The following is a 72,089-nucleotide window of genomic DNA, read 5'->3' as shown; positions in this document are numbered from 1 at the left end:
GACTTACATCAGATTCCAACAAGCAAACAAGACACACATCCACACAGGAAACCAACTGCCAATCGCTGGACTTACGTCAGACTCCAAACAAAGAAACTGGAAACCGAATGCCAATCGCTGGACTTACATCAGACTCCAACCAGAAATGGATAACAAACACACACAAAAAGAAAAGAAAGTGCCCAGAGAGATCAGCTCAATCTCCTGCCTACGTACCTCATCTGGTATGAGGATCAGGGCGACGTAGTTCCCCTTAACAGGGAAAGAACTTCTAACCTAACCAGAGACAAAGGGAGATAACAAGCTACTAGGGAGACTACGACTCGAGCCTAGAAGTTGTCATGCATACGATCCCTATGTTGAGGTCTCTATCCTAACTTGCACCGGAAGCAAGCTAGCCTAATAGCACATCAGCAAACATAAGCACAAGAGAGCAAGCACACACACTATATGCAAACAATTGGCTCATACAAGGCTAGGCTGTAGAAACAAGCCAACTGGAATAGGGTGTTTCTAGCTCTTAACCCTAACATTGAGAGTTAAGGTGAAGCAAATGAAATGGAGATGAGGGTTATGCCTCATAGCTCTTATCCCTGGCCTGGGAGAGCTTGAATCAAATAGAAAGTATGGGAGTTCAGAATGAAGGAACTCTTCTCCACAAATGACTGACTCTATGGACAAGATTTTGGGTGATTACTCACAATGCATCAACACATGGTGTGAGAAAAGTGAATGACACCACTGAATAGCAGGGGATGGATTGCACATCCCTTTTATCTGCCAATTGCCTCTTAAGAGGACTTAACCTGCTTGGCACAAAATTAAACATCCACAAACATTGCCTCTTAAGGAGGGCTTCAGACAGGTGCCTACCAAAGTAACATGACAGGTCTTCCAGACTACATGAAGATCAAGGAATTATATCTTAGTGGTATGCCAACCACAAGCAAAAGCAAAGCAAAGTGCAAATGAACTTAAAGCAATTTAAGTACCTGTGGAAACAGCTAAACCAATCAGTACAAAATCCAGACAATAGTCAATAGTCAATATCACACAGACAACCCACTATGCAACACATGAGCCATAAACATAAATGAACCATCATCAAGGCCTACAAAACAGCATATGTTAGCCAATAATAACAAATGATCAAGCTCAAATGAAGGAGCAACATCAACCATGGAAATGTATACTTTAACCTGAAATTCACAACCAAATGGTAAGTAACAAACCACTAGGTCAAAGCCTAGGGTCAAAAGTGGATCAAAAAAACCAAAACAGAACTTGACATTCAACATGGATCATATTTTACCAATCAAGAACAAGTCCTAAAAAGGACCAAATCATAATCATCATGCAAGTTCATGTAATAGGCAAGAGAAGTCAATGACCAATTCAAGGCATCCAAATGATCATCATGAATGATAATTCCCAATCAAAACAGAAATGATTCAAATAATTCTGGAAACATTCATGAGTAATCAACACATCCAAAACATCCATCACACAAAAAATCAGAAGCATTAGAGGTCATTTGGCATGGAAATCAAATTGCACAAGTTAGACAACCAAATGTGTGACACAAATTGTCACACCATGAAAACACAAGCATAAAACATAATTGGTACATGAGAAAAATACCAAACCAAGCCTAAAACATCCATCAACATGTCTAGAATCAGCATGTAAAATTTCAAGTCCATTGGATTTAAAACAAGCATTTCATGATAGAAAGAGTAAGGCAAGGTCACAAATGCACATGTGTTCAATCAACCTAGAGCCAATAAAATTCCAGCCATGCACAACTTTTGAAATCATGATAATTAAAAACTAGACATCTCAAGGATAATTTTGCAAAAAATTGGAGATGAATTGATGCATTTTTCAATTTTATATGATTTTATGAAGTTAGCATACCAAAATGAGATTCAAATATGAACATGCATGGCAAAAGAGGAGGGAAACACTAAAAATGAATGAACAATTTGAATATTGCACTCGGCCAGAATCGATCCTAGTCCAAATTTGAAAAGTGAGCGCGCCAAGGCATGAAACGACACCGTTTCATTAAAAACCCTAAGCTGCATGGCAAAATCCAGAAAACCGCCGCTATTGTCCAGAAAACCGTCGCTAATTACCAGAAACCGACGTAATGCATGCATCTTCATCTTCTTCATGATGAAGATGATGAATGTTCATCCTCAAATTTCCAGAAATTCCAGAAACTTCCAGAATTCAACAAAATTTATGTCATTCAAATCCTTATTCCATGTACATCATAGATCAACTAATAATCCATTCTAAAACATCATAACAAGTTCAAATCGAGCATGAACATTTTTGGATGCAAAACTTCAAATGCACATAACTCAGTCAATAATGCTCCATTTCACACGATTTTTGGCTCAGAATTCTCAGCAAACAAAGATCTACACGAATATGCTCATGAATTGAAGAATTATGGAGGTCGAAAATCCTACCTCTTGAAGAGCAGATTCTTGTTTTGCACGTTCCAAGGCTCTAAGTGATCCAAAGCTGTTCTAGAATGCTTGTGGAGATGATTGATGAAGAATTGGAAGCTCCAACACGTGTCAATCCAACTTAATTTGAAAACTCCATTGACACCTTGAAGCTTCAAGCATGGTTGAATCTGGCACGAATTCTTCAGAATGCACGTTCAATCTCAATCAAAACCACTCCATGATCATGAATTCACAAAGAGAAATGAGGTTTATGTGAAGAATTTGGAAGTTCTTTGTGAGAGAAAAAATTGAGCAAAATTCTAAATCTAGATCTGAAAGTGTGTGTTCTCATCAATACAGTTATGATTAACCTAATATATGTCCTCTTAATCAACCTGAAATCATGATTAGGCCAAAGCTAAATGAGATTAGAAGGATATAAGGTGCATGCACAAATTTGCATTTTCACTCCATGCATGAGATGCACACGTGAACAGTGCATACCAAGGCCCAAATTCACTCAAAATTACATTTCAAACACAATGGCAATGGTAGAAAGTCCATACAATGCACCATTTTTAAATTTCCAATTTCCCTCCAAAATTGACTTGGATATGAAAATGCTCATGTGATAACATTTCATGCAATGTGATGATTGATTTGGAAACCTCATGACATGAGAAGAACAATGCAAAAAGAACCACCAAATTTGGAGTTTTGGTTCAAAAGATATGGTCATTTGAAGTTTCAAGCACACTTTGCCATGATTTGATCATAACTCCTTAACCATTCATTAGAAATTCATGATCTTGGACTTTTTGGAAATAGGAGAGAAAGATATTCAACTTTCATGTTGGACAAAATTTCATTTGAAGCTTCTTTGATGTTGGAAAGTTGAGTTCAAGTTGGTCCAAAAACTTGCCATTTTTTGGAAACTTTCAAATTACAGGTCACTTTCCATTTTGGGAAACTTTTGATCTGGCTTCAAAATCTTCAAGGTAGATGTTTGACATGTTGAATAACCTTCTTTGGGACATGAATGAAGTGTCTCAAACCATTTCTCCATCTCCTAGCCCTCAGTTGACTTGCAGTTGACTTTTCTGGGCCTCAGATGACTTGGTCATGCACTGTGGACTTTGAGCCTTCAACACTTGGCCAACTTGCATCAAAATGAACCTTGGGTTGTGTAAGCTCTCTAGAACACCCATAGGGACTTCATCTCATGGAAAAACCCTCGCTCTCTTGCACAGATGGATTCTCCTGATCAGTTTTGACTGATGCAATGCAATGGACTATGCAATGTGAATGCAATGTTAATGACCTAAAAATGAAATGAATGTACAAGTGGGAGGTGCAAATTTGTGGACTCCAAACTACGAGGGTCCATATGTTGTCAAGAGAGCCTTTTCAGGCGGTGCTTTGATGCTTGCAACTATGGATGGGGAGGATTTCACTCGTCATGTGAATTCAGATGCAGTCAAGAAATACTTTGCCTAAAAAGAAAAACAGAATATCTCGCTAAGTTGAAAACCCGAAAGGGCGGCTTAGGCAAAAATGAGCGTCTCGGTGGAGAACCCGAAAGGGCGATCCAGGAAAAAGTTAGAGACATGAAAAAAAAGAATATATTTGCATCCCGCTAGATTGAGTACCTCACAAGATGCGCACAAGATGCGCATACTCATCAAGGGTAGGCAATAGCTGAAAGTCTGGAAAAGAGAAGCAGTGATACAGAGGATCATAGAACTGCGCCAAAGTATTCATCAACCCTTCATCAACCTGAGTAGTCAGCAGAGGCAGAAGCTTCCCATAACGAGCTTTGAAACCCAGGGGATCTAATACATAAGATGTCAGATTCCTTAACAATTTCAGATCGGGCTGTCTAAAGCTGTACTTCTTTGTATGCCTTTTTGGTCTTTCCATATCTGAAAATTTTGCAAATAACCCCTTAAGTTCCTTGAAAATTTTCTTTTTATCTGATGATATGGATGCGGATGAATGCATGAATGCATGAATGCAACAATCACACTCAGGATCAAGCAAAGCACACCAGACAAAGGTCATGGGAAAGCTCATAGCATCCTTAATATCAATCATCCATTTTGGTGGATTATGGTTTTCACCTTATCGACAACCAAGTTCCATTGATATTAACGATATATGAACCGGCTCAATCATCCTTAATATCAATCATCCGTTTTGGTGGATTATGGTTTTCACCTTATCGACACCCAAGTTCCATTAAAATTAAGGATGTCTGAACGACTCGACCATGAATCACGGGTTTGTTGTGAGTCACGAGCATGGAGTCTCGGTTAAGAACCACCCAAAGGGAGTGTACTATGGTTTAACCTGCCGAACATGTTCTACCAGAGGTTCCCATAGTCATCATCCCATCTTTCGAATATTATCGGAGGAACGAATACTCGTATTCCAAAAATATTCTCAAGAGAGACTCTTGTGAGTGTAGTATCGCATAACAATCGTATCAAATCTGACATTTGAACGACCTCCGCACTACGTCCTAAAAATAGGCCAAGATGGGCTTGGTAAACTAAGGTCCTTGGCTTCTAAGGCACATATTGAAAGAATAATGCCTAACCACAAATAACTTGTGTGACATTATTAATCCAACATGACCTCCACCAAGTGAATGGACTCGCAAGTCAACTTGCTAAGGAATAACTCCACACAAGTCAACGAGACTATGCCATTCTCCTATCATAGGGTGCACTCGAGTTCGGGTATAGAACTCATCTCACAGAGATCACCAAGCAAGCAAGAAATTGATATATCAAGCAATTCAACCATTACAATCAATATAGTAATCCCAAATTGTACAAAAATATGTCATAAACAAATAGACAAATATGATACAACAAAGTGCGAAAAGTAGGCAAACCCACCAGGAATCATTTCGTCCCTAGCAGAGTCGCCACTTTTCTGTAGCGGTGTATTCGTCACTTTATGATTTATTGACTAAATCAAAAGCAAATCATACAAAGATAGAGTCGCCACCGCACTTTTATTTATCCAAAGGAATGGCTAAAAAGCGAACAAAAGCCTAAGAAGTTTTACACGAGAAAACTAATGAAAAGGTCATAGATCTGGGTAAGGGGGTAATTGTGCAAAAGGAAGGTGTTAGGCACCCAAAGCATCCTAGGTACTCCTAGGGAACCCTTTTCACAACTTGTTGTATCATTATTTGTTTATGAAATATTTTTGTGAAAACATTGATTGAAGAGATGAGAAAAGAATATACAAGTTTTATTATTTTTGTGTTTGGATGGATGAACCCATTGCCTACGTACCTTTTCATGAAAGATAAGGATCAAAACGCCGTAGTTCGGATAAAAGATTTTCAAAACATGGGTGAATTGATTTTAAAACAAAATCCCTAAGGTCTTTCGTTATCCACGGGAGAAAACTCAACCTATACAACCACAAGTCCACCATGTGAGAAAAGCTTCAACTCGCTAGTGAGGGACCATGCCCTATAATAAGCAAGGAAGTCTTACAATTCAATCACTAAGGACAAAAGGTGAGATTCACATCAACCACTAGAATAAATCAAACCTATGGCTAATGTATGAAAACTTATCAAGAAGTGGACTTGAGCCACAAAACAATTGAATGAGTGTAATTAGTCAATTAGAATTATTCACAAAAGATGGTCAAAGTATGATTAGAATTCAATTCAAAAGAAGTATTATGAAAATGAAGTTTTAAGAATCAAAGGCTTAAGGCCTAGGTTTCTATTTTGAAAACAGGTGAAAATGTTTGCACAATATTTTTTTGTTTGAGTTAACATGTAAATGGAGGTTTAAAGAAAAAAAAGGTGGGAGGTTAAGGGATGCAAAACTTCTTAATTGTTCACCTCTTGAGATCATATGTAGATGATCCAAGTGATTCCTTTGGAAAAGGCAACAAACAAATAACAGGTAAACAATGTAACAGAAAAAGTCAATATAAATGGAAACCAGATGCCAATCAATGGACTTATACCAGACTCACAAAACAAAGATGGATACCAGATGCCAATCAATGGACTTACACTAGTCTCACAAAACAAAGAAAAAACATGGATACCAGATGCCAATCTATGGACTTACACTAGTCTCACAAAACAAAGAAAACATATGCAATAAGCAAGAGGAAACAAGTTGCCAATAAATGGTCTTACACTCGACTCCAAGGAAATGGGATGCCAATCAATGTTCTTAGTCCCAACTCCTACCAGATCACAGGAAACAACTGCCAATAAATGGACTTACAATTGACTCCTCAATAGACAAAACAACATGTCACAAAGTTTGAACAATGATCATGTGATGATATACAATTAATGTTCAAAGATGAAAGCAATGCACAGAGGCACACACAAACAATTATGCACATATGGGCAAACAAGCCAACAAGCAACCAATTAGCACACACTATACACAATCAATGGGCTCAAGCAAGGTTAGGCTTTGAAAACAAGCCAACTGGAATGGGGTGTTTTGAGCTCTTAACCCTAACATTGAGAGTTAGGGTGAAGCAGATGAAATGGAGATGAGGGTGATGCCTCATAGCTCTTATCCCTGGCCTGGGAGAGCTTTAATCAATAGAAAGTGTGGGAGTTCAGAATGAAGGAACTCTTCTCCAAATATGATTGACTCTATAAGATTTTGGGTTCTTATTCACAATGCATCAACACGTGGTGTGAGCAAAGTGAATGACACAACTGAATAGCAGTGGATGGATTGCACATCCCTTTTATCTGCCAATTGCCTCTTAAGAGGACTTTACCTGCTTGGCACAAAATTAAACAAACAAAAACATGGCCTCTTAAGGAGGTCTTCAGACAGGTGCCTGCCAAAGTAACATGACAGGTCTTCTAGACTACATGAAGATTAGGGATTATACCTAAGTGGTATGCCAACCACAAGCAAATCACGGCAAAGTTCAAATGAACTTAAAGCAACTTAAGTACCTGTGGAAACAACTAAACAAATCAGTACAATACTCAGACAAACAGACAACAGTCAATAACAAACAGACAATCCCAATGTACAACATATAAGCCATGAGGCAAACTCAAATGAGTTATCAACAACCTACAAAACAGCAAAAGTTAGTAATCAAAAGCAAATATCAACATTCAAATGATGAAGCAACATCAACCATGGAATTTGGATGCTTGGTCCTGAAATTCAAAGCTCAAATGTAAGCACAAACCACTAGGTCAAAGCCTAGGGTCAAAAGTGAAGAAAAAATCCAAAACAGGAGCTGAAATTCAACACAATGCAACTTCAAACACATATTAACATGTCCTAAAAAGGAACACATCAAAATCATCAAGCAAAAGCATTTCATGTGCAAAGGAAGTCAAAGACAATTTCAAAGCTCACATATGATCATCATGAATGAAAATTCCAAATCAAAACAGAAATGATTCACATAATTCTGGAAAAATTCATGAGCATTCAACACATCCAACATGATCATCATACAAAGAATCAGAAGCATCAAATATCATTTGGCATGGAAATAAGATTGCATAAGTTGAACAACCAAAGGTGTGACACAAATTGTCACACCATGCAAACATGTGCATAAAACAGAAATGGTAAATGAGAAAAATACCAAACCAAGCCTAAAACATCCATCAATGTTTCAAGAATCATCATGTAAAATTTAATGTCCATTGGATTAAAATCAAGCATTTCACAATAGAAAGAGCAAGGCAAGGTCACACAAGTACACATGATCAAAGAGTATAGCACAAACAAAAACCAGCCAAGCACAACTTCAACAATTATCATCAAAAAATACTAGACAAACAGAGGATCATGCTACAAAAAATTTGGAATTATTTGAGTCATTTTTCAATTAGATATGATTTTTAAAAGTTAGCATAAAAATTTGAAATGAGAATGAACATAGCATGGAAAATAGGGAGGGAAACATTAAATTGCTGAAACATTTGAAAACTGGCGCAGGCAAGGTTCGAACTCGGTAGCAATTTGAATGTGAGCGCACGCCAACACAAAACGGTGTCGTTTTGGTCAAAACCCTAGCCAAGCCAGAATGGACGCTAGGTGGACGCAAGTCTGACGCTAAGATGAAGATCTTCATCTTCCTCACGAAGATGAAGATGAACAGTAACAACTTCATGAACAATTTTCCAGATTTTTCCAGAATTATGAAATGAATACATCAAACAAATCCTTATGCAATGTAGATCATAGATCAAGCATTAATTCAGTCTAAATCATCACCAATAACAAGAATCGATCAAAAGAAGTTTGGTGCACAAAACTTAAATCACACGTAACTCACTCAATAATGCACTATTTTTCATGAATTTTTCACCAGAATCATCAGCAACATGAGATTTACAAGAATATGTGCATGAATTGCAAAATTAAGAGATTCGAAACTTGACCTCTTGAAGAGCAGATCCTTGAATTCGCACGATCCAAAGCCTTGAATGATCTAAATCCACTCTATAACACTTGTAATGATGTTTGATGAAGAGATTGAAGCTTGGCAGGTGCTGGATCCATCTCAAAACAGAATTTCCATCTCCACCTTCATGAGCTTGCTACACTTGATTCTTGCACGAATTCACCAATCTAAAGCTTGATCTGCACAAAATCAAACCCAGAGAACCAGAATATGGAAAGAAATAGCAATGTTATTTGGAAAAAATATGAATTATGAATGAGAGAGAATTTTGGAGGGAGAGAGAATTTGGATCTTGAAATGGGGAAAAATGATTAACCTCCTTCAAATTCTGTTAGATTTAGGTATTTATATGCTTCCTTAATCACCTTGCTAATCCATACTTAACTTGGTTAATTAAAATAAGGTGTTTTGCAAAATTTCAAAAATGCATGGGGCATGGACTAATCCCACGTGAACAATACCATTTCCTTGATCAATTACACTCAAAATCATTTTTTTAAATCCAATGGCAATGGTAGAAAGTTCTTATGATGCACCATTTTTGAATTTTGCAATTTCCCTCCAAAAAAGGCATGGATGATCATGTGATAACAATTCATGAAATATGGTGAATGTTTTGAAAATCTCATGTCATGAGAAGCATTTTAGAAAAAGAGGCACCAAATTTGGAATTGTGAATCAAAAGATATGGCCATTTGAAGTTCCAAGCACCCTTGTCAATGATTTGATCATATCTCCTCAACCATTCATCAGATGCTCATAATCTTGGACTTTTTGGAAATGGGAGAGAGATATCTTCAACTTTCATGTTGAACAAAAATTCATTTAAAGCTTGTTTGATGTCGGAAAGTTGAGTTGAAGTTGAACCAAAAAGTTTCCATTTTTGGAAAGTTGAAATTATAGGTCACTTTCCATTTTTGGAAACTTTTGACTTGACTTCAAATTCTTCAACCTTGATCTTTGTTATGATGAATAAGCATGATTTGGACATGAATGGGATGAAGAAACTCAATTCCCACACTCATAACCCACAGTTGACTTTTCAGTTGACTGCATAGGCCCTTAGATGACCTGAAATTGTTCTGATGAATTTGGGGCCTCAACCACTTGGGAATTTGCTCCAAAATGAACCTATAGCTCATATAAGCTCCATAGAATGATCACATGATCCATATCTCAAGAAAATACCATCTTCTCTTTGTACCATGAATTCACCTGATGCCTTGACTTGTTGACTGCTTAAGCTGCAAGTAACAAAGGTTAATGACATATTTTTGTACATTTTTGGTTAGTGATTAAAAAGAAAAGCAATGATATACAAATGCAAGCAATGCTTGGTGATCAAGAACCACTCTCAAAGTGATCCCACCCATAAGGAAGGAAGGAAGGTGTCCAATGATCCTTGAGGCAATGCAATGTTATGATATGATGCCATGAGGGATCTTAGGGATAAAATTGGGGTCTTACAGATGCCCCTATTTAAGGTCATTCTAGCCGGAGAAGTGAAGGTTAAAATCTTCATCTCGACGCGGTAGAATGGGCTTAAATAACAATAATGAGACAAATTTTGGTCCCTAAGAGACCTCATGATGCAAATGTATGAATGCAAAAGAAACAAAACTCTGTGGGGAACATGGGTCCACAAAGAAGAAAAGACGATCCATCGGAGTAATACACTCACCAGGAACAGAGACTCTAATAGGACTCTCATGGGTATAAGAAAAAGAAATGCGTGAACAGGACACGATTCTGAATTAGGGGAAACAAGAACTTGACGTTGCGCGAGCAGGACACGACTGGACTGGAGACTTTACTGGGGAGTAAAGGCCTCAAACTGGAGAAAAAAGTTCAAAGGGAAGACACATCCATTGGAAAGACTCAAGCTGACTCAAAGATGCGCGTATTGGGGAAAACGCCAATACAACACAACTATCCACAAAGGATACTTCGGATAAAAATCCGGACTCGGACTGGGGAAAGATTCACACAGAACCTCCCTGCCGGGGAAAAACTACATATATTGGGGAAAACGCCAATACAGCAAAAGGGTAAATCACAACAGAAATTCCGCTGGGGAAATGTCTATCAAAGACTCTCCAGGGGAAGCAAAAGGGTGAGGTGTTACCGGTTACTGGGTAACAAGCTCAAAGAGACATGTGATCTAAACACTGGTTACTGGGTGAAAGAACAACAAGCTCAGGAAGAATGAATATCTAAGACCGGTATAAGGGTGAGAGATATCAATCAACCAAAACATCTGAGAAAGACCTGAAAAAGGTACATCAACTCAGGAAAATCTGACTCCACAGGGGACCAAGGTCATCATAGGGAGCAGAAAGGAAGGAACACCAGGGATACCGATTACTGGGTATATCATAGGTGACCGACCAAAGCCGTGAATTGGTTTTTACTGCCAAAACACTCATCATCCAAAAGGAGGGCTTGAAAAAGCAAATCGACTTATAGGATGGACATTCGACTCCGCAACGGGAAAACGAATCTTACTCAAATGAGGAAGGACAAAAGGCTTCAACCAAAGAGCGCATGAGATATATTATCCATTACCGTCAGAACGTGGATAGTATACTCGCATGAGATATATTATCTATTACCGTCAGAACGTAGATAATATACTTGCATGGAAGGAACACCAGGGATATCGGTTACTAGGTATATTATAGGTGACCTACCGAAACGTGAATTGGTTTTTACTGCCAAAACACTCATCATCCTGAAGAGAGCTGAAAAGCAAACTTGTTTATAAGATGGACATTCGATTCCACAAGAAATACGAATCTTACTCGATTGGAGAAAAAATCAAAAGATTTGACCCAAAAAGTGCATGAGATGTATTATCCATTACCGTTAGAACGTGGATAATACCCTCGCATGGAAGGAACACCAGGGATACCGGTTACTGGGTATATAATAGGTGACCGACCGAAAAGAGAAAACAATCGTTACCAATACCAACAGGGTAAATGAAAGATAACTCACTGGGGATAAATTGCAAGCATACGACAATTATCCAGGAGACATATCATCGGTTACGGGGAGATACGCTCAAAATAGGGGAAACAACATTCGATTCCGCAAAAGGAACACGAATCTTACTCGACCGAGGAAACACAACAGGCTTCGACTGAAGAGTGCATGAGATATATTATCCATTACCGTCAGAACGTGGATAGTATACTCGCATGGAAGATTATCCACAACCGGTTACTGGGTTAATAAAGGATAAATCGTCCAAAAAGAAAGGCATCGGGATACCAAATCTAGGTATATAAAGATGACCGATCAAAAGGAGCAACAATCATTACCGACAAAAGGGTAGATGAAAGAGAACTCACAGGGGATGCACTGATAAAAATCATTGATCCGGGGAACAAATCACTGGCAAACGGTGAAAGGACCCACTGAGGATAAAATTGCTAGCATCCGACAATTATCCACAAAAACTTGCTAGGAATACAAGTGCTTACTCAGAGCAAAAACCCAGAAGAGAGGGAATATCAACATCGAATACTGAATGAAGATAACCACAAAGAGTAACCATCATCGGTTAGGATGAACAACAAGGTTAACTCTGCAAAGGGGAGAACAAAGGATTTTACAACTACCGAATACTGGGTAGAAGACCAAAGACTCTGGCTGAGGAAACAAGAGGTTTACCACTACCGACTACTGGGTAGAAAACCAAAGACTCAGCCGAGGATAAAATTGTTAGCATACGGAAATTATCCACGAGAAAGCACAAACTCCATTAGGGAGACAACAACATCATAGGATTTACAACTACCGAATACTGGGTAGAAGACCGCAAAATCCACCATCAACCAGGATGAACCACAAAGGTTACCTCTGCTAGGGGAATAGAGATAGGACTTACAACTACCGGTTACTGGGTAGAGGGCCAAAATTCTGATGAGGATACAAAAATAGGGTTTACAACTACCGAATACGGGGTAGAAAACCAAAGCCTCTGCATGGGGAGCGAAAGGATCACAACTCCGCACGGGGAAAACAAAATAGGGTTTATAACTACCAGCTACTGGGTAGAAAACCACAAACTCTTGCTGAGGAACAAAAAGTTCACAACCACAGATTCCACAAAAGGGAAAAAAGGTATACAGGATTTACAACTACGGATTACTGGGTAGAAAATCGCAAAGGATAGGACTTATAACTACCGGCTACTGGGTAGAAGCCACAATGGATAGGACTTATAACTACCGGTTACTGGGTAGAAGCCCAAACTCCGCTAGGGATACAATGAACTATTGCCGGTTACTGGGCAATTTATTCATTTGTTCCACAGGGAAGCACAAGAGACAGTTGAAAAAAAGGCCAATTCAGGATCAAACCAAAAAGGCAAACTGAATCAAGACTCGTCCTAATGAGGATATAACTCAATAGGGAAAACCCATCCCAATATATGTGTTGGGAGGAAACGGAAAAAACCGTCATCCATGAGGATATATCTCAGTGGGGAACTGCAGAAGGAATGGCAGACACTTTCTGCTTATGGGGCTGACTCTACATTGAGAGATTAAACACCTGACATCTGCTTGGGGAGATCTATAGGAGAGATCTATATTACCAATTTTGGAGGGAGAGAGAATTTGGATCTTGAAATGGTGAAAAATGATTAACCTCCTTCAAATTCTGTTAGATTTAGGTATTTATATGCTTCCTTAATCACCTTGCTAATCCATACCTAACTTGGTTAATTAAAATAAGGTGTTTTGCAAAATTTCAAAAATGCATGGTGCATGGACTAATCCCACGTGAACAGTACCATTTCCTTGATCAATTACACTCAAAATCATTTTTTTAAATCCAATGGCAATGGTAGAAAGTTCCCATGATGCACCATTTTTGAATTTTGCAATTTCCCTCCAAAAAAGGCATGGATGATCATGTGATAAAAATTCATGCAATGTGGTGAATGTTTTGAAAATCTCATGTCATGAGAAGCATTTTAGAAAAAGAGGCACCAAATTTGGAATTGTGAATCAAAAGATATGGCCTTTTGAAGTTCCAAGCACCCTTGTCAATGATTTGATCATATCTCCTCAACCATTCATCAGATGCGCATAATCTTGGACTTTTTGGAAATGGGAGAGAGAGATCTTCAACTTTCATGTTGGACAAAAGTTCATTTAAAGCTTTTTTGACGTTGGAAAGTTGAGTTGAAGTTGAACCAAAAACTTTCCATTTTTGGAAAGTTGAAATTATAGGTCACTTTCCATTTTTTGAAACTTTTGACTTGACTTCAAATTCTTCAACCTTGATCTTTGGTATGATGAATAAGCATGATTTGGACATGAATGGGATGAAGAAACTCAATTCCCACACTCATAACCCACAGTTGACTTTTCAGTTGACTGCATAGGCCCTTAGATGACCTGAAATTGTTCTGATGAATTTGGGGCCTCAACCACTTGGGAATTTGCTCCAAAATGAACCTATAGCTCATATAAGCTCCATAGAATGATCACATGATCCATATCTCAAGAAAATACCATCTTCTCTTTGTACCATGAATTCACCTGATGCCTTGACCTGTTGACTGCTTAAGTTGCACGTAACAAAGGTTAATGACATATTTTTGTACATTTTTGGTTAGTGATTAAAAGAAAAGCAATGATATACAAATGCAAGCAATGCTTGGTGATCAGGAACCACTCTCAAAGGGATCCCACCCATAAGGAAGGAAGCAAGGTGTCCAATGATCCTTGAGGCAATGCAATGTTATGATATGATGCCATGAGGGATCTTAGGGACAAAATTGGGGTCTTACAACTGCATCCTGACAAGACTGTGTCTTACATCTGTCATTCGCCAGAAATTCTTCATTCGTCGTCAACTGAAGCTTCAAATACATCGAATTCGGAATTGGTGGAGAAATGGTCATTATGTTCAATGTAGCCCTTTTCCAATATATATCACCAATTTCAAACTTGTACAGATCTATGGAGTCTTGCCATTTGCAGGCTACCATTCCATCAAATAAATTTGAGCTTTTATTCAATTATTTGCACTCTTATTTGTTTCTAGTCAACAAATGTTTTGCATGTTTTAATTGATAAAATATCATTATTTTGAAAAAAGAATTTTTCATAACTTGTTTTTAAACAAAGTGAACATTCATAATGATAAAAGATACTTAAGAGATCCTCAGTGCTCTCCCAAGGGTGGTATGATTCCCAACAGGGTAAGGCATTTGTTCATATCCCTTGCATCGATGTATCTTCCTCCTCCGGGCCCCTATTGTGGTTCATCCCCAGTAGAGTGCTGTTTGAACACTATTGTGGGGCAGTTCCCAAGTATAGCGCTTGTTGAAGATTTAAACCTTCATCTCTCTAGTAGAGCAGCAATCTTTCCTCACCAGCAGGTGTGATACTCTTTGGAAGATTCGGTATTTGGTGGTTGATCCCCAGATTTCCTTCGGATATATCCCCACCAGAGTGGTTGGTGTGGTGAACTTTATTTGTGTTGGTCCATCCCTGAGTGGTATGTTTGTTGAGATGTTCACCACTTTCCCTTTCAGCAGTAGGGCAGAGATCCTCTCTCCTCAGCAGGAAATGATCTCCTTGGTGGGTTTGGTACTCGGTGTTTGATCACCAGTTTCCTCTCATCTCTTCCGCAGTGAAGTCGCCAGCAGAGTAGTGTTGTGGTTGTTTCTGCGTGTGCAATGAACTCTTTTCTCCGGTTATGACTGATGATCCCTTCGGAGCCTCTTATGTTTTCCTCTCCTGCAGAGATGTTGTTGTTCCCTGGTATCCGGTCTCCGGCAGATTGCTCTTTGCTCTCTGGTGATTTTGGTTTCCCTCTTGAGGGGTAGTACCGGGTGGTTGATTCCTGGACCTATGTGTGTTAGACATGTCTGTTTTGTCAGCATTCATCATACATAAATCATGCATATATGCATAATCGTAACATTCAGATATTCATGTTGCATTCTTTGCCATATATCTTTTGATTGTTGTCTCCTGCTAATTGGTGATATAGATCTCCCCAGTAGGTCTCCCCAAGCAAATGTTGGTGTGTCTGATCTCTCCATATAGAGTCAGCCCCTTAAGCAGAAAGTCTTTACCCTTTCCTTCTGCACTCCCTACTGAGTTATATCCTCGTGGATGACGGTTGTTTTCGTTGCTTCCCGACACATATATTGGGATAGGTCTCCCTATTTGAGTTATTTCCTCATTAGGATGAGTCTTGACTCAGTTTGCCTTTTTGGTTTGATCCTAAATTGGCTCCTTGTGACTGTCTCTTGTGCTTCCTTGTGGTATAAATGAATAGTTGCTCACTAACCAGCACTCATTCATCGTATTCCCCCAGCGGAATTTGTGGCCTTCTACCTACTAACCGGTAGTTATAAGTCCTGTTGTTGTGGTTTTCTACCCAGTAGCCGGTAGTTATAAATCCTAATCTCTGTTTCCCAGCTGAATTTGCGGTCTTCTACCTACTAACCGGTAGTTGTAAATCCTACATCTTTTTCTCCCCATCGGAGTATGCGGTTTTCTACCTACTAACCGGTAGTTGTAAACCCTATTTTCTCCCCTTTTGCAGAGTTAACCCTTGTGTTCATCCTAGTTGATGACGGTTACTTTTCCGCGGTTTTCTACCCAGTAACCGGTAGATGTAATCCCCTCTTTGACGGTTATCATTATCCATTATTCGGTCTTGATATTCCCTCCTTCTTGTGGTTATTGCTCCGAGTAAGCAATTTTATCCCCAGCGGGTCCTCCTTCATTTACCGTTTGCCGGTAATGTTTGTTGTTCCCTTTGATTGGTCATCTTTAGATACCTAGTTCGGTATCTCGATGCCTTTCTTTTCGGTCGATTATCCTTTGTCAACCTACAACCCGGTTACGGATAATCTTCCATGCGAGTATATTATCTACGTTATGACGACAATAGATAATATATCTCATGCACTCTTCAGTTGAAGTCTTTTGTTCTTCCTCAGTTGAGTAAGATTCGTATTCCTTGTGGAATCGAATGTCCATCCTTTAACAAGTTGGCTTTTGCTCTCTTCCAGGATGATGAGTGTTTTGGAACACAAACCAATTCACGTTTTGATCGATTTATCCTTTAACAACCTACAACCCGGTTACGGATAATCTTCCATGCGAGTATATTATCTACGTTATGACGGTAATAGATAATATATCTCATGCACTCATCGGTCGAAGCCTGTTGTGTTTCCCTAGTTGAGTAAAATTCGTGTTCCTTTGTGGAATCGAATATTCATTCTACCCCATTTTTGTTTGGATAGTTGCCTTGTTTGCGCATTTTATCCCCAGTGAGTCATCTCTCGTCTACCCTGTTGTTGCTCGTAACGATTGTTTCTCCCTTGATTGGCCATCTTTACATACCTAGTTCGGTATCTCGATGCCTTACTTTTCGGTCGATTATCCTTTGTCAACCTACAACCCGGTTACGGATAATCTTCCATGCGAGTATATTATCTACGTTATGACGGCAGAAGATAATATATTTCATGCACTCTTCAGTCGAAGTTTTGTCTTTCTTCAGTTGAGTAAGATTCGTTTTCCCTTTGCGGAGTCGAATGTCCATCCTTTAACAAGTTTGCTTTTGCTCTCTTCCAGGATGATGAGTGTTTTGGAACACACACCAATTCACGCCTCGGTCGGTCACCTATTATATACGTACTACCCGATATCCCTGGTGTTCCTTCCTTTCTGCTCCCTATTATGACCTCGGTCCCCTGTGGAGTCAGATTTCCCTGAGTTGAAATATACCTTTGTCAGGTCTTCCTCAGATGATTTGGTCGATTGATATCTCTCACCCTTATACCGGTCTTAGATATTCATTCTTCCTGAGTTTGTTACCCAGTAACCGGTAACACCTCATTCTTTTGCTTCCCCTGGAAAGTCTTTTTAGATTTCCCCAGCAGAATTGTTGTTGTGATTCGCTTTTTGTTGTGTTGACATATTCCCCAGTACATGCATTTCCCCCGGCAGAGTTGTCTTGTCAGCTCTTACCCTAGCCCGAGTCCGGATTTTTATCCGATGTATCCTTTGTGGATAGTTTTGTTGTGTTGGTATATTCCCCAACACATGCATCTTTGAGTCAGCTTGAGTCTTTCCATTGGATTTGTTTCCTTTTGGAATTCTTTTCCCCAGTGTCAAGTCGTGACTTGCTCACGCAATTTCAGTCCTTTACTCCCCAGTAAAGTCTCCAGTTTCAAGTCGTGTCCTGCTCACGCATTTTTCTTTTTTCTTATCCCCATAAGAGTCCCGTTAGAGTCTCTGTTCCATCAGTGAGTGTATTACTCCTATGGATTTTCATTTCTCCTGATTTCTTTTCTTCTTTGTGGACACATATCCCCACAGAGATAGTTTGTTTTGCATACATACATTTGCATCATGAGGTCTCTCAGGGACCAAAATTTGACTCTTTGTTGTTATTTAAGCTCATTCTACCTCGTCGAGAAGAAGATTTTAACCTTCACTTCTCCGGATAGAATGACCTTAAATAGGGGCATCTGTAAGACCCCAATTTTGTCCCTAAGATCCCTCATGGCATCATATCATTGCATTGCATAGCCTCAAGGATCTTTGAGCATCTTGGCTTCCTTTCCCTTTGGGTTGGGATTTCCTGTGAGTGGTTTGAGATCACCAGGCATGCTTGCATTGTATATCATTGCTTTTCTTGTTTTAATCACTAATCAAAAGCACAAAAATATGTCATTAACATTTTGTTTTGCAGTCTAAGCAAGCACAGGTCAAGCAATTCAAGAGTATCCATTGTACAAGAGCTGATGGTATTTTCTTGAAATGAGGACCACATGATATTTTATGGAGCTTTTATGAGCTAGGTTTCATTTTGAAGCAAATTTCCCAAGTGGTAAAGGCTCAAGTTCATCAAAGCATTGTCAAGGTCATCTGAGGACCAAATGATCAATTGTGCAGTCTACTGAGGGCTTTGAGGTGGGGGAAATGATCTGAGACATCCCATTCATGTTCAAACAAGGCCCATTCATCATGTCAAACATCTATCTTGAAGATTTTGAAGTCATTGCAAAAGTTTCCAAAAATGGAAAGTGACCTATAATTTCAAGTTTCCAAAAATGGCAAGTTTTTGGTTCACATTCAACTTGACTTTCCAACATCAAAGAAGCTTCAAATTAATTTTTGGTGAACATGAAAGTAGAATATCTTTCTCTCTTCTTTTCAAAAAGTCCTATATCATGTCCATCTGATAAATGGTTGAGAAGTTATGGCAAAATGATCACAAAGCATACATGGAAGTTCAACATACCATAACTTTAAATTCAAAACTCCAAATTGGTCCACTCTTTTTGCAAAATGCTTGTCATGACCAATGCTTTCCAAATTAACCTTTGCCTTGCATGAAAGAAGATCACATGATCATTTGTTCATACATGTACATTTTGGAGGGAAATTCAAGAATTCAAATTTGGTTCAAGCTACAATCAAAAGAACACTCCCATCATGATTGTTGGAGGATTTTGAGTGAAATCCCAGCTTGCATGGCACTGTTCACGTGTGGATTTATCATGCTACCTCACACTTGCCAAATTTTGCAAAACACCTCATATCTTTCTAATCTCAATTAGCTAAAGCCTAATCTTGATTACAACATTATTAACACATCATATATAAGCTAAAACCTAATTGTTTTTGAAGGGGAAGCATTTGAGATCTCAAAATTTTCATTCCCTCCAAAAATTCTCTCTCTTCAATTTTCATTTTTCTTCACACAAACCTTGAATCTCTTTGCATATTCTTACTCCTTGTGGAATTTGGAGCAAGATTCATCCATCATTCGTGGCAATTGAACAAGATCTTGAGCAGAACAAGTGCATGAACATGAACATGGAAGCTTGAAATTCAGCTAAATCTAAGAGGTTTCAGTGGATTCTTTGCACATAAAGCTTCAAGGCACGCATAGAGGAGTTGATCTGGAGCTGGAGGAAGCTTGAACACGTGAATTTGAAGGACTACATCTCAAGTAAGAGAAATTTTGACCGTCTCATTTCTCCAATTTCTTGCCATGAATGTATAGATCTCACATCACTGAGAACACTGATATAATTATTTTTGAATTTGGTTGAGAAACGAGCATGCTATGTGAACTTGAAGTTTTTATGTCAAAAATGTTTTCACTCGATCTGTTCAATCCATGAGGTTTTAGGCTAAATGAATATGAGATTCATAATCCTCGTTGAAAACTCTTTCGAACCATATGCATTTCGTCAGATTCTGGAAAAAAAAATTGAGCTCCGCCGTGTACACGGTCGGAGAAGATGGTTGAAACCACCGTGTGCCACCGCCTGGTTTTTGCCTAGGGTTTGCGTACCAAACGCTGCGTTTTGGTTCTGAGCGCTCATGACCTTGCGCGCATCAGTTCGAATCTTCGCTTATGCTTTTCTTTGAATTTCGCTTGTTTATCATTTCCTACTTCGCTTGTAAGGGTTCGATACTAGGCGCATGCTTGTTTCTGATTTTATTTTTGAATTATCATTGCCCTTGCTTGCATGAGTTCGAACCTTGGCCAATGCAGTTTTTCTGATTTATTTCTGAATATCCTCATGGATCCTTAGGGCGCGTGTTCAATTCTGGCTTCATGCATCTTTTGATTTGTTTTCAAACAATATTTTCACTCCATTTTCTTTATTATTTCAAATATTTTGTTCAACTTTCAAAAATCATAAAAAATAGTAGATTAATCCATTTTGATCTCAATTTTTTTTCACATTCTTGTTTTAATCTGTAGGTTTTTATAGCATTTATTTTGTGATTTGTTGATTGCTGGATTTTTAATGTGTGAATTTTGTTTGAACCTTGTTGCCAAATTGATATGCCATGATAAATGCCTTGTGAAATGCTCATGGTTAATCCAATTGATCTTAAATTTTGCATGCTTGATCTTAACATGTGGTATGATTTTTGAGCTTTGGTTTGAGATTTTTATCATATGTTATCACTATTTTGGACACATGAACATATATTGTGACAATTTGTGTCACATTTTTGGTATCCAATTTGTGCATTTTGGTTTACCTATCATTTGAACTCTTCTGGATCTAATTTTTTGCATGATGCTTGTTCATAACTTGTTGAGTTCACATAAAAAATTTCATGATCATTGGATGCTTTTCTGTTTTGATTTGGATTTTCTAATTTGGATGTCCAACTTTGTGCACATTGTTTTCCTTTGCATGACATGAATTGTTTGATGCCTTTACCATGTGAATTGATGCTGGTCCTTTTGAGGACATCTTATGACATGTTTGAACTTGCTTTATGCAAAAGATTGATTTCTGTTTTCATCATTTGATTTGGTTTTGAACCTAGTCTTTGTACTAGTGTTTTGTATATAAACTAATTGTGCTTTGTGTTTCAGATTTGGACATTTAGCTTTGATGTTTGGTTTGGTCTCACTTTGTGAGACACCAATGCCTTTGAGTACTAACTCTTGCTGTTTTGTAGGTTCTAATTGATGCTCATGAGTTCACTTGATTGCTTGAGCATTGTTAATTGAGTTGTAAATATTGGAAAGTTCCACTGTCTGTCTGTTGGTTTTCTGAATACAATATTAACTGTTTGGCTTTTGTACAGGTACATTAGTTGCTAGCTAGCTTTTGCTTAGCCTTTGCTTTGGAGTGTGGTTGATACACCACTGAGGTAGTTTAGCCCTCTTACTCCATGTAGTCTGGAAGTCCTGTCACCTTTTTGGCAGGCATTTGGCTGAAGTCCTCCTTATGAGGCTCTATTTGTGATTGTTTATATTTGTGCCAAAGACCTCTAAATGAGGCATGTTACTTGTTAAGCCCTCCTAAGTGAAGAGGCAATTGACAGATAGAAGGGATTAGCAATCAATCCCCTGTTATTCAGTGAGTCGTTCACTATGCTCACACTACGTGCTGATGCTCTTGAACAAGTACCCAAGATCTTGTATAGAGTCTGTCAAGTGGAATAGGGTCCCACATTCTGGATCCCCACGCTTTCATTATCATTGAGCTCACCCAGGCCAGGGTTAAGAGCATGAGGTCTCATCCTCATTTCCTATTTCATCAGCTTCACCCTAACTCTCAATGTTAGTGGTTAAGAGCTCACAGATTACCTGATACAATTTGGCTTGTTTGTCGAGGTTGATATGACCCCTCTTGACTAAAGCCCACCTATTGGATTGAGCCTCTTGTCTGTATATAGTGTGTGATGCATTGTTTGCTTGATTGCTTTTGCATGTGTTTGCATCTGATGCTTGTTTGTTTTGAGGAGTTAGATGTAAGTCCATCTATTGACATTCTATTTCCTGTTGGTTTTGTGGAGTTGGATGTAAGTCCATTGATTGGCATTCTGTTTCCAGTTTTGTTGTTAGGAGTTGGATGTAAGTCCATTGATTGGCATTTTGTTTCCTCTTTCTGTGGTTCTCTTATGAGACTTGCTTATTGCTTTTACCTTGTGTTGCCTAATTCCAAAGGAACTTACTTGGATCATCTCTATGATCTCGAGAAAGGAACTCCTATTGTGGCTTTATCCTTTATTCCCCACCTCTTGCATGCTTAGCCTTGATCTTTCTCATCCTTAACCAAAACCAAAACTTTTGTGCAAACATTTTCACTTGTTTTCGACATTAGAAACCTAGGCCTTATGCCTTTGATTTTCAAACTTTCTTTTCATAACACTATTTTTGAACTGAATCTTTAAGTCAACTTTGACCATTTTTGTACATACTTCTAATTGGTTAATGCAACTCACTCAAATGTGTCTCTTTTGTGGCTCCATGCCTACTTCTTAATCAAAATTTTCATAACCTTTAGCTATTAGGTTTGGGTTATCTTTGTGGTAGATATAATACTCACCTTTGTCCTTAGTGATTGAATTGTAAGACTTCCATGCTTATTATAGGGTTAACCCCTCACTAGCATGTCGAAGCTATTCTCATATGGTGGACTTGTGGTTTTTCAGGTTGAGTTTTCTCCCTTTGATAACAAAAGACCTTAAGGCTTTTGGACCAATCAATCCACTCACTGTTTTGAAATCTTTTACCCGAACTACGGGGTTTTGATCCTTATCTTTCATGAGAGGGTATGTAGGCAATGGATTCATCCATCCAAACACAAAAATGTAAATAAACTTGTATATTCTTTTCTCATCTCTTCAATCATGTTTGCACAAAATAACTTTCATAACAATAACCTTTACAACAAGCGTGAAAAGGGCTCCCTAGGAGTACCTAGGATGTTGTGGGTGCCTAACACCTTCCCGTGACATAACCAACCCCCTTACCCAGATCTCTGACCCTCTTTTACTAGTTTTGTTTGTAAAACTTTATAGGTTTTTGTTCGCTTTCTAACCATTCCTTTGGATAAATAGAAGTGCGGTGGCGACTCGACTTTGTATGATTTACCTTGGATTTAGTTAATATTTCCAATGGTAACGAATACACCACTACAGTTGCATGAACCAAGTGTAAAGCAAAGGAGCACAGCACAACAAAGTTCCACCCCTCTTTTCGTGTCGAGCGTGAAGGGCATGGTAAATGTCAGCTAAGAGAAATGGTACTCGATTGCCAGAGAGAAAGACTTCTATGGCTACTTGATCCATAAATTTTTCAACATTTGGGAAGAGCACAATCCCATGGATCAATAAAGCCAACACAGCATAGAATGCATACCAATTTCCTCTTTTCTTGAACTTTAGAGCTAAATCTTCCAAAAACATCGCGGCAAAACCTTCGCAACCCCCTTTTTCAACCCAATTGTCTCGAACAGTCGGGACATTGATACTTAGGGCTGAAGCTATCTTCTTTGGGCCCATATCTTCTTCGAGCTTTGGAAATGGATTAAAATCTTTCAATTTGAGACCCACGATTCTCTCCACTTCTTCCAAAGTAGGAGCTAGCTGGAAATCAGCGAATGTGAAACAACGTAGAGGTGGATCATAATATTGTGCCAAAGAGCCGATAATTCCATAGTCAACTTTCTTAGTTAAAAGGCTCAAAATTTTCCCATAGTTTTTTCTGAACTCATCACGTCTGCTGAGAGTCAAATCAGAGATCAGACCCTTCAGACTGTCCAGCTTAGGTTCCTTGTACTTAAGCGTGAAAGTGTGTCTCCTTGAAGTTATCATTTTCATGTTCTCAATTCCTGAAACAAATAAGAGACGACTAAGAGCTTGCTTTTTATGATGTTGATGCAATGTATTTTTTTGTATAGGTTCAATAGGCTTAAGGCATGGATAAGTTTGATTGCTTTATATAGAACATGGTTCTCACCAGGTATGATTTAAGGTTTTTTTTAAAAAGTTCCTAGAGTCATGGATCCATTAGACTGTTTGCTACCTGCGGTAACTTACTTGTCGGGCATCAACTCCATCTAAAGAATCTACTCTAAGTGAGGTTCTCGCATCGATCCAACGAGAAATTCATCTCGCAGACCCATACTACGCAACCATCTTTCCTAGTTGGACAAAGAACTAAGGTTCTACAAATGGTTCTCAGAGCCATGGATCCTAAAGAAAATATCGAAGCTTACAGCAACTTACTTGCCGAGCGACAACATCCTCTCAAGAATCTACTCTAAGTAAGGTTCTCGTACCGACCCAACGAGAAATACATCTCACGGACCCGCACTACTCAACCTCGTCCTATCTTATGTTTTTACTCGAGACTCAGGTAAAAAGTCTTTCCCACAAGGTTTGCAATCAGAGTATCCAAGTATCAGACCATAATCAAACCAATACAACAGATTCATATTAATATGACAATAGAGATAGTAAAAACAATAAATAAAAGCCACATAGGTAAACAAACAAAGGCACACAAACGACCTAACTAGGCTTGACTCACTTAGGGATTTGTTTTCCCCAGCAGAGTCGCCATTTGTCGCACCTCGAAAAATGGGGATACGACTTTAAAGCGAAGCGCAATCGCACGCTCGCAATGATGGACTGAACAGAGTCGCCACCGAACTTTATTTATTCCTAAAAAGGAAAGGGGAAATATCGATAAAACCTCTAAAAGAAAGGATAAGATATGGTCATCGCAACCAATATCAGGGTTCGGGAGTCGATTACGCAAGGGGAAGGTATTAGCACCCCTCGCGTCCGTTGTACGCAACGGGAACCATTAGGTTAGTTGTGTGCGTTAGTGTTAGTTTAAATGTTAGGCTTTTCAAATTATTAGGTGGGAAAGAAAGAAAGGATGAGAAGAGAATGTTTTTGGATTTTTGACGAAGGACTAAACCTAAGTTTTTTATTAGTGGGCCTGACAAGATTTACAAATCCTGCTCCTACGTATCTCAATAGAGAAGTCAAGGCTTACGTAGTTCTTGATAGAAAAATGTTTGTTTGTTGGTCGATTTTAGCGAAAGCTATACTGTATTAATCGACATAAACATTGTTTTACCCAAAACAGATGAGGAGTGGATGCATACCACACATCGGACGGATTTATAAATCTACATTCGGAAAAGCGTCACTTATCTCGACTCAACAATCGTGGCCGAAACATTGTTTTGCATCACCTTAAGACAATATATCTTTCATTTATGAAAAAGGTTTTTGATTAATCGCACGGCGGCGAGAAAGAGTTTGATTGATTGGATGTATTTTGAGTGATGGCGAAAACTTGGATGAGCGAGATATCCATCTCGAATCCTAGTCTCAGGAGTGCACGGTATGCACCATGTTCCATTTCCATCTTTATTGGCAAAAGTGTTTAATAAAATTAAGTATTTTTAGGTTTGATTGAGAAAGGGTTTGAAGAAACCGCATTGACAATTTTAAATGATGGCGAGAGCTAAGATAGGCGAGGCATCCACCTCGAATCTTATTCTCAGGAGTGCACGGCATACACCATGTTCCATTTCCATATTTATTGAAAGAGGTTAAGATCGGAATTAAGTATTTTAAAGTTTGAAAGACGAATACTTACGACCGGCAAGCTCTTACAGCTTGGGTCTGAGACTCGGGACTAAGTCTGGACATTCCACCCAGGCAGTCTGTTTCTTTCCAATATTGCTACGAAAATGATTCGAATATTTACGAATGTTTGGAGGGAAGACGAATATTTATGGCTTGCAAGTTCTTACAGCTTGAGCCTAATATTCGGAATTATAACTGGATATTCCATCCAGAATAATCTTTTTCTTCACGTTTTACTTAGAAAAAGATTTGAACATTAGAGTGTGGAAGAGAAGACGAATATTTATGGCTTGCAAGCTCTTACAGCTTGAGCCTAATATTCGGGATTATAACTGGATATTCCATCTAGGATAATCTTTTTCTTCACGTTTTATTTAGAAAAAGATTTGAATATTAGAGTGTGGAAGAGAAGACGAATATTTACGGCTTGCAAGCTCTTACAGCTTGAGCCTAATATTTGGGATTATAACTGGATATTCCATCCAGAATAATCTTTTTCTTCACATTTTATTTAGAAAAAGGCTTGAATATTAGAGTGTTAATGGAAGAAAGGCTTGAAATTGTATTTGAAGGTGATGGGGAAATGAAATGGAATGTTGAATGTGATTATTTACATGTGTATAAGTACGAACATGGGTACTAATAACCTAACTAAATTAGTTAACACACAAAGATCGACTAATCGAATAAAAAACAATATCGGAAATTCAACCACTAACTAAATCTAAAAGGTAAGCATTTTAAAAATACAAAGCACTAAATAACGATCGAATTAAATTAATACAAATATAAAAGTAAAATAAATAGCAAGATACTATAAAAAAAGAAATTAAATAAAAAAGTAAGCATAATAGAAAAACATGAAGATTTGCTATCCCCAAGTATTGAACCCACTCCACTAAAGACAATGAAATTACTCTCTCTCCACTAGACCACTTATGCTCATTTGCTATCTTAATACTAATTTGAATAAGTAAACCAGAATATATTAAAATTAAAATTAAAAATAAAACTAAACTAAAATAGTCTGTTGGACTACCAATTAACAGTGGAAGAATCCAAGAAAATAAACCCTAGCCGCTTGGCTGTTGGGTTTCCAAGGAATTATGGATTGGGAAAACAAAAAGCAATACACTAATATACACTATTTAATATAAAAAAAAGAATACTAAATGTATTAAGTTTTTAATATGGTTTAAATGTTTGTGTTCTTTAAGAAAAATAAATAAAAGAATACTGGGAACGTGAGAGAAATGTATAGTGAAAAACCAGAAACTCAATCTCTACCTCACGAAGACCTCACTCTCACTCGTCCTCTCGATCGCTCATCTCTTGTCCTTCGCGCCTCTCTCTCTCAAACGCTCGTTCCCTCAATCTCTCTCACTCTAAAACCTTCGCACCTCTCTCAATCGCTCGCGCTTCCCTCTCTCACTCTGAACATGCAAGAATCCATGGCTTTAAGGAGAAACAAATAAGGAGGCTCACCTTCGGCGGTGACGACGGCGACGGTGAAGCTTAAATCTTCCTTCTTCGCCTCTTCAATCCAGGTTTTTTTCTGCCGTTTTTGGGATTAGGGTTTCGTTTCTGATATTTTTCAGCCTCTGATCTTTTCCTCCATCCTCACCTCTCACCTTTTATATCCAACAAACTAGGGTTTTGGGTTGGCGTATTGTAGATTGAAACAGGTATCTGCCAACTCCTTTCGGTGCTCAGAATTTGGTCTGCTCTATTTGATGCTAGATTCAGAAATGGTAAAACAGACCTGCACTTTTCTTCCTCTGCTTTGTCTCAATTCCATTTTGGGATATTTCTTGAAATTTACTGCCTTTGCTAATTATCTGTATTTTTCACTGCAGTGAAAATTAGCAACAGTACATGGGCGGTTTCGGTTTTCGCACGGCCTTGTTGGTGCGACTTCATTGTGAATTTGTTACAGGTTGGTTCAAGTTCAATGATCTTGTGCAAATGCAAGTTTTGCAAGCTGAGTATTACGACACCGAGGAGGGATTGGTTTTGTGAAAAGGCAGGAATCACATAATGCCTTGTTACTTGCATCACCTTTGGAGAGCAGTTGAATGATGAAGGAATCTGAATCGAAACGAGCATCAACAACAGTTACGGTGAAGCCCAACAGAAAAAAACATCAAAGCTAACTTCATCATTGCCTTCTTGTTTATCAACACCCTTATTACTATTCTGTTTCTCTTGCTTTCTATTTTTCTATTATGATTCGTGTCTTTGATTTGCAGGGTCTGATTCCTCAAAACGAACTATAGGGCATGTTTGTTTAGCTTGTGGACTTTTGACTTGGACGGTAATGCAGGCTGGACTGTTGAAGATGTTCCTTATGGTAACAGAGTTGCTTTTGCTGGTTTTGCATCTGTCATAGTTCTTTAATGCCGTCAATTGTTGTTCTGCAGGTTCACAATCATATTCGCGGGCGACTCAGTTGAAAAAGACAATGATATGCTGACCGTCTTAGTGCTCCTCTCAAAGAAAAACATCATGTGATCTACTTCATTGTGATATATCGATTTGTACCATGCTTGGCCCAATGGTCTTTAAGGTCAACTGGGTGTGAGAGATCATGTCCTTCAGCTGCAAGCCAGCTAAACAGCTTATTAAAAGCACTTCCACTCATTTTCCTACCGCCTACTCGTGCATGCCTTATGTTGGGCACTGCTGGAAGTGGATACACCGATAAAGTGGTTGTACAATAAGCAGATTACCAACCTCCATTACCCCATTTGTAGCATTGTCTGAGAACGCCAGTACAAGAGCACACTGGTGCTGGCATGGTTGAATCGTCGTATGCAACTTGATTCAGTGCCAAGTCTTGGGGTTACCAATCAGCCTTTGAGACCACTAACTGCTTGTTAAGTTCATCACTTTCGTTTATAATTTCCTGACTACTCTTCCATTCAAGTGCTTTGTTGTTGGCAATCATTGTCTTGTTTAAATTTTCACCCTCCTTCTTGACCTTTCTAGTAGTTTATGGAGTCTTCTTGTTGGGTGAAACAGACTTACTTTCCTTTGGTCATTTGGCCCGCCTAGGTGGTTTCCCAACCTCTGAAGGAATAGGTGATTCTGGGAAGGCATTGGATGTGGGCAATTCACGCGTGTCGTATGAAGAATCCCCCATAGTAGGCAAATGATTTACCTGTTGCGGAAGATGATGTATATACTTAACTCCCCGTGAAATTTGACATCCTGGAGGGCATGATGACATACTGCCATTAGCCAAAGTGTTTTCTCGAAACTGAAGGGTTGCTGTGGACTTTGATATTGTAATGTATGGACTTGTCGGTAATGACTAATAGTGTTAAGGTGTGTATGGTGACTGATAATGCGAAAGGAAATGTATTGGATTTGTGGTAATTTGGTATGTAGTATGAAATTATAATGGAATGTTTGAAATTGTGCTTGAAATTGGGCTTTGATTGTTCATTAGGATTGTACTTGTAGGATTTATGTAATATGATGAACTTGTAAGAAAATGTTGTGAAATGTATTTTGGAACATGACTTTGTAATTTATGGAAATGTTGTAATGCTTGTGTAACATCATGGTTTTGTGATTTATGCGCTTTGAGCGCAAATGTAATTTGGAATTGGAATGAAATTGGCAAATGCAATGGTTATCTAGTGTCGGAAACTTATGACATTTACATAAAAAAATGGTTGTAACAAACTTGGTTTGAATGAAATGAATTTGTGGTTATAGAAATGGATATGGATTTTAGAAATAATCTAAGACTCATCTAAATGTCAATTTAAAATAAAAAAAACCAATAAAACCAATTAAAATCAAATTAATCTATAATATGTTAAAATTACTTTGATATCAATTCTAACATTTATTTGAAAATTAAAATCAATTAGAGTTTGAATCATTAGTAAAAACAAAATTAAGATTAAATTGAAATTTGGAATTAGACTTAATTTGAAATTAAAATCAAATTGAAAATTAAAAAGTCAAATAATTAGAATCCATTTTATAATCAAAAGCACCATGATCAAAAAACCTAGATAATGACCAATGTTTATCAAAATCGAGACAATATGGATTTGGGAAAGGACGGTTGACTTTGGTCAACTAATTGACCAGAAAGTCAACGATTGACCTCAGACGTGAATTAGTGTTTATACTAAAATGAATGCATGATGCATAGTGGATGAATGCAGATGGATCTAAATTCGGGGTTTGACAGTTGCCCCTATTTAAGTATCTTCAACTAGAGAATATGAAGCAGGACACTCTTCATATGATCATAGTGGGAGATAGTTAAATACTAAGAAGACCCGGATTTTGATCCTGAATTCCTATGACATGATATGATATGATATGTGTCGATGCAAGATTTTCTTCTTCTTTTTTTTTTGAAATTTTTATCTGCTAGGGATATGGTGAACCCTTAACAGGAGATGCTACTAGGCAGACCAACCTGTGGGGAATGCGGATGGTCCATAGGGAGACAGACAAATGGTAAGAACAAACTTGCTGGGGAAAACAAATTCTGCTGGAGAATCAGACACACACTGGGGAGTACTCAAAGTGAAATTTGATAAACGATACTTAGAATACAAGAGATTTCGGTAGTAAGTTCACATATGACTTACTAAACCCGAATAAGGAAAAAAAATGCTACAACAGGTTCATATATGACCTGGCAATACTGGAATAAAACACAACAACAAGTTCATATATGACCTGACAATGCTGGGGAATATCAAGAAGTTCTGACAGCAGGTTTAGATATGACCTAACAAACTCTGAAAAATTCAAGAAGAGTGTATCAACAGGTTCATATATGACCTGGTAATGCTGGAATGAAAGCTCAACATCAGGTTCATATATGACCTGACAACACTGAAACAATCATAGAGAAAGACTCTTCAGAACAGGTTCATATATGACCTGACACTGGAATAAAGCTCAACAACAGGTTCATATATGACCTGAATAAGGCTCAACAACAGGTTCATATATGACCTGACAATGGAATAAAGTTCAACAACAGGTTCATATATGACCTGAATAGCACTGAAGGGGCAGCGCCCCTGCTCGAAAATTTTAATGAACAATTCATTCAAAATCGACGTCATTTTTCGCATCAACACTTGATACTTTAAAACACTGATTTAGCCGAAAGGGTGAATTTTGCCTTGCGTTATCTGGTTAACCAAATGCATTAACCGGTTAACATTGTTTGAAATCTGTTCAAAAATTATTTTCTGCCTTGCGTTAACCGGTTAACCAAATGTGTTAACCGGTTAACACTGTTTGAAAATCTCTTGGAAAACTGTTTTCCGTCTTGCGTTAACCGGTTAACCAAATGCGTTAACCGGTTAACACTGTTTGAAAAATTTAAAAAATTTATTTCGTATTGCGTTAACCGGTTAACCATATTCGTTAACCGGTTAACACTGTTCGGAAAAGTGTTTAGAAAGCACAACTCTTGTGCAGTTACAACCATAATCGCATAACTCTCTGACAACACAACCCTTATGCCGTCACTAACCCTGATGCACCAATTTCAGACCGTCAAACACATCTCGATTGTTGATTCAGTATGATTGATCAACACGTCATTGCTTCACCATACTAATGTCGGATCAAGAAGCAAATGACCATTGATCGCTCAAAGGAAAATAACCATTGAGTGTTTGAATGAACGAAACGAGAACACTGTATCATATATAATGTATTTTGCATCAAGATTACATATATCATATATATATAACTTGATCGATCTCAATTTAATCTTTGATTCATTCTGTCTTTAATCATATTAATACAGAACAAAAACAGTTATCAGATTCATGGTTTCGTAAGTGGCTCTGATACCACTGAAGGAGAATTGCCATCCAAGGCGCATCGGAATTTAAAAATTTCTCAATTTAGTGATCCTTACGAATGGGCATGATCAGTGATAGAATCATTACCTCTTGTGGCGATCACGAACGTTGAACGATGACAACGTCTCTACTCAGTCCACATGAACGGGTTCCTTCAATCTCAGTGCTAGCTGGTACGAATGAAGGCTTTGAGTGAGAGAGAGGGAAACGAAACTCCAAGTCTTCACTTGAGTTTTAGTCTGAGTGACAATGCTTCTACCCAAGGATTCTATTTATAGAACCATTTGTGTGGGCTTCAAGCTAAAAGCCCACTTAAGTGTATTTTGGCCCATATCTCATAATATGCCAAAATCACTTAAGTATTTGGTACCTTACCATATTTCGTCTTCCACTTAAGTGCACCGTACCTTACGGTGTTCCTTAGTTACTCTATTTCTCATCAATCCGTCCTTTGTGTGTGACCCTGTAGGTTTTCGCGGCGTTGGCAATTATATTAAATCACACATTTAACATAATAAACAGTGAGCGGTATCTAGCAACACATCACTGCTACCCAAGACACGAAAATGTCATGTGATCTGACAAAACCTCATGTGATAATAATTATGTGTATAATTACCCTTTTGTCCTTATGTCTATATTAAACACAAGGTATAGACCGTGTCATCCTTGTCCAGTTCAATATTGGGCCCATAGACATTTATCCTGTTACGCAGGATGGGCAAATTCCATCTAGGACACTCATGTCCCTCAGCATGCTTCGTGGAGTACCCATCAACTGTCTTTATGGTTATCCAGTTACGGACAACGTTGGATCAGCAATAAAGCACTCGACTCTACATCTAGGGTCCACAGTGGTTTCAGGTCGAAGAATGGTATACACCATTATCACCATGAGAATAACTTATGACACTTTGCATAACTTTCTATATAGTATTCTCATAGCGGGTCAATCCGGTATAAATATTACTCTTAATATTCATACCTATGTTTAAGACTTGATAACTCTTTATCCATGATCCATGAGATGTGATCATCAGTCTACAAACATAATAGTCTCAATGCTTTAATGTTATCCCACTTCACAATAAAGCTCGACTACGGATACTTTAAGAATAGTGTCCTTATGTTTAATGTGGTCTCATGATCAAGTCACACTTGATGCATTAAACGGACTAACTATTCTAGGGACTTTATTAAACAAACGTAATAAAGAAAAAGCCTTTTATTATTAATAAATAATTCGATACAAGTACCAAAAGTATTGGCCTCTAGGGCTTACACCAACAACTAATACATTGGACAAAGCGCCCTCCTTACGATCCACTGAAATGTGAAGCGCCAAATTGTGATTCATGCCTTCCTCAGGAAGTTCTTCATCACATAAGCTCAGGTTGTTATAGGGAGTAATGTTAGCAACAATATGGTCAAACTGATCCACAGTCACATCCTGTTCTACACAAGTTTGTTCCAATACTCTGTACAATGCTTCTCTGTGTGCCTCAGAATTCATCAATAATGATAACATTGAAATCTTTGACGGCGTTTGGAGAAACTCCTCCATAACATTGAATTCTCTTATCTTAATCAATCGTAACACCTCATCATCATCATTAGTCTTCAACTTGTTGGACTCACCAGACTGACACGTTGGAGCACTATCTAGAACAACTGCAGGAACATCTTCCACAATCTTAGGAAAAACTTGACGGAACACACTGCCACTACGGGTCACCTTCACTACATCTGCGATACTTACCACAGAATCTACAACTGGGAGAGGAACCTCTTGACCCTTTTCACTCATTATGGAATTATACTGATATGGAACAACTTTATCGGATGCATAGGGGATTGGGTCTACCAACCGTATAACCAATGGTGATACCGTTCTATTGACATTATTGTTGTTGCTGCTATCAAATTGAATAACTACCCGCTTAGAGGTCTTGAACACTGGCACGATGACATTCACATCATCACCCATATCCCTTGATTGTTGAATTTGAATGACATTCTCATCCATCAACTTTTGAATATCTCTCTTGACAATTATACACCTACGAGGGTTCACACAGCAAATCACACAATTGTCATGGTCATGTTCGCAAACACTAATCAAAAATAGAGTTCTATGCATCTCCATCAAAGACCTGCGGATGCGACATACATCAAAAACTCTAAAATTCCCTAGACAACCGTCCACCATGTTGACAGAAGTGTTACCATGAGCAGGAAACAGGTTGACTTTTACATTCGGCACTCTGTCTTCAAAGGACATCATACCAATCTTCACAAGCTTCTGAACTTCATACTTCAGTGGGTAGCAATTCTCTATATCATGACTAGGGGATCCCGGGTGAAAAGCACAATGAAGATCAGGCTTGAACTACAACGGTAGTGGCTCGGGAATTCGTGGAGGATTCCTTGGCTGGACTAGATTCTTGAGTACCAAGGAAGGATACAACTCGGCGTACGTCACATGAATAGGGTCAAAAGGGACCTTTTTCCTCTCAAAACTTTGTTGATGATGATTGTTGTTGTTGTAATTGGTTCATTATTGCGGTTGTTATTGTTATTGTTGTTGAATTGGAACTGATTGATTAGTTGAATTATTGGAAAAAACTGGAATCACTGAAGATACCTGGTGTTGATGCTGATGGGATTGAGAACTTTTCCTTACATGAGGCCTCCTCTGCCTCCCAACTGATATTGCGTTAGTTTCTCCAACCATACTTTTTGATGGTTGACGCTTCATATTTAGATAAACGACATTCACAGACTCCTTCCTCTAATCTCATCCCCATGTTTACCATCTCGGTAAAATCATTGGGGGCACTTGCAATCACACACTCATAATTAAATAAACTCAGCATCTTCAGGAAAATCTTGGTCATCTCCTTATCTTCCAAAGGTGGACTAATCTGAGCAGCTAACTCCCTCTATCTTTGAGCATATTCTTGAAATGTCTCCTTGTCCTTATGAGACATAGACCTCAACTAATCTCAATCTGGCGACATATCCATACTATACTTATACTGTTTGACAAAGGCCTCACCTAAGTTGTTGAAAGTATGGATGCTAGCATTGTCCAGGCCCATGTACAATCTCAGGGAAGCTCCATTCAGACTATCCTGGAAGTAGTGAATCAGCAGCTGACCATAATCAGTTTGAGTAGACATCTTCCTGTTATACATAACAAGATGGCTCAATGGACAAGTATTCCCTTTGTATTTTTCAAAGTCTGGAACCTTGAACTTCACCAGAATATTAACATTAGGAACTAAACACAACTCAGTAGCACTCTTCCCAAACAAATCCTTTCCTCTTAGAGTCTTCAATTCCTTGCGCAACTCAAGGAACTAGTCCTTAATTTCATCCATTTTCTCATAAACATTTGGACCTTCAGACGACTCAGAGTGGTAAATAGTTTCCTTAACATGAGGCAGAGTATGAATAATAGGAGGAGGCACTAACATGACCGGGCTAGATGCCGACAGAGAAACATAAGTGGGTGCATACCCTTCAGGCACAAAATTAGGTGGCATTCCCCACGGGAATCCAGCTGGCATGGCAGGAACCGACTGGCTAGCTGCCACAAGAACAATTGATAAAGTAATCTCTGATATGACAGTCCTCTGAGGAGGAGGAGGAGTTGCAGGAGGTGGGGTCTGCTAGTTCTAAGCAGCTATCACAGACTCCATCAGGGTTGTGAGTCTGGCGATCTCACCCTTTAGCTCTCTATTCTCTTGCTCGAGGTGTTCCATTCTTTTCAAACGATTAGCTCGGGTGTTGTAAGGATGGGTTAGCTTAGCTGATACACAAAAGAAGAACTGATAAGACACCTGGCGGAAGAAACCTGTTATGCAAATGATGCATGAAATGCAATGTTTTTTATTTTAATTTCAAGAAACACATGAAGTCTTTCTTGCAAATATTCTTAATTAGCAATAACAATTCAATTGACCATAAAAATCTCTTTTTTTTCATAAAAAATATTGGTAGGATTACACTGAGTACAATTTCAGAAACGAAAGTACAAATATAAGAGAAAAGGAAACTATCATTCTAAGGATCCCTAACAACTACATCAGATGATCTGGCTATGGGGGCATACTTCCTTCGGATGCGTCGGATCTTGGACTCAAAGGATGTCTTCATCTGAGCCTTCTCAAGAACAAACTGGTCAACAATCTTCTTCCAAGCACCGGAAGGCTGAGGCATACTAGAGGAAAATAAACCCTCTGGTTCTCCCTGTCTCTTCACTGCACGGTCTTCAAGAATCTCAATAAGTGCATCCTTGTCTTTCGACTCAAGTTGTAACTCCTCATGCTTTCGGCTTAAAGCATGGAACCGTTCTTCCCACAAGTCTCTCTCTTGCTTCATCTTGGCAAGTTTATCTTCCAACTCCTCTACATCTTGGTTAGGGAGAGTTGATGGCTCAGACATAACCACATACATATTTCTTTCACAAGCGTATGGCATCTTCAGCTCCAAAGCTCTCTTCTCCACCTAAATAGTGTAAGCTTCCAAAGTTACATAGTTGCGTGGACCAAGCTCGGATCTTCCTTTGCTATGGACATTGCACCAAGCACACACCATTCTACTCTTAAAAAGTTGGGATCTTTACCCTCTTGATAGAATAGACCCTCTAACTGAGTGTTGTTAGGTTTATCTCTCAAGGGGAACCCAAGTTGACGATGAGCCAATGTTGGGTTTTAGTTGATTCCTCCTTGCGTACCAATGGGAGGCACGTTAGAGAATTCACCACAACTACCAATAATGTCCAAGCTACTCAATTTAGAATCATACCAAATAATATCATCGTTAGTGAGAGACATAAGTCTCTGGGACCACTGTAGACATTGTCGGTTCTCCATGAAAGCAAGCGTCTGAGGCAAGTGCGAAATAAACCACTTGTACAGGAGAGGAACACAACTTAAAATAGTCCCACCACCTTTAGAATTACTCAAATGCAAAGATAAATACATGTCACCCAACAGAGTCAGAACAAGATTCCCAATCAAGAAAGTTCTAATGGTGTTAACATCAACAAAACTGTCAATATTAGGGAACAACATCAAGCCATAAATGAGCAATACCAAGATAGCCTCAAAAGAATCCATGCTACTGGCTTGAGCAAAAACAGTAGCTCTACCAATGAGAAATTCATAAGTCAACCCAAGAATTCCTCGTTTCTTTACCAAATAAGCATCAATCTCAGATTTTTTTCAGATGAAGAGCTTCATCTATGACATGAGATCCCGGGATCTCCTCTAATCCACTGAAGGGTACCTTATCAGATACGGGTATACCTAAGAGATGGGCATACTCCTCTAATGTGGGCACGAGCTGATAATCCGGAAAAGTGAAGCACCGGTAAAAAGGGTCATCAAATTGAACCAAAACACTCAGAAGTCCTTCAACCTCGTCAGTAGATAACACAAACAAGAGCTTCCCATTATGTTGCTTGAAGTCCATGGGATCTAGTACAAAGGATGACGACTTCCTTAGCTCTTTTAAATCAGGACATCAAAAACTGTAATTCTTAGTGTTCCTTCGTCCATAATCCATGGTTTGAAAATATTTTCAAACAAGACCGTAGTTCTATGAAATTTATTTTCTATGATGAATGTCATGATGCGCATGTATGCATGAATGTAACAATCATACACAAGGGGTCACACTCAAGGCAAACACAAATAAATGTCAAGGGATGGATCAATTCATCATCAAGATCAATCATCCATTTTGGTGGATTATGTTTTTCACCTTATCAACATCCAAGTTCCATTGATATTGACAAGACTTGATCAGATCAACCAAGAATCAAAGGGTTTATTGTGAGTCATGAGCATGAAGTCGGGTTAAGAACCATCCCAAAGGAGTGTACTAAGGATAAAGACCTATAGATCATGTTATACAAAAGTTCCCAGAGTCTGAATCTCATATATCAGATACTACAGGTTAGGATGACTGACTCATCAATCCATAGTATTCTCAAGAGAAACCCGTCTAAGTGTAGTATCGCATAACAACTGTGATCAAGTCTACACTTGAATAGTCTCTGCACTACGTCCTAAATAGGCCAAGTTGGGTTAAATATTCTACGGTCCTCAACTTCTCGGACCTCCAAATTAGAGAAAGTAAAGCCTATCCATAAATTACTTGTGTGACATCAGTAGCTCTAAATAGGTCTCCACTGAGTGGGGGATCTCATGCCAACTCTTTCAGGACTACTCCTTTAAAGTCAACATGACTATACCACCCTCCTATCTTAGATTGAACTCAAGTTCGGGTTAGAACTTATCTCACCACACAGAGATCACCAAGCATAACAGACAAAATATCATACAATAAAATATACAAACAAAGAATCAAATATACAAATATATACACACAAAAAGTAGGCTAAACCCACTGAGGACTACTCCCCAGCAGAGTCGCCACTTAATTTCGGTAGCGGTAAATTCATGACCATCAAGTGATGGATAAACTTGACGTCAATAAAACCAGAATCGCCACCACGCTTTTATTGTTTCCAAAGGAAAAGGGCAAAAGTACGAACAAAACCCAAAGATAAGAAGTTTTCAAATCAAAACTAATAAAATGCCAGAGAATACAAGTAAGGGGGTTGGTTACACAGAGGGAATGTGCTAGCACCCAAAGTGTCCTAGGTACTCCTAGGGAGCCCTTTTTGTGTGCAAGTGATTTGGTCTAAATGATGTTTGATAAAAAAAAGAATAATCGGATGAGAAAAGAATTCATTTAATTATTTTTTTTGACAAGACCTACGGTCTTGTGCATACATACCAACATAAAAATAAGGGATCAAAACCTCATAGTTCGCGGTAAAAATTTAAAATAAGTTGGTGAGTTGATTTTTAACAAAAATTTAAGAAGAGGGCACAAAAGGCCAAAGTTTTGAATGGGGTTGTTAGTTCTTTTTGTATCTTTTGAAATTCAAGTCAATATTGTTAAGTTCATTTATAAGTTTGATTAAGAAAAATATTTTTAAAATTCATTGGCATAAGGCCAATGTTTCTAATCATTAAAATAATGTCTAAGTTGAAAATCACAAACAACGAAGGTTTTGAAAAGAGGGAGAGATTTTTAAAATTAAGAAGTGGGAGGAGATGAAGGGACTATCCTAGACAAGAATTTAAAAGTTGAGGGTTGAAAAGGTCTAACCAATGGGATGCAATCCAACAGACAAAAATGTCATATAGAAACCCATTTTCCTTTGGACTTTATCAGGCAACATGCTTAAGCAATATCTGAGCAAATTAAATGAAGGCCATGTCATCAAATAAAGATATCCAGAATATCCAATCAAGAAACTCCAATAGCTAGCAGTCTTCAACTTCGGGTAGCTCTAAGCTGGCTTGATCTTGATCTGAATTCACTTGGTTCTTCCTCCTCTTGCTTGCATTGACCAATTGAGATGAAAAAGGTAATGAATCCTTGGAGTTTGAATCTCAAAACAGAAGGTGAAATTCAAACTCGATTTCAAAGAAATATTCAAGGTATTCTAGAGCGTAGGGTTTAGAAATGATCTGGAAAGGCTTGGGCAATGCGTGTGTGTTGATCTTGAGGCAATGCAATGATATATATAGGCTATGGAATTCAGTTTTGCACCCTTTGAAATTTTGGCCAAAAATAGAAACAATGGTGCATGGATGCATGGGCATTGATTTGGGCCGAAACCATGATGTAATCCCACTCTAATTCGTGCATAATCGATACTGAAATCATCACATGTAAGCATGCGAAGAGAAATAATCACTTGAATTCAAAACATGCCAAAACAAACCCAACAAAGGAACCATACGCAACTCCCTCAATTCTTATTCAAATAAAGTGATCTTAAACTTTTTGGAAAGTTGACATCAAGAGGAACGATTTTCATGTTTAACAATTTTCCATTTGGAGCTTGGATCATGATGAAATTTGAGGTGGAAGTTGGAGAAATTAAACATAATTAAAAAAATTCTAAGTACAAAGTCAAATGACCACTTCTTCCATCTTGAACAACTTTTGCTATGAGCTTCAAATGAAAATGGTTCCTTCACCAAAGTTGTATATCTTTCATACCTATTCAATTTGGTCACAAAAATCATTTGGATTTTGCATGAGGGAGTTATGCATTTTAGAAGTTGGGGAAAAATGTTTGTTCAATGGTAAATGCCCAAAATGACCTACAATGTTTCCTCTTGGAACATGCCCTTGAAAGTAGAATTCAACATTTCTCAAAGAAGAAAAGTTGGAGAAGACATCTTGAAATTGTTCATGAAACTTGGATGACCTTCATATCATAAACATTGAGCAAGTTATGGTCTTGGCAAGTTGACCTCCTAACTAGGGCACAAACAAAATGATCAATAATCTCTCACCATAAAAAATGAATTTCCAAGCAAAACTAGCTCTTGATGCCAACATGAGAGTTGTTTGAAATGTCACAGGGAGTAAAGTTTCTCTTGAAATCAATTTCATATGACAAAAATCATAGGAGATAGGGTTTAGGGAACCCCAGTTTTGACCAGTTGACTTTCTCTTTGAAACTTCTTTAAACCAACTTGCAAACTTGAAGTTATCTTGATCTTTGGTACTCATGGAGGATCATACATGCATAATATGATGTAAAATGAAGTATCCATTTCTATATTTAACCAATTGTTGAAGAAACTTGCTGAAGAATTCACACAAGATACCCAGATGAATTAGGGCTTCCAAGGCAAACATGCTTCAAACTCTTGATGAACTCTTGATCAAATTAACAAATTAAGAACATGGGGATTCATATATGATGTTTAGAACCAAATTTTATCATTGTTGGATTGATCTATTTTCTTTGAGGGTCTTAAACCCTAGTTGTGAGTTTGATATGGCATAGGTGGACACACACTACCTACAAAAGAAACAAAGACATACATAGACATATTTTTGGCATTTTGGTAAGTAAACAAAATAAAATAAAGTATGATACAATCAAATGTGCTTGGTTATCTCTCCCAATACAAACCCAATGAAGGATGGGTAAGGAAGATGCCAAGGTGTGATCCCAAAGTTAATGCAAATGATGAGATAGCATGAGGGATCTTAGGGTCAAAATTGGGGTCTTACAGTGCCGAATAAAGAAAACTAAAATTTGCTATTGGGAAGAAAATGGTTGCATTGGGTAGGGTGTGTACCCTCATCGATGCATCAGAGGATCACCATCTAGAAGCCTGATCGAGTCATCAAAATGATCGAGGCGAATCTGAGTTTCTTTAGAGAAGATGTCAATCACATCAACAGCTTAACTTTGACCAAAAAATGTCTAAAATTCCACCATGTAGGCCCGTCGGAAGCGAGTATAAATTTGAAGGGTGAGAATGAGCTACAAGGTGAACCTACACCCTCAATGCAGGTTTACCTGGGAGTACAAAATTGTCTGAGGGTACAACCGATAGTCATAATCGGATGGTGATCATGATTGATTCAGACGCGTTGGTTCAGATTTCGGCCTATGTGGCTGAAAATAGAATATTGGTGGCCTTAGAGGTTGAATATTAACAAATAATGGTTGTCAAAACCATTAGGCCTGAGAATTCCTGGGAACATCAATATGGCTTTACCGGCTAAACAACAGCTTCAAAAAGTCGAAGGCTAGATTACATTTATAACGATGAGCCTTTGGGGTTCAATAAGAACCCAATAACTTTGATCAGGAAAATGCAGGCACATGATCCTTTGGAAGAGGTAGACTTGGGAGATGGGACGACAAAGAGGATGACGTACATTAGTGAAAAAACGAACCACACTTGAAAGTAGAAGTAATTGAATTATTGAGAGAATTCATAAATTATTTTGCTTGGGACTATGATGAAATACATGGGCTCAACCGTTAATTAGTCGAACTAAAGCTACTGATCAGACCTGACAAGAAGCTTGTGAAGCAAACCCCATGAAGGCTTGCGCCTAACATCATGTCAGATTAAAGATGAGATCAAAAGTTTGCTCTATAGCAAGTTCACCAGACCTGCCAGGTATGTTAAATCACTTACTAATATTGTTCCAATTATTAAGAAAAATGATATCCTTAGAGTTTTCATAGACTTTAGAGACCTTAATGCAGTTACTCCCAAAGACGAATATCGAATGTCAGTGGATGAGATGTTGGTCGTTATGCGGCTGGATTCGAATACCTAAGTCTCCTTGATGGATACTCTGGTTACAACCAAATTTTCATTGCAGAGGAAGACCTAGAGAAAATGAAGTTTCGATGCCCAGAGGCCTTAGGCACATATGAATGGGTAGTGATGCCTTTTGGTCTAAATAATGCTGATACTACTTACTAGAGAGTAATGAACTCAATCTTTCATGATTTCATCAAAACATTCATGCAAGTGTACATCAATGACATCACCATAAAATCTTCATCCAAGGATGGTCATCTCGACCACCTTCGATGAGCATTCGAAAGGATGAGGAAATATGGGCTTAAAATGAACCCGTTAAAGTGTGTTTTTTGTATTCATGCAGGAGATCTTCTTGGCTTTGTAGTCCATAATAAGGGAATATAGATAAACCCAAACAAGACAAAAGCTATGCAAAATACTGAATATCCGACAAATGAGAAATAGTTGTCGTCCTTGTTGGGAAAAAAACAACTTTCTAAGGAGATTTATTTCAGATCTAAGTGGCAAAACAAAAGTATTATCACCACTATTATGATTAAAGAAAGAAGAAGGTTTTAGATACGGATCGAAACATCAACAAGCATTCGATGAGATTAAGAGGTACGTGTCGAAACCTCCAATGTTGTTACCTCTCATGAGGAACAAAGCCATGAATTTGTATGTTTCTGCATCTGACTCGATGATTGGGAGTATCTTATCCCAAGAAGAAGATGATGAAATCGAAAGATCCATTTATTATTTTAGTCGAATCATGAATGATGCTGAGACTAGATATACTTGTCGCTACCAGGGTTACGATAACGAAATGGGGACTGAAAGTATGTGCCTCTTACAAAGAAAAGGAAAAACACAGAGCCACAACCGAATTTTATTTATTGCTATAAGAAGGAAAGGGGAAATAGTCGATAAAACCCTCGGGGGAAAGAGATAAAGGAAGTGCAATACAAATAAAGAATTGGCCTCACAATCGAGATTGGGGTTCGGAAGTCGGTTACGCAAGGGGAAGGTATTAACACCCCTCATGTTCATGATACTCCATGAAAACCATTTAAGTTGTCTGCGTGTGTGGGTATTTATCTCGTTTATTGCTTTATTTTCAAAAGAGTGTGAAAGAATTGGATTTTGGGTTTTTTATTATTCTGCTCGCCAAGGATTGTGGCCCTTGTGCCTGCGTATCATTCATCGGGTGATGAAGAATCAGAGCTCTGTAGTTCGGAGTAAAAATGTTTCTGGGTTGGTTGATTTTACCTTTGAGAAAAGGTCTTTCGAAGTGATTCCCTAAGTCACAAAAATGAGTTTGATGGGTTGTGTTGATTTTACCTTGAATAAGGGTTTATGAAAAGATTGTTTGTGATTAGATTGTACTAATATCTATGGGCGGAGGTGAATATTCTAGACAAATAAGTCGAATGTCTTGTGTCCAAAATAATCAGAGTAAGGGTAGGAGAGTTCCATTCTTACTCATTCTCCTCCACTTAAGGCTCGTGGCGCACAATTATAATCGTATTTTTATTGTTTTTTTAGTTTGATTATGAAAATGCCACTTGATGTTGGATCAAGGGTTTATTGATTTGATTATGAAATTGGTGACGTATAAATAAAATACAAATTAACCAAGCAAGAAAGTAAAGGGTCTCATTGTAAGGTAGTCCAAGAGAAAGCCTTGTGTGTGCAAAAATGACCTAAGCTAACAAAGGATAATGGTCTTACAGTCATGTCTCCCTAGGGTAGTGCCATGATGCCTTTCTTACAACAGGTATGTAAGTTACAAATGAAATCCAAAGTTGAAACAATGTATCACAAGATAAGGGCAAGGTCCTCCAAGCAAAGGTCCTAAGATGAAATCCTCTAAATCTAATGGTTGATTACAAGTGGAATGCATTTTTTTGGTCTTATCCTTTTATCATGTTTTTTTATGTATGAGGACAATAAGTAAATAACAATAATAAACATGCATGATGAGTATATACAATGATTATGATGATGATAATGAGTACTTGAATGTAAATTACAAGGTAAAGGTATAAAAGTAAATCAAAAGGTAATAATAACAATATTACAATAACAATTGTTAATGAGTACAGATGACATAAAATAAACCACAAGACAATAGTAACAAAATCACAATGACAAAGGTTAATAGTAAAGAAAGTTAATGAGGTATAGTTAGTGGTTAGTAATATGTCCAAAGTAAACATTTGAGGATTATCTATCCATATGTCAAAAGATTCAAAATATGGCGCATTAGGGGATAACTTATCATTGATGCAAAGTATTTAAGATGATCAATGATCATCTAACAATAGATTTGGAACAATGAAAATTATACAACCCCAAGTACATCTATCAATAGTTTAACAAAAGGAAGATTGTATCACTCTATGATTACAAGTCAACAAGTTTATTATTGATTATGTTAGACAATGAAACAATGATTTATGTAAAAAGTAAACAAGTAATCATAATGGTTAGAGGGTTAGTAAACAATGGGATCAAAATAAGTCAAATGGATTAGCAAGTTAGTATACACAAACATGGCTTCATCTATGTGTCAAATGACTTAGGTTTGGTTGAAATAAAGGCAACCTATCAATGCCTTAAAGTATCATGAATGATTCATTGATCATTCATTGATATATTTGAAACAATGAAGGTTTTATCAACCCTAATCAACCATGGTCATGACCTAATAGATCTCATTAGCCACCATCATTCAAGGCATGAAAAGTCAAACAAAAATGTCCAAATAAAATTAACCAAAGGTGCAATAAAATAAAATAGGGAAAAATAAACCAAGTTTATGTTGGAAATATTTTAATCAGAACTAAAATGGGTGGTGAAAAAAATAAAATGAAATAGAAAATAAATGGTTTAAACATAAGAAAAGAATAAAAAGAGAAAACACAAAATGGGGGGCGCTAGGGGTTGAACCCTTGGCTTGGGGTCATGGGGTCAACCCTCATCCACTGGGCCAAGCGCCCTTTGGTGACTACTCAACGCATCCATGAAATAAAATATTAAAACTAAACAAAATGAACACGTGTGCTAAAAAGAACCAACCAGAACATGACACGACATTCATTTGAGTTTAAAAAAAGCGCGAAGCAATGATCATTGCATCATCTTCAACCTCCAACCATTGAAAATAGAACTCTGGAACTCGTGTTTTTGGAAGGAATCACTCATGGATTCAACCTCCCCACACCTCATCATCCCCATCTCCATACTCATGAGCCATTGATTGGCTCTGAGTCTGGAGAATTTCTCAAGATTTTAGAAATTTGATTTGACCTAAAAATAAAAATAAATGGTTGATACGAAGAAATCTAGGTTTAGACCATGGGGTTAAGCTTCAGAGAGGAATTTCGAGCAAGATGGAAACTTTTTTGAGTGAAAATGGTGAGTGCAACTACCTTATCGAAATCGGTTTTGGAATCAGTTTCAGAATGTGACTCCGGTGAATATGAGCAGCTCAGGGAAGTTGGTTGTAGGTTATTTTGGTGTTTGGGAAAGCTTGAGGGATGTTGTGGGAAGGTTTCTGGGCGACTAAGTGAACTCAGAATGGCCTGAAACTTTGAAAGTGAAACTCTTTTTTTGGGGAAGAACTCGGTTTTGTAGTAGAGGTTTTCGGGCTTAAAAAGCTTGGTTCTTTGATGGAACACCTTCCCCTATTTATAGGGAAGGTGATGGGATGGTTCAGAGGAGAATGGAGATGGTTTTCTTCAGAAAGTGGTGAAATTCAAAACATGCTCAAACTTGAAACTTGTTGGAAAAGTGTGGTTGTGTCTGACCCGGTAATTTGTCTCCATTTAGTTTGCTTTTCATCTCGCATCCTTTTGGTGAAGAAATGGTGGCTTCAATCAGTGTTGATGCTTCTTTTCTTTTAACCATTTTTGGCAAAATTCTTCTTTTTGACTTTGCTTCGAGTTGGTTAACAATGTGACTTAACATGCTCAATCTGACTTGTACTGGTGTCTTGGAGTGTTTTGCAACATTTTTGGGACTAAATGGCATAAGAACAAACAAGTTTAGTGGCCTAAAACATGATTATGCAAATTATGGTTAAGTGTGGTCTGGCTTATGCAACATGGCAAGTCAACAACTTTGAACTCGAGCCAAATGAAATTTGCTCGTGCGTTTTGCATGAAACTTGTGCCAAATACTATTTGCCATGTCCTTGATTAAATGAAAAAAGAACCAGGTCAAAAGGAGTTGTGGTTTGGAAATCACAATGTGGTAAAGTGTGGGTCTTGGGCATGATTCTCGGTCTGGCTAGGAATTTGGACCAGCTTGGTCGATGTAAAAATTGAGGTCCTTGCTCAATGAATTAGATCTTGGACTAAGAAACAAAGTTGAAAAGGGACGCAATTAGGAAATTTGGCATAAAGAAGATCTTGAAAATCTTAAAAGGTGAAAAAGTTACGGGCTTTGGACCAAATGGTAGGCCATTCTTGCCAAAATGCGACCAACCAACATGACCAAGAAATGTCATTTTGTGATATCTTGATTTTTAAGGTGCCATGATGGATTTCTGAAGCTCATATGATCATATCATGATGGAAAATTAGGCTTTAAGCTTTGTGGGATGATTTTAAATCAAGTCCATGGGTGAACCAAAGCATTGAAAATGATGAATCAAGACCAAAACAAAGGCATTGTCCCGTGGTGAAATGGATGTTTATTTGATGAGAAAATGGTTGCAAATGACTTGAAATGAAAGTGAAAGAAGTTTTGTATGATGGTATAATCAAATGAGACAAGGAAGAGAATCAAGGGATGCATAAACTAGGGTTTCTTGGACCACAAGTTTCATCAAGAACCAAAGCCAAACAAATCAAGTTTTTGAGGTGCAAAGGATCTATTAAGGTGATTCAAGGGGTTGTGGCATGAACAAAATTTGGATATTAGGGGTCCTCAATGGTATGGTCAAGACTCAAGGTGAATGGGAGCTTGTACAAGCCAAAGAGGATCAAGAATTAGGGTTGAGGTCCTTGGGCGACCAGATGAATCTTCACATGTCTTCAATGGGGACTCACCATCCAATTGGGGTTTTGGAGAGTGAGTGAGATGACTTGAGTGATCCTCCAAGGTCCAAGGATGCTTGAGAAAGTAGATTAGAGTTAAGGTGGCTTAGGCACACCTCAACATGATCAGGGGTCTTGAGGATTCAAAGATGAACCCCTATGACTTGAGTTCGTACTTGTGGATCATTGTGGATGTATATGCATATAAGATGATGTATGAGGGATGCATTCTCACGTATTAGGGTTATGGAGGGTGATATGGAGGTAGGGTAAATTTGAGGGTATGATAGCTTCCCCTATTTAATCATCTCAAACTTGAATGTATGGATAGCAATGGCTTCCAATGCGTTCAAGGTAGGAGGGGATTAAATACCAAAAGAGTATCTAGAAATTTTTCCTATTAGGGGTAATAGTGATATGAGTTGATTTTCTGGGGATTATATGTGAGAAAGTTTTTATGGGATGGCAGATGATCTTGATATGAGACCAACTACTAGGGAAATGAATATGGTATTTGGTGCTTTGCTGGGGGGAATATGGTTATGATAATTATGCATTCAATATGGTATATATTGTCACTACCGGGGTTAAACACAATAACAAAAAACCGGGACTTTGAAATGAACTGCCTATCAAAGGCAAAATCAGAAGAATCGCCACGAATTTTATTTGTGTGCCTCTATCGGAGAGGCGAGGGAAATTATCGATAAAACCCTCAAAAAAGATAAGCACACGAGAAGTGCTAGAAAGGGATAAGGAATTGGTCTCGCAACCAAGATTTGGGTTTGGAAGTCAATTACGCAAGGGGAAGGTATTAACACCCTCACGTCCATGGTACATCATGGGAACCATTTGGGTTGTTTACGTATGCAGGGATTTATCTTGTTATGGTTTTATTTTTCAAAAGAATGTGTGTGAAAGAGAGGGGTTTTGGTTTCTTATTATGGTGCTCGCCAAGGATTGTGGCCCTTGTGTCTACTTATCACTCACCGGGGATGAGGAATTAGAGCTTCGTAGTTCGGAGTAGAAAATATTTGTGTGTTGGTTGATTTTACGTTTGAGAAAAGGGTTTTCAGGATGGGTTCCCTAAGTCACAAAAATTAGGTTTGATGGGTTGTGTTGATTTTACCTTTGAGAAAAGGGTTTACGAAAAGTATGTTTGTGATTAGATTGCACTAAATTCTAGAGGAGGAGGTGAATATTCAGGACATTCTCACTCATTCTCCACCACTTAAGGCTCGTGGCGCACAATACTAGTCGTAGTTATTAAGTGTTTTGAATTTGATTATAAAAAGGCCACTTGACATTGGATCAAGGGTTTGTTTATTTGGTTGAGAAATTTGGCTTATGCGACATTAATGCAAAGTAACCAACAAGAAAGTAAAGGGATCTCATTGTAAGGTAGCCCAAGATAAAGGTTTGTGTGTGCAAGGGTGACCTATGCTAAGCAAAAGGATAATGGTCTTACAAATATGTCCCCCTAAGGTGGTGCCATGATGCCATTCTTACAACCGGAATGTAAGTACAGATAAAATCCAAAATTTGAAACAAAGTATCACAAAAGAGTAGTGAAAAAGGCCTCGAAGCAAAGGTCCTAGAATGAGATACTCTAAGTCCAAGTGGATTAAAGTGCAATGGATTGTTTTTGGTCTTATCATTTTATCATGTTTTTTTAAGTGTATGATAATTATAAAGTAAATACAAATGGTAAACATGCATGGTGAAGTTTATACAATGAATATGATGACGATGATGAGTACTTAAATGTAAATGACATAAAAGTAAATAACAAGGAAGTATAACAATGATAATAATAATAAAAGGTTAGTAAGAATCAAAGTTAGTGAAGTTAGGTTAAGTTAGCAAGTTATAAGATCAAAGCATAACATTAACAATGTGATAAGGGTTAGCATGTGGTATAAAAAAATGATTATTATATTAGTGGGTTAGTATAAACAAGAGGAACAACAATGTATCAGATGAATCCACAAGCCAACAAGTAAGGCTTCATCCACAAATCAAATGACTCAAGTTATTTGAAATAGGGGAAATCTATCCATGCTTCAAAGTACCATGGATGAGCACTTGATCATCCAATGGTAGGTTTGAAGTATGGAAGGTTTTAATTAACCCTAAACCAAATAAGTCATGACCTCGGTGGATTTCATTAGTCCATGAGTTCAAGACTCCATAAGTCCCTCAAAAAATATCCAAATGAAATAAAACAAATCAACAATAAAATCTAGAGACAAAAATAATGGGAGTTTATGTTCAAAATATTTTCATAATAATAAAATAAATTAGTGTAAAAAATAAATCAAAGTTGGTTATAAAATAGGATAAAAATAAATAAATTGAAAGTGAAATAAAAAATAACTAGACATTCTGCACACGATGGGGGTTGAACCCTTGACTTTGGGGTTATGGGGGGTCAACCCCCTCTCCCACTAGGCCACAAGCTCGGTGTAGTCAACAAATAGACCAAAACAATAAAATATTAAAACAACGGTTAAAAAAACTCGCACGCTAGCCAACCATTCAGAGTGGGACACGATTTGCTTTTAAATTCAAAATTTTGCACGAGGTAACGACTCGGGGTTGTTCAACATCCAAACTTCAAAAATCATACTCCATGAATCTGTGTTTGTAATCAGATTTTTTCAAGGGATCTCATTGTATAAACATAAACAAATCATCCTTCACACTCATGAGCCATTGATTCGCTCTGAGTGTTGAGTTTTCTCTCACAAACCAGAAAGATGAACTTGACATAATTTAAAAATTAAATCCTATACATTGAGTAATCAAATATGCAACCTTAGGGGAAATGATCAGAAACCAGAAGATTATTTCGAGGGAAGTGGTAACTTGTTTGGTTGATGAAGGTAAAGGGGACTACCTGATCAGAAACAGCCCAGGGAGGATTTCTGATGGTATGGCTAAGCTAAGAGGTGAAGGGAAGTTAGGTGTTTGGAAGGTTTGAATGATGATTAGTGAAGGTTGTAACAGGGTATTCGTTACCATTAGAGATATTGACTAAATCCAAGGTAAACCATACAAGTCGAGTCGCCACGGCACTTTTATTTATCCAAAGGAATAGTTAGAAAGCGAACAAAAACCTAAAAGTTTTATCGAAACAAAAACTAGTAAAAAGTCAGAGATCGGGGTAAGGGGGTTGGTTATGCAATGGGATGCTTTTAAGCACCCAAAACATCCTAGGTACTCCTAGGGAGCCCTTTTCACACTTGTTGTAAGGTTGGTATTTTTTGAAAATTTGTTTGTGCAAACATGATTGAAGAGGTGAGAAGAGAATATACAAGTTAATTACAATTTGTGTTTGGATGGATAAACACATTGCCTACGTACCATCTTAAAAAAGATTAGGATCAAAACCTCGTAGTTCGGGGTAAAAATTTCAAAACAAGTGGGTGAATTGATTGGTCAAAAAGCCTTAAGGTCTTTTGTTATCTAAGGGAGAAAACTCAACCTAAAACCACAAATCCACCATGTGAGGATAACTTCAACATGCTAGTGAGGGGTTAACCCTATAATAAGCATGGAAACCTCATTGTCCATCACTAAGGATATAAGTGAGTATTACATCTACCTCAAGGATAACTCAAACCTAATAGCTAAAGGTTATGAAAAAGTTTTGATTAAGAAAGTGGCCCTTGAAACCACAAAAGTATTTGAATGAGTTATATTTACCAATGAAGAGTATTTACAAAGTATGGTAAAAGTTGACTTAAAGATTCAACTCAAAATAAGTGTTATGAAAAGAAAGTTTGAAAATAAAAAGCATAAGGCTTAGGTTTCTAATGTTGTAAAACAAGTGTTAAATGTTTGCACAAAAGTTTTGGCTTGGGTTAGAGTGGAGGGAAGAAGAAGAATGGCTAAAGTCCTAATCATACAAGAGATGAAGGATAAGAAACAAAACCACAAATGGAGTTCCTCTCTTGATATCATATTGATGATCCAAGTAGCTCCCATCCTTTGGAATATACAAGCAAAATAAGTGTAAGCTCAAGCAATCAACATAACCAAACAAGCTCTTAGAAGATCCCCAATGTCTCTTGTATCTTTCACTTTGGATGAACATGGCAATGGTTCTTCAATTTGGCTCACATAGGATTCCCTAGCACAAAAGCACACACATCAAAGAGTTCTATGAAGCAAATCAAGCATGGACAAGAGTGAGTTTAGATAGTTGGTCCTTCTAATCCATCTTTAATATTAAGGTCCTTTTACTCCAATTTTGCATAGGGAATGTCCTAGAAAACTAAGTCCATTTGTCCATTTTTGCATTTGGTCCACAATAATCAAAACAAAACACAAGCATAATAATATATACACAATTATGTGCTCAAGTGAGTAAAAGGCAAATTGCATTAACATAAACATGTGCTCAAATGGGCAAAGGAAAAAGCAAATGAATAGTATGTACAAGAATAGTAAATTGCATAAATGTAAAGAGCAAGTAGTAAATGTTAATGGTTTATGGTTAGTGTTAGAGTTAGTGTGCCATAAGGCAATTTGGCGCTATGTTAAGCAATCGTAATTGGACTTATGTAGAATTCACAACTATCTGAGGCCGGTCAATAATAATGTAGGCAACAACACAAGTTAGAGATTTTAATTAGTGAATCAAACTCCAACAGCTTGCCATGCCAAAAAGAAGATGAGAAATGATCTTGTATTGATTTAGGTTCTTTGCATGATTTAGGAAGCAACATATCCTTAATGCAAAGCCATTCACTTGATCCATGATCAAGATGAATTAGATTTGAATCAAACAAGATTAAACCTCCATGTATCAATGCTAACCACCAATCTTTAACTCATTAATCAAAAAAGAAAAAAAGAAGAAGAAGAAGAAGATGGAGAAATAAATTGCATTAATGGAAATGTAATGAGATAATCAACAAGCATTGACCAAAGATAGAGAAGATCAAGGTCAAACAATAGAAAACAGAAGCAAGATGAAGATTAGAAGTCAAGAAACAAATAAAAAAAATTTGGTATTTTTTAATATTAAAATAAAACTTGAATTAAAATAATAAAGAAAGGTCAAACTTCAAACTCACTTCAAATCAACTTTGAAAAGTCCAAGTGAATTATCCCAAGTTCAACAAGGTCAAACAAAGTTTGACAAAAAAATTCAGCATTTTTAGAGGTCAGAAACTATTTTAAATCAATTAAAAATGCATAACAATAACCTAATTGAACTAAAATCTCAAATAAATCTCAAATCAATTAATAAATTGATGAGAATATTTTTCATAGATCTATCATTATTCAAAGAGGTTTGAAAAATATTTTTGTATTTTTTGGATATCAAAAACTATTTTAAATGAATTAAAAATAAGCAGAAAAGAGAAAATTACTAAAAAAATATCAAATGATAAAATAAAAAATATTAATAATCATTTTTAGAAAGTAGAAATTAAAAGGAGAAAAATGAAATTGGTCTCATATTTTTTGGACCAATAATGAGAGAGATATGAATTTTTAAAGTGAAATGGAATTAAAAGAAATAAAAGAATTAAAAATCAGAAAATAGAAAATAAGGAAATACGTGGACCGCTTGATGAAACTTCATTAATTGACGTGGATCATCACACAACTGAGAAGCACGCGTTCACCATATGCGTGAGTCAAATGCAACACACCATTCCATTAATAAAGTCATAAGGTTGGACGTGTGTGATTGCATCTGGAAAAAGGAATGGACGATCCAGATCGAATATGGAGATCCGACGGTGGCCAGTGCCACCGTCTTCTCCGGCCAAGTTCAAATTTGCAGAGATTTAAATGGTAACCAAAAGGCACGATCCAGGCATCAATCGAGAGCTGGGGTGATGTACATCACCCCTGTACCAACCAAATCCATTCTAGATCTCTATATTGAAAGAAATCAGAAGTGGAAGATCTGTGGTGTTCATATAAACTTCATGATTTTGAAAATTGAAAGCACAATAATGTTGCCTCTATGCAGTGGACTTCAGATCACACAACAACAATGAGAAATAAGCATTATGTAAGCTGATTCGAACAAAAATAACAGTTGAGGTAAACCTCTGATTTGCAGGGCTTTGAGTCACAATTCTTGGATGCTATTGCTTACAGTCCACACTATAGATCAAGGAGAAGAAGGTTTAGGAACTTTAAGATCTGAAAATTGTTCAAGGAAACCAAAGTTCAGATCTGAAAATTTTAGAGAAAAGTGAGCTAGTTCCTTTAGTGAGGGCTGTGATTTCAGTTTAGCAGCAATTCGGGCGCCTTTAGGTTCAGGAATTATGAAGCTATGGCATTGTATTTATAGGCAAGGCAATGTTGAATGCATGATTTCAAATTTGCATGAATGGAAAGGGCCTCCATGCATGGGCCTGTACAGGCGCATGGAGGGCCCAATTCCAACTGGATTTGGTAGTTGATGCATGATGAAAGTAAATTGGTCGTGCAGATTGGATGGTAATAGCTCATGCAATGCAAATTAAATGATTTTCCAAAATTGCACCATTATGCTCAAGCCTTCGAAAATGCTATTCCAAAAATAGAAACACCACCTCATGAGTAATGGTTGGAAAGCTTATTGCATAAGGATAATTTGTTATGTTGATTAAAACTCCATTTGGGCCTTGGAAATTGATGAGAATTGGCCATGAAGTGTAGGGTGCAAAACATGCACATGTGAGATTTTCAAAATTGGCCAAAGTTCAAGCCCTTCTGTCTCAGTGATGCAAGTTCCAAATGAAAACATCTTCAACATCAAAGTTGTAGAGTTTTTCAAGACAATCAATTTGGACTTAGATTTTGCATCATTTGGATTTTTGATGAAGAACTTATGGGCACTTGAAGTTGGACATTTTCACATTTCAATGCATTTGGTCCAAAGTGACCTATAATGTTTTGCATTATCACATGTATTTATTTTGAGATTTTAAAATTTTTCTCAACATAACATTTGAATAAGACATCTTAAGCTTTCCAATTCATTTTATCCCACCTCAAAATCATGAAAAATGAAGGAGTTGTGTGCTTGGGAAGTTGACCCAAAATTAGGGTTTCAGTCAAAATGACCTATAATATCTTGGAATGGATGATGACCTTCCAAGATTCAAACCAAATTTTGATGAACATTAAAGTTGTTCATATGGTCTTTAAGAACATTTTTTCGCTTGGGATAATCTCCATTTGACCAACACATCAAAAGTTAGGTCTCAGTGTATTTCAAAATAGTTAGATGAATTGACTGATCAACTTCTCAAGTCCATGCCTCATATCTTGATGAATTAATGTTTAAGGACACTCAATTAAGTTCAAATATGCATGAAATGATGAGTGAAATAACTTCCCTTGATTGTATTTGATCATGGGTTGAGGTTGCTTCATGAGCAAGGCACAATTGATGAACAGAGGAATTAGGGTTTCCTTGGGAAACAAGCCTCAAACCCTTTGATTTGCTTTGATCAAAATGATGAATTGAGATACTTGGGAGGCATATTTTATGGATGAGAGTGTCGCGTACGCGAAAAACAACTGGCGGGAAAAAGACACAGAGCCTCCACCGTGCGTTATTTATCCCAAAGGAGGGAAAGGAAACGCTCGAAGTAAACCTGGAAAGGAAATGGTCTTACGACCAGAGATTGCAAGGATCGGGAGTCAGTTCCGCAAGGGGAAGGTATTAGCACCCCCTCACGTCCGTCGTACTCGACGGGATCCACGCTCAGAAAGAATAGAAAAAGGTTGCTAAATAACTGCTCAAAAACTGCACACGCACTGGAATAAAACACAGGTGAAAGAAGACGGAGAAAGCGAACTCGGTAGGATGTCGCATCCTGGGCCTACGTAGTTTGTCAGACACAAACATTATAGTCGACGTAGTTCGGGGAAATGGGAAACGTGCTCGCTAGGACATCGCATCCTATGCATACGTATCTTCTCTAACCAGAGTAAGAATCAGAGCACTCGTAGCTCGGCTAACGCACGCCGAAACAGAACGCTGAAAGACGCTGAGACGCCAAAAGAAACACACAAACGGAAACAGACTGCCAATCGCTGGGCTTACATCCGACTCCGAACAAAGAAACGCAAACAGGAAACCGAATGCCAATCGCTGGACTTACATCAGACTCCAGACAAAGGAACGCAAACAGGAAACCGAATGCCAATCGCTGGACTTACATCAGACTCCAGACAAAGAAACGCAAACAGGAAACCGAATGCCAATAGATGGACTTACATCAGACTCCGGACAAGCAAACGCTAACAGGAAACGGAATGCCAATGGCTGGTCTTACATCCGACTCCACAAAAGAAACAGGAAACAGATAGCCAATCAATGGTCTTGCATCTATCTCCTAACACACACACAAAGCAGAAGGGTCTCGATTGCAACTAGGGCAAGAGAAAAGGAAGGTCTCGATCGCAACGAGGGCGAGAGAAAAGGAAGGTCTCAATCGCAACAAGGGCGAGAGAAAAGAAAGGTCTCAATCGCAACGAGGGCGAGAGAAAAGGATCTAAGTTAGTTGTCAGTCAAACTCGACAACACATCGCATCTCATGCCTACGTATCTCATCTGGACATGAGAATCAGAGTTGCCGTAGTTCGGCTAAACTATTTCTGTTGGTTTTGTGTTTTTTAGATGAACGACGTCACTATGCAATCTACCGGATGCTCGACCTTTGGAGACTTACTCACCTGTAGTAGAAGGAGTTAACGTGTCCTTGAGAGGGGAAATGTTTGTTTGTGTTTTAGGAAAGCTCACGCAAGAAAGGAAGTCCTAGACGAAGGAACCGTGCTACCTTAATTGACATGCGAACGAGACTATGCGAAGTCTAGCAAACCTAGGGGATACAATCACACCACACAAACATACAGCATGAAGTAAACACGCCAACAAGGGGGCTCAAACATTAAGGGTGAGGCTTTAGTCAAGGGGTCATATCAACCTCGACAAACAAGTTGGGCTTTAGTCAAGGGGTCATATCAACCTCGACAAACAAGCCAACTATAGGGGTCTGGAAGCTCTTAACCACTGACATTGACCGTCAGGGTGAGCAGATGAAAGGTAATGAGGGTAAGACCTCATAGCTCTTAACCCGGGCCTGGGTGAGCTTGAATCAATGAAAACGTGGGAGTCCAGAATGTGGAACTCTATTCCACTTGACTGACTCTATATACAAGGATCTTGGGTGTTTATTCAAATGCATCAGCACGTAGTGCGAGCAAGATGAAAGACTCAACTGAATAGCAGGGGACTGACTGCTAGTCCCTTCTATCTTCCAATTGCCTCTTCACTTAGGAGGTCTTGAAGTACATGGCACAAAAGTAAACAAACATAGTCATTGCCTCTTAAGGAGGACTTCAGCCAAATGCCTGCCAAAAGAAACGACAAGGCTTCCAGACTACATCGAGTTAGATAATTATTACCTAGGTGGTATCCCAACCACAAGCAAAGCAAAGCAACTCAAGCAATGAGTTAAAGCGACTAAAGTACCTGTAAGAAAATCAAACAAGTCAATATTTACATTCAGGCAAACCAAACAGACAGTCAACTGTGAGACAACCAATATACACAATGCAAGTCAACAACTCAAGTGAGTTCATCACCAAGGAACCTACAACACAAGAAAGGTTAGTGGACAAAGAATTTTGCATCTCAATTCATGAGATCAACATCAACCATCAAGACTAGAAGCTTGAACCTGAAATGCAAAACTCAAAAGATGAGTACAAACCACAAGCACCAAGGCTAGGGTCAAAGACAAAGCCAAAAGTCAAAACAGCAACCAATATTCAACATGAAGCTCATTTAATCAATCATGAACATGTCTTAAAAAGGACCAAACCTAAATCAAATGGCAAAGTCATCTCATGAGCAAGATATGGCAAAGGCAATTACAAAGCACACAATTGGACATCAAGAATCAAAATTCCATATTAAAACAGAAATGAATCAAACAATCATAAAAAAATTTATGTGCACACAGTATGTCAAACACAATCGTCCTCCCAAAAATTAGAATCAACAGAGCTCAATTGACCTAGAAATGAAAAAGAACAAGTATGACATCAAATTGTCTGACACACATTGTCACACCCCACATTCATGTGTCCAAAACACAGATGAAAAATGCTAAAAATGCACAACCAAGCCTCAAAAATCATGCAAAATGTTGGGAATCAGCATACCAAATTTCAAATCAATTGGCCAATGTATGAGCATTTCACAATAGAATGAATGAAGCATGTCACATTTGCATACATGTCCAAAGAGGCCAACACAATTAAAATTCCAGAAATGATAAAATCATGAAATCATCATCACAAAACAATAGACATCCATATGAACATGTAGCAAAAAATTGGAAGTGATTTGGATTAATTTTCAATTTATAATGATTTTTTGAAGTTGGAGAAAATATTGAAATAAAAATGAAGAACAAAACATGATAAATTGGAGGGAAATGGAAAAATGTGAATAAAATTTGAAAAATGCTGGAGCGGAGGATCGAAGGAGGTACAAGCGCTTCCAATCAAAACACAGCGTTTTGGTTTGGAAAAATAAATGGAAAACGCATGCTCAGCAAGGATCGAACCGTGTAGCAAAGAAAACAAGCGCTGGGAGAATAAAATCCACAAAAATTACACAACCAGGAACCGAACCTGGTATGACCAAAGGCTGACGCGTTTTGATCAAAACGCTGCCGCTTCATTAAATGAAGTGGCGCCTGGTCAGCAAGTCAAGCATACGTGGAAGCAGTCAAGGAAACAAGAGCCAATGGTTGTGCCAACAGAGCGCACACGCAAGCGCCAGCAAGGAAATATTAAAACAAACAAAAGCCATAGGAAGGGATCGAACGCACGCTGCATGGGTGAAAGGCGTATCTACAGTGGAATTGAAAGCGCTGAACCAGAGGGAACCCTAGACTATTCATGCACGGTGAGGTATGGTGGTTTCCACCGTCTTCTTCATGAAGACGGTGGCGCTACAATGACAAGCTCCAAAAAAAATTCCAGAAATAGGCAAAATATACATCATTGAAAAGCTCTCATCAAGCACAACACGGATCGAGCAATAATCTGGCCTAAAACTCAATGAATAAAGAGAATCGAACCAAAACATTTTTGCATCCAAAACTTTAAATCATCATAACACAGTCAATACTTCACCATTTTTTATGAAATCTATATCAGAATGCTCAGCATGAGAAGCTCTACAACATTATGTGCATAAAAAGGAGAAATAAGAGGTTCGAAATTCCAACCTCTTGAAGAGCAGTCACTGGAAACAAGCGATTCAAGGCCTTGTAAGTGTCCAGATCCAATCCTGAGATGATATTATGAAGCTTTGTGCGTGAATTGAAGCTTGAGATGGCTTGGATCTAGCTCAGATTTCAACTTCTATCTTCATGTTCTTGAGCTTGATGTGCTTGATTCTGACTCGAATTCTTCAATCAAGAGCTTGATCTACACTCAATGATGATCAGAGAACAAGAATATGCAATAAAATCAAAGTGTTATGTGGAAGAAATTGAAGTTTCAATGGAGAGCAAAAATGGAGGGAAAAGAAATTTTGGATCTAGAATGAGCAAAAACTCTGAAATTCTGTTATGATTTGATTTATATATGGTCTCTTAATCACATCCAAATCAAAATTAGGCATGAGTTAATTATGATTAGTGAAAATAAGGTGCATGACCAAAAATGGAAAATTATGGAGGTGCATGGCAAATTGGACGTGAACAGTAACATGTGCATGGGTAAATTCACTTAAAATCATCTCATAAGCTTAAATGCAATGGTATTTTGTTCATATGATGCACCAATTTTGAATTTAGCATTTTCCTTCCAAAATATTCATGAATGAGCAAATGGTCATGTGATGAAATTTCATGCAATGCAATGATAGGTTTGGAAATTATAGGTCAAGAGAATAAATATGCAAAAAGAGTGACTCATATTGGAGCTTTGGATCAAAAGTTATGGCTCGTTGAAGTTCCATGCACACTTGGCAATCATTTGATCATATCTCCTCAACCATTCATCAGATGCTCATGATCTTGGACTTTTTGGAAATGGGAGAGAAAGATCTTCAACTTTCATATTGGACAAAAATTCATTTGAAGCTTCTTTGATATTGGAAAGTCAAGTTGAAAGTGGTCCAAAAACTTGCCAGTTTTGGAAACTTGAAATTACAGGTCACTTTCCATTTTTGGAAACTTTTGATCTGGCTTCAAAATCTTCAAGGTGGATATTTTACATGATGAATGAACCTCTTTTGGATATGAATGAAGTGTCTCAAGCCATTTCTCCACCTCCTAGCCTTCAATTGACTTCCAGTTGAACTTTATGGGCCCAGGTGACTTGAGACTGCACTGTGGACTTTGAGCCTCTTAGCACTTGGCAAAGTGACTTCAAAACGAACCTTGGTTCATATAAGCTCTCTAGAAATACCATGTGGCTTTCATCTCAAGGAAATGCTTGGTCTCTTGCACTGGTGAATCTCTTGATGCCAATGCTAGATGCAATGATGCAATGCAAGATGTAATGTTAATAACCTAAAAAAAATGGAATGTATGCATGAATGGGGGGGTGCAAATTTGAGGTGCTACAGCTGCCCCTATTCAATCAACTGGGAACCTGAACGGATGAGAGCAACGGCTGTCAGACCTTCAAGGTAAATAGGGATTGAATACCAAAGAACCATAGAATTTGCACTCTGAGGGGGATGATCAAAGAAAAGAATGTTCACCAATGGCAGCTTCCACTAGGGATTTGATATTTATCACTGGAAGGAATCATGACCAGACATTTACCGATGACTGGGAAAGAACTCGACCAGACATCAACGGATGAATGGGAGAAAGAAACCACGACCATACGCCAATGGACGAATGGGAAGAGAAACCACGACCAGACGCCAACGGACGAATGGGAAGAGAAACCACGACAAGACGCCAACGGACGAATGGGAAAGAGAAACCACGACCAGACGCCAACGGACGAATGGGAAAGAGAAACCACGACCAGACGCCAACGGACGAATGGGAAAGAGAAACCACGACCAGACGCCAACGGACGAATGGGAAGGAGAAACCACGACCAGACGCCAACGGGCGAATGGGAAGGAGAAACCACGACCAGACGCCAACGGACGAATAGGAAAGAGAAACCACGACCAGACGCCAACAGACAAATGGGAAGAGAAACCACGACCAGACATCAACGGACGAATGGGAAGAGAGGAACCACGACCAGACGCCAACGAATGAATGGGAAAGAGAAACAACGACTAGACGCCAACGGACGAATGGGAAAGAGAAACCATGACCAGACGCCAACGGACGAATGGGAAGGAGAAACCACGACCAGATGCCAACGGACGAATGGAAAGGAGAAACCACGACCAGACGCCAACGGACGAATGGGAAAGAGAAACCACGACCAGACGCCAACGGACGAATGGGAAAGAGAAACCACGACCAGACGCCAACGGACGAATGGGAAAAGAAACCACGACCAGACGCCAACGGACGAATGGGAAGAGAAACCACGACCAGACATTAACGGATGAATGGGAAAAGAAACCACGACTAGACGCCAACGGACGAATGGGAAGAGAAACCACGACCAGACGCCAACGGACGAATGGGAAAGAGAAACCACGACCAGACGCCAACGGACGAATGGGAAAAGAAACCACGACCAGACGCCAAGGGACGAATGGGAAGAGAAACCACAACCAGACATCAACGGATGAATGGGAAGAGAAACCACGACCAGACGCCAACGGACGAATGGGAAAAGAAACCACGACCAGATGCCAACGAACGAATAGGAAGAAAAACCATGACCAGACGCCAACGGACGAATGGGAAAAGAAACCACGACCAGACGCGAACGGACGAATGGGAAAAGACTCGATGTTACGGACATCGAAAGATGATGTCTACTGACACCAAAAGAAAGGACACACACGGGTGTCAACACGACACCTACTGGCATTGTAAGGATGACATCTACATATGCCAAAACAAGGCAGACGCTCGCCGGGGACTACGCTGGGGAGTCAAGCTTTCCTTCCACGGACGGGTGAGGAAATAAACCTCTCTGGGGATTACCAATCCTGAACGCTGACAAGAGCAACTACAGCAAATGCGCAATACGGATGTTGAAAACTGATCCGCCTCTACTGGGGATACGATTCAAGCCCGCAAGATGCAAGGGGAGGAAAACTCATGCTGGGAAAGCAAGTGATCACTTTGCTGAGCACACGATCCCTGATTCGATCTCCCAACTCTGTGGGGAGTAGCACTACTGTGGACGCTTGCTGATCTGTCATTCTCGAAACGGAAGAGAAACCCACTCAACTAGGGAGTCACTTGTTGGGAAAGCAACAACCTTCCAACCATGCTGGGGAAACCAATTCTGCTATCAAAACACCGGTTACCAGGTAATAAGCTCAAGGAGACATGTGATCAAAACACCGGTATAAGGGTGAGAGAACAACACGCTCGGGGAGAATGAATATCTAAGACCAGTATGAGGATGAGAGATATCAAACATCCAAAATCATCCGAGGAAGACCTAAAAAGGTATATTTCAACTCAAGAAATCTGACTCCACAGGGGACAAAAAAGTCATAATAGGGAGCAGAAAGGAGGGAACACCAGGGATACCGGTTACTGGGCATATAATAGGTGACCGACCAAGCGTGAATTGGGGAATATTTCCAAGACACTCATCATCCGAACAGGAGGGCTAAAAAAGCAAACTCAATTACTGGATGGACATTCGACTCCGCAAAGAGAATACGAATCTTACTCGACTGGGGAAGAACAAAAGACTTCGACCAAAGAGCGCATGAGATATATTATCTATTACCATCAAAACATAGATAACATACTCGCATGGAAGATTATCCACAATCGATTACTGGGTTAACAAAGGATAAATCGACCAAAAAGAAAGGACATCGGGATACCAAATACTAGGTATAAAATGATGACTAATCAAAGGGAGAAACAATCATTACCAACCAAAGGTAAATGAAAGATGACCCACTGGGGATACATTGACAAAGGCAATGATCCGGGAGATATATCACCAGTTACTAGGAGATATACTCAAAAGGTGAAGGAATATCAGTACCGAATGTTGGATGAAGATAACCGTCAAAGAGGGGATTACATCTACCGAATACTGGGTAGAAAACCACGGAAGAGTAACTGCCGTCGGTTAGGATGAACAAAAATAAGGTTAACTCTGCAAGGGGATAAAGTGGGGTTTGCGACTACCGGTATAAGGGTAGAAAACCACAAAAATAGGACTTACAACTACCGGTTACTGGGTAGAAGGCCACATAAATAGGACTTATAACTACCGGTTACTGGGTAGAAGGCCACAGAAGCTCCACCCGGGGAAAAGATGGACAATTACTGGTTATTGAGCGATCATTCTTCTAAACTACGGGGAAATGCAGGAAAAATCACAAGGAGTCAACCTAGGAACAAACTAGAGAGACACGATGAAACCAAACTCAACCCCATGAGGATATAACTCAGGGGGAACTCTCTCCCAATATATGTGTTAGGAGGAGACAGAAACAACAATCATCCACGAGGGCATAACTCAATGGGGAATATAGAAGAAGGGATAGACACTTTCTGCCTATAGGGCTGACTCTACATGGGGAGATCAGACACAAATATCTGCTTGGAGAAATATGTATCACCAAATAGCAGGAGACAACGAACAAAGATATATGGCAAAGAATGCAACATGAATATCTAGATGTCAAGCTTATGCATGTATATGTGTGGTTTATTTATGATGAATTCTGACAAACAGACATATCTAACACAAACAGGTCCAAGAATCCATGGACGAACATCCGGTACTACATCTCAAAAGAGAAAGCCAGGCCCACTGGAGAACATCCAATCTGATGGGAGCAAGAGATACCAGGAAACAAAGATCTCTGCATGTAAGGAGAATCATTCACTCCATCTGGGGACAGGATCAACACACGGATAAAATTCACCGTATAAGCAACTCTACTAGGGAAATTATCAGAGGGAAAGATGGAACTCTGTGGGGAACAACCACCAATCAGAAGGTTCCAATGTCACCACATATATTGCACTACTGAAGAAAACAACTCTGTCGGGGAGGGAAGGACACTACTCCGCTGAGGAAGGAAGGATAAACATCTTCATCAACCACTCTGCTCGGGAAGAAACCGCAAACGGGCTCTGATCAGGCAATCCCCCTAGGGGAGTACTGCTAATGACCGAATCGGGGATTATCCGTAGGCAACTGCTGGAGATACCTTGATGGTGACCATAGTGGGGAGTATAAGTGGGATCAACCCTACTGAGGATGGTTGAGGAGAAAAATTGCTGGAGATCAAAAGTAGACAGGTTCACAGAGGAAAAGCTACAAACCAAGTTTGATGAAAGCTCCACTTATGCTGGATATTTCCTGCTCACTCTGAGGGGAATTTCTTACTTGTAGTGAGGGGAAACTGACTCCTTCAGAAAGATTAACATATTCAATTTATCAATCTATAAGGGATTTTAGGTTAATCCATACAAGGGATGATAACCATATAATTGATAACACAAATGCTAAATCCAGACTCAATGGGGATCTAGAAGATTGAGATCACACCCAGAACTCCCAAACTCCATGGGATTTGGTGTGAGGTGCAACTTTCCTCTGTGCCTACGAAGGAGACAACCTGGAAGATAAATGAAGAGGATACGAGTATGCTGGGAATATGAAAAAATGTCTTACCCTTTTGGGGATCATACCATCTTTGGGAGAGCACTGAAGACATCCCAAGTATCCTTTTGTCATTATGAATGTTCACTTTGTTTAAAAACAATTTATGAAAATTTTATTTATTTAAAACAATGATATTTCTCAATTAAAACATGAAAAACATTTGTTGAATAGAAACAAATAAGAGTGCAAAGATTTGGATAAAGGCTCAAATTTATTTGATGGAATGGTAGTCTGCAAATGGCGAGACTCCATGGATCTTTACAAATTTGAAATTGGTGATATATATTGGAAAAGGGCTACATTGAACATAATGACCATTTATCCACCAACTCTGAATTCGATGTATTTGAAGCTTCAGTTGGCAATGACTGAACGAGAGTCTTTGACAGATGACAGTTGTAGAACAAAGTCTTGTCAGGATGCAGTTACTTGCCAAATCCCTAATTTTGCCTAGATTTCCCCAGGGTGAGGTGCTCAATCTAGCGGGATATTTATTTTTTATGTCTCTAACTTTTTCCTGGATCGCCCTTTCGGGCCTTCAATCCATCGAGACGCCCATTTTTGCCTAAGCAGCCCTTTCGGGTTTTCAACTTAGCGAGTTATTCTGTTTTTATTTTAGGCGAAGTATTTCTTGACTGCATCTGAATTCACAGGACGAGTGAAATCCTCCCCATCCATAGTTGTAAGTATCAAAGCACCGCCTGAAAAGGCTCTCTTAACAACATATGGACCTTCATATTTTGGAGTCCACTTGCCCCTGGAATCGGACGCCAAAGATGAGACTTTTTTGAGCACAAGGTCACCTTCTCGGAACACACGAGGCTTGACCTTTTTATCAAAGGCTTTCTTCATCCTTTGCTGATATAACTGACCATGGCACATGACAGTCAATCTCTTCTCTTCTATCAAATTCAGTTGGTCATAACGACTCTGAACCCATTCAGCATCAGTTAACTTGGCTTCCATCAAGACTCTCATTGACGGGATCTCCACCTCTACTGGGAGCACCGCCTCCATGCCGTAAACAAGAGAGAAAGGGGTTGCCCCTATTGAAGTGCGGACAGATGTACGATAGCCATGCAAGGCAAATGGCAGCATCTCATGCCAATCTTTGTACGTAACAACCATCTTGATATTTTTGTTAGCAGCTTCAACAACCCCATTCATCTTGGGTCTGTAAGGAGAAAAGTTATGATGTGCAATCTTGAACTTGCTACACAACTCTTTCATCATCTTATTGTTTAAGTTAGATCAATTATCAGTAATGATCTTATCTGGCACACCATAACGGCATATGAGTTGATTCTTGATAAACTTCACAACCACCTGCCTGGTCATGTTTGCATATGACGTTGTTTCAACCCACTTGGTGAAGTAATCAATGGCTACGAGAATAAAACGGTGACTGTTTGACGCCTTTGGCTCTATCATGCCAATCATGTCAATTCCCCACATGGAGAAAGGCCATGGTGATGAAATCACATTCAGAAGTATCGGGGGAATATGAATCTTATCCGTATAAATCTGACACTTATGGCATTTCTTCACATATTTGTAGCAGTCAGACTCCATTGTCAGCCAATAGTAGCCTGCTCTCAACATCTTTCTAGCCATGGCATGTCCATTGGAATGAGTACCAAAGGAATCCTCATGGACCTCAGTCATTAACAGGTCTGCTTCGTGTCTATCCATGCATCTGAGAAAAACCATGTCAAAATTCCTCTTGTAAAGCACATCGCCATTAGAAACTGCCTGATAATCTTCTCAAAGTCTTTCTATCTTTTACAGATGCCCCTGAAGGGTAAATCTGGCTCTAAAGAAAGCACTTGATATCATAATACCATGGCTTATCATCTTGCACTTCTTCTACTACAAACACATGAGTTGGTATGTCCAAGCGCATCACAGTGATATTGGGAACTTCATTCCAGAGTCTAACCACAATCATTGAAGCAAGTGTAGCAAGTGCATCTGCCATCTGATTCTCATCTCGAGGAATATGGTGGAAGTCAACCTCAGTAAAGAAAGTTGAAATCCTCCTCGCATAATCTCTATATGGGATGAGGCCAGGCTGATTCGTCTCTCATTCACCCTTAATTTGATTAAAAACAAGGGCCGAATCACCATAAACATGAAGATGCTTAATCCTAAGATCAATACACTCATCCAATCCCATGATACATGCCTCATATTCTGCCATATTATTCGTGCATTTGAAAGTTAGCCTTGCTGTAAAAGGAAAATGTGTGCCCTGAGGAGTAATAATCATTGCCTCAATACCATTTCCATATTGATTTACAGCGCCATCAAACACCATGCTCCATCGGGAACCAGACTCTGGCCCTTCATCGAGCGTAGGCTCACGCAATCTTTCATTTTCAAATACAGAATCTCCTCATCTGGTAAGTCATACTGAACTGACTAATAATCCTCAATTGGTTGATGTGCCAAGTGGTCAGCCAAGATGCTACCTTTTATAGCCTTTTGAGCTCGATACTCAATATCATACTCAGATAACAACATCTGCCAACGGGCAATCCTCCCAGTTAAAGCAGGCTTTTCAAAGATATACTTGATTGGATCCATTTTGGATATCAACCAAGTCGTATGATTTAACATATACTGGCGTAAGCGCTTAGCAGCCCAAGCCAAAGCACAACATGTCTTTTCAAGCATCGAGTATCGAGACTCACAGTCAGTGAACTTCTTACTTAGGTAGTATATAGCATATTCTTTCTTCCATGTTTCATCCTGCTGACCAAGGACACAACTCATTGAGTCTTTAAGAACTGTCAGATACATAATCAATGGTCTCCCTTCCACAGGTGGAGACAGAATCGGAGGCTCAGACAAATACTCTTTAATACAGTCAAAGGCCTTTTGGCAATCCTCGATCCAATCATGAGACTGATCTTTCCGAAGGAGCTTGAATATCGGCGCACATGTGGCAGTCATGTGGGATATAAATCTGGAAATATAATTCAAGCGGCCAAGAAAACCTCGGACTTGCTTCTTAGTTTTGGGCGCAGGCATCTCTTGTATTGCTTTGACCTTGGCGGGATCAACCTCAATACCTATCTCGCTTACAATAAAGCCCAATAACTTGCCGGAACAAACTCCAAATATGCACTTGTTAGGATTCAGACGAAGCTTATACTTCCTCAATCGCTGAAAAAGCTTCAACAAGTGCTCTACATGTTCAACTTGCGTTCTTGACTTTGCAATCATATCATCAACATATACCTCGATCTCCTTATGCATCATATCGAGAAACAAGGTAGTCATAGCTCTTTGATACGTGGCTCCCGCGTTCTTCAAACCGAAGGGCATCACTCGATAACAGAATGTTCCCCAAGGTGTGATTAATGTTGTCTTCTCCATATCCTCAGGTGCCATTTTAATCTGGTTATATCCGGAAAATCCGTCCATAAATGAGAAGACATTGAATTTAGTTGTATTATCTATCAACATATCAATATGCGGTAGAGGGAAATCATCTTTCGGGCTAGCTTTATTCAAGTCTCTATAGTCCACACACATTCGGACTTTTCCATCTTTCTTAGGCACATGCACAATATTGGCCACCCATTGAGGATATGTAGAAGTCACCAGAAACCCTGCATCAATTTGCTTCTGAACTTCCTCCTTGATCTTCACTGCCATGTCGGGATGAGTTCTTCTGAGCTTCTGCTTCACAGGCACGCACTTAGGCTTCAAAGGCAGGAAATGTTGCACAATATCAGTATCTAGACCAGGCATGTCTTCATATGACCAGGCGAAGACGTCAACGTATTCTCGTACAAACTCAATCAACCCCTTCTTAACAGATTCTTCCAGGAGTGCCCCAATCTTTACTTCTCGCACACAATCCTCAGACCCCAAGTTGACTGTTTCTAGATTCTCAAGATGCGGCTGAATGATCTTCTCTTCGTTCTCAAGTGGACGGGTGATCTCGTCAGGAATCTCTTCAACATCATCTTCTTCCGCCTCAAATACAGGGAACTCAAAGTTCGGAGATGGTGTTGGTCATTATGGTTAATGGGTTTGATCAACCTGCATAATGATTTTGGATATTAAGAGATTTTAGAATTCAGACAAGGTAAATCATTATGCAGATGAAAAGATTGATTTTATTCTACTTTTTTAGGGTTTTATGTGATCACCAATTTCATGCAAAAAAGAAAAAAGTGAAAATAATTGGAAAACAAACATTTAACATGAATTTATTGAATGAAAATATCATTGTATTTATGAGCCAACAATGTCATCACTCCTCCTTTTGGCATGGGAGAAGGGTTTTTAAACACAATGAACATTACTTTGACTTATGGATAACTGTTGGAACATCAACAGCGACCCAATTATTGCAGACCCCTCCAGGGATGACAAAGTTGCCAGGATCTTCCTCTGCATCCTCTTCTATGATAGCAGCAGCTTCCTCATCTTGAACAGTGTGGATGAATCCACCACTCTTTAACAGCCCATGCTTGTTGAAAACGCCAGAAGAATACCATATGCCAGCCCGGGATTTGTTTTCTTCCTGTCTTAGTAGGTTCAACAATAGATAAAGCTTGGAACGGAGTTCCAACTTCATCCTTAGCATCTATTTAAGAAAAGGAAGACAAATGGCTAACCAGGAGAGCCTTTTCTCCCTCTACCACCATCAGCTTCTTGTTTTTGACAAACTTCAATTTTTGGTGTAGGATGGATGCCACGGCGCCTGCCTCGTGAATCTATGGTCTACCCAACAGACAGCTATATGATGGGTGAATATCCATGACCTGAAAAGTGATCTGGAAGTCACTTGGTCCGATCTTGACTGGGAGCTCAACCTCTCCAATCACAGTTTTATGGGACCCATCAAAAGCTTTAACCACTACTCCACTCTGCCTCATGGGAGGCCCCTGATATGACAATTTAGCAAGAGTAGACTTTGGCAACACATTCAGCGACGATCCAGTGTCCACCAACACATTGGACATGGCATCATCTTTGCAGCTCATAGAGATATGTAGTGCCAAATTGTGGTCTCTTCCCTCCTCAGGGAGATCAGCATCACAAAAACTCAAATTGTTACAAGCGGTGATGTTTGCAATAATACTGTGGAATTGTTCTATTGTGACGTCATGATCTACATACGCCACATCCAACACCTTCTGCAGAGCTTCTCGGTGTGGTTCTGAATTCATCAACAAAGACAAAACAGAGATCTTTGATGGCGTCTGTAGAAGCTGATCTACAACGTTGTACTCACTCCTTTTAATGAGCCTCAGCATCTCATCACAGTCTTCTTTCGTATTGCCATTCTGGCCAACAGAGACAGGAGCTCTCACAACAGAGGCAGGTTTATTGGCAACAGGTGCCGGATTCGGAGCATTAATAGCATTCCTAATCGGGCGTTCAGCATAATCAGCAACATCAGCCCTTCGATCATCAGCTTGGGGTTTCGGCGGAGCCGAGAAAACATGACCGCTACAGGTCAGGCCGCTGACGTCGGCAATATTAACAATAGAGGTAGAGGGAAGGGGCACCTCCTTCCCATCTTCCAATGCCACAGCATTGTAGCGATAGGGAACCGCCTTATCAAAAGAGTATGGCACAGGGCCAACTGGTTTAATAATCAAAGAGGGAGAAGCCTTCTGCTTGCTGCCATCATACTTGATGACAATGGGCTCAGGGATCCGAAATACCGGACATATTACATTGACTTCATCATCATCCTCATCAACATTTTGATTCTGAAGTATCTCAATGACTCATTCATCCAGCATTTCTTGGATGTCTTTGCGGACTTGGCGACATCCTCTTTGATTGACAGTGCAAACTCGGCATTTGTCATGGTCATGCTCATAATGACTGTATTCACACAACAGTCTGTGCATCTCGACCAGAGATTTTCGAATATGGCTGACATATTTGACTTTATATTTACCAGGACAACCTTGGACCATGTTGACAGAGGATTTCCCATGCTCGGGCAATGGGTTCTTCTTCACATTAGGACCTACGTCCTCGAAACACAGGATACCACATCTCACAAGGTCTTGAACCTTGGTCTTCAGTGGGTAACAGTTTTCCACGTCATGTCCGGGAACACCGGAATGATAAACACAGTGTAGCTCAGGCTTATACCACCACTGAGGGTTGGTAGGTCTAGCCGGTGGGTCTCGTGGAGTAATCAATTTCCTCTCTATCAAAGAGGGATATAATTCGGCATAGGTCATGGGAATAGGATCGAAGGTGACCCTCTTCCTCTCATAGCTTGTACTGGCTTGATTGTTGTTTCGATGCTGGTAGGCTTGCTGTTGAGGACGGTGCTGTTGTTGTTGATATTGCGGATGTTGTTGTTGGTTATTATTGTGATGCTGATATTGTTGATTCTCTCTGAAAACAGGTTCTATGTGAGCCACCTGATGCTGGTTACCGGCAGGCCGCACGGTCTTCCTCCTTACTGAGGGTCTTCTAGGTTTAACATGGGAGGTCACAACATATGCCTCACCATCTTTCTTCTTTCCAAACGTCCCATACCGTTTGGCAGAAGAGCCTTCTTCTCTGGTCAGGCGCCCTTCCCTGACTCCTTCTTCCAGACGCATCCCCATGTTCACCATCTCGGTGAAGTCAGAAGGAGCGTTGGCAATCATCCGCTCATAGTAAAATGAACTCAAGGTCTTGAGAAAGATCTTGGTCATTTCTTTCTTCTCCAGCGGGGGCACAATCTGTGCTGCTAACTCTCGCCACCTCTGGGCATACTCTTTAAAAGTTTCCTTGTCCTTCTAGGACATGGCTCTCAATTGATCCCTATCGGGAGCCATATCCATGTTATACTTGTATTGTTTGCCGAAGGCCTTGCCAGGGTCATTGAAGGATCGAATGTGCGCTGTCCAAGCCCATATACCATCTCAGGGCAGCACCGGACAAACTGTCCTGGAAGTAGTGAATGAGAAGTTGATCGTTGTCGGTCTGAGTCGACATCTTCCGGGCATACATAACCAGGTTGTTGAGAGGGCAAGTATTTCCCTTGTACTTTTCAAAGTCAGGTACCTTGAACTTTACAGGGATTTTGACGTTTAGGACCAAGTAGAGTTCAGCAGCAGACTTGCCGAAAAGGTCATTTCCTCGGAGAGTTTTCAATTCCTTGTGGAGCTTAAGAAACTGATTGTTCATTGCATCCATCTTTTCATAGACATCTGGGCCCTCAGACGGCTCAGAATGGTAGATGGTGTCGTCTACTCTAGGCATAGTATGCACGACAGGAGGTGGGATGGCAAGGACCGGGCTAGATGCCGACAGAGAAGCAAAGGTGGGAGCAGGACCCTCAGGCATAAAGTTGGGAGGCATCCCCCAAGGAAACTTGGCTGGCACAGTTGTTGGTGCAAAATGGGTGTTGGCCGCAGGCACAGTTGAAGAGGCAATCTCGGAGATGACTGTCCTCTGGGGAGGAGTTGAAGGTGTCGGAGACGATTGGCTCTGGGCAGCCATGAATGACTCCATTAGGGCGGTCAATCTGGCTACTTCCTCCTTAAGCTCATGGTTCTCTTGCTCCAAATGATCCATTAGTCTTGATGCATTGGCTCGGGTGTAGTACGGTGAGTCAGCTTGTCTTCAAAATAAATGAAGAACACAGAGTTAGACCATAAAACAAGAAGCCTGGAGCAAAACCTGCTTATGCACATGATGCATGCAATGCTCAAGCATATGATTTATTTTTTATTGAAGGAACTTCAGAGTCCTATTTGCAAATATTGAACATATTAATCATTTGGACATATATGGATGTAAATATAGTTCTTTGGAACCAGCTCCTTCCTTCCCTTCCTATGGATCTTGCGCCAAGCGCGGACCATCCTTCCCTTCAAGCCTTGGGGATCTTTACCCTCCTGAAAGAACACACCCTCTAACAGAATGTTATTAGGTTTATCCATTAGGGGGAACCCAAGTTGACGACGTGCCAAAATAGGGTTGTAGTTAATCCCACCACATGTACCAAGAAGAGGCACATTGGAGAATTCACCACAAGAGTCAATAATTTGCACACCATCATATACACTGTTGTACCAAAAGATATCATCATTAGTGAGAGACATGAGTCTCGTGGACCAACGTAGACATCCTTTGTTCTCCTTGAAGGCAACCGTCTGTGGCAAGTGCGAAATAAACCACTTGTACAATAGAGGCAAACAAGACACAATGGTACCACCACCCTTTGCATTCCTCATATGCAAAGAAAAGTAAGTGTCACCCAACAAGTCGGAACGGGATTAAGAGTAGAGAAAATCCTAATAGCGTTCACATCCACAAACTTGTCGATGTTGGGGAATAACACTAGCCCATAGATGAGAAGTACAAATATGGCCTCAAAGGCGTCCTCACTCATGGCCTTCCCATACAT

The 72,089-nt window shown here is 39.0% G+C and overlaps 1 pseudogene; it reads right to left on the bottom strand.

Annotated features, from left to right (window-relative positions):
- Window positions 1-28,341: 28,341 nt before the first annotated feature.
- Window positions 28,342-33,508, bottom strand: LOC127102462 (protein BASIC PENTACYSTEINE6-like; annotated as a pseudogene).
- Window positions 33,509-72,089: the final 38,581 nt, after the last annotated feature.

Source organism: Lathyrus oleraceus, chromosome 1 (assembly GCF_024323335.1).
Source record: "Lathyrus oleraceus cultivar Zhongwan6 chromosome 1, CAAS_Psat_ZW6_1.0, whole genome shotgun sequence".
Taxonomy (NCBI): domain Eukaryota; kingdom Viridiplantae; phylum Streptophyta; class Magnoliopsida; order Fabales; family Fabaceae; genus Lathyrus; species Lathyrus oleraceus.
This window is presented reverse-complemented; position numbering and strand designations above follow the sequence as displayed.